Source organism: Arachis ipaensis, chromosome B10 (assembly GCF_059453495.1).
Source record: "Arachis ipaensis isolate K30076 ecotype BB chromosome B10, ASM5945349v1, whole genome shotgun sequence".
Taxonomy (NCBI): domain Eukaryota; kingdom Viridiplantae; phylum Streptophyta; class Magnoliopsida; order Fabales; family Fabaceae; genus Arachis; species Arachis ipaensis.
Genome location: NC_142435.1, coordinates 17321220 through 17392972, shown reverse-complemented (window position 1 = coordinate 17392972; position 71753 = coordinate 17321220). Strand labels below are relative to the sequence as shown.

The 71753-nt window shown below is 35.9% G+C and overlaps 6 protein-coding genes and 1 non-coding gene across 9 annotated transcripts; 3 read left to right on the top strand and 4 right to left on the bottom strand.

Moving 5' to 3' along the window:
- The first annotated feature begins 45979 nt into the window (after positions 1-45979).
- LOC148579277 (uncharacterized) lies at positions 45980-46579 on the top strand. The gene has a single exon (XM_088489323.1). The coding sequence runs from the start codon at positions 45980-45982 to the stop codon at positions 46577-46579; it is 600 nt and encodes a 199-aa protein (XP_088345449.1).
- A 117-nt stretch (positions 46580-46696) lies between these two features.
- LOC148579276 (uncharacterized) lies at positions 46697-47500 on the bottom strand. Its single transcript, XM_088489321.1, has one exon. It carries the CDS (start codon positions 47498-47500, stop codon positions 46697-46699), a length of 804 nt encoding a protein of 267 aa, XP_088345447.1.
- Positions 47501-48970: 1470 nt separating this feature from the next.
- On the top strand, positions 48971-50699 carry LOC148579275 (uncharacterized). The gene is made up of 3 exons (XM_088489314.1): positions 48971-49549; positions 49649-49659; positions 50027-50699. Exons 1-3 carry the CDS (start codon positions 48971-48973, stop codon positions 50697-50699), a joined length of 1263 nt encoding a protein of 420 aa, XP_088345440.1.
- A 509-nt stretch (positions 50700-51208) lies between these two features.
- Positions 51209-56707, top strand: LOC107622597 (sphere organelles protein-like protein). Of its 2 annotated transcripts, XM_016324557.3 has the most exons (13): positions 51209-51590; positions 51992-52056; positions 52153-52407; positions 52580-52798; positions 53016-53058; positions 53489-53566; positions 53831-53999; positions 54117-54148; positions 54647-54841; positions 55052-55123; positions 55207-55359; positions 55994-56192; positions 56285-56707. In XM_016324557.3, the coding sequence occupies exons 1-13, from the start codon at positions 51396-51398 to the stop codon at positions 56473-56475; spliced, it is 1866 nt and encodes a 621-aa protein (XP_016180043.1). In that variant the 5' UTR covers positions 51209-51395; the 3' UTR covers positions 56476-56707. The 2 variants fall into 2 exon arrangements, with proteins under 2 accessions (XP_016180043.1, XP_016180042.1); XM_016324556.3 differs by having other exon boundaries at positions 51265-51590; positions 53831-54148.
- LOC107622598 (protein-tyrosine-phosphatase MKP1) lies at positions 55838-59491 on the bottom strand. Of its 2 annotated transcripts, none has more exons than XR_015906744.1 (2): positions 57201-59468; positions 55838-57160 (listed from the first exon to the last, which is right to left on the bottom strand). XR_015906744.1 is itself a non-coding variant. In XM_016324558.3 (2 exons), exons 1-2 carry the CDS (start codon positions 59221-59223, stop codon positions 56662-56664), a joined length of 1860 nt encoding a protein of 619 aa, XP_016180044.1. In that variant the 5' UTR covers positions 59224-59491; the 3' UTR covers positions 55838-56661. The 2 variants fall into 2 exon arrangements, 1 of the variants encoding a protein (XP_016180044.1); XM_016324558.3 differs by having other exon boundaries at positions 55838-56679; positions 57382-59491.
- Positions 59492-61432: 1941 nt separating this feature from the next.
- LOC148579274 (uncharacterized) lies at positions 61433-62058 on the bottom strand. The gene is made up of 2 exons (XM_088489311.1): positions 61856-62058; positions 61433-61802 (listed from the first exon to the last, which is right to left on the bottom strand). Exons 1-2 carry the CDS (start codon positions 62056-62058, stop codon positions 61433-61435), a joined length of 573 nt encoding a protein of 190 aa, XP_088345437.1.
- A 9526-nt stretch (positions 62059-71584) lies between these two features.
- LOC148579273 (small nucleolar RNA R71) lies at positions 71585-71692 on the bottom strand. The gene has a single exon (XR_015894447.1). It is a non-coding gene; the product is annotated as a small nucleolar RNA R71 (small nucleolar RNA).
- Between the last annotated feature and the right edge of the window lie 61 nt (positions 71693-71753).

Below are 71753 nucleotides of genomic sequence, written 5' to 3'. Positions count from 1 at the left end.
TAACAAGAATGCGCATTGCTCTTGATTTGGTTATCAAACCATACAATACAAAACAAGAAATTATTTTGAAAGCTGTAGAAAAGAACTACAAGAAGATCGAAGAGAAAAATAAGAATTTAGTTAAAAAGTAATTTTATTTGAGTTTAAATATTTTTGGAACAATGTGGTAGAATTGTTGAGATCGTTATGTGTAGTTTTTAATATCTGTTTTTGGAGTTTGAAATACAAGTTTCCTTACTTTTATATTTTGCAAGTTTTTAATAAATATTTTTTTAGAAATTAAATGCTTAATTTGAGTATTACTTTTAATGAGTCATAACTTGTTAATACATGTACGATTTTAATTTTATGATGGATTCATGCATGTGAATGAATTCAATTCAATTAATGGCTTAAAATCATGATGTATTCTTGCGTGAATGCATTCAATTCAATTAATGACTTATTAATATGTGTACAAATTCAATTTCATGATGAGTTAGATAAGCATGCAAATATTAGAAATTTTTAAATCTACCCACACCTTTCTCAAATTATGATCCATGCATATTTAGTGGCATAATACAATTGAAGCCATTGTTTTTATGTCCCAAATTAATGTCTTTATAATTTTTTTATTTTGGAAAATCAACTATTTCAGTATTTTCCTTTAAAGATACATTAATTTAATTTATTGTCTTTAAATATACCTTATTAGATTATTAATACGTTACTACTTTATACTTAATTGGTGAGAATAAATGTTAAATAATGATTATTAATAATTATGATGACAATCAGTAATTAATATGATACTAATCAAGTTCAATTCAAATTTTAAAATATAAATTATTTATTTGTTTCTAGAATACTTTTTCAAAAGAATGATTTCAAAAAAGTAATACTGGTGAGATTATGTGATAATTTCTTTTATTAAATATAAAAAATAATATAAATACATAAAAAATATTTGTTAGTAATTACACGTATTTTAAAAATATTTGTTGACTATTAGCATCACTATTCAAGTAAATAATATATAATTTAACTTTCCAACCTTGCTTGAAAAAACTCTTAAATGAGATAATATTTTGCTTTACCATTGTGCTTAATAATAATGATGACAATAAATGAATAATACGTTACTAATCAATTTTAAAAGTGAATAACTAAATGCTCATTCTGTCTTACATATAGGCTAATTCACAAAAATGAGGTAATTTTGGCCAACTGAAAGTAAAACAAGCATTCTTCTATACAATACCAAAAAAAAAAAGTCAATTTTGCTAACTCTGTGGTTTGTAGATTGGCAATGGAGATGTGATGCATTGAAACCAATAACATCTCTGCACAACTCATGATAATCAGAGAAGAGATACCACTTAAACTGAACATAAAACTTTTTAAATGCCTATAGACATGAGAAATGGAAGATGAACACAACCAAATTAAATTAGATAGAAAAAATTAAGAATGAAAATGATGAAGCTACCTTCAAACACAAAAAAAAATTAAATTAAATTAGACATCCATGATTTGTCAAGTTCCGAAACTCCAAAAAAAATGAAAAAAAAAAAAGCTTAACTGAGCTTCATGATAGGTCAAATTCCGAAACTTCAAACATAACTCAGCTGCATTCAAGAGAAAATTGAATATTAAATTCGCTCTTTAAACTTTTCTTCTCTTCCTTTTCTTTATTATTTTCTTCCTAAAACTTTAATCTACTAAATTGACAATAATTTATTGTGGATAATATTTTAATTCTCATTGTTAACCAGAATCTCAAAATATGAATGGATGAAAAATACGAAGACTACTTCAAGGAATGCCAAGTAGTTAGCAACCTATTTGACTAATGCAAATACTTTTCATGGAATTGCTATACACACAACCAATCATTTATTGTTTCTTCTGTAATTTGGAGTGATAATTAAAGAAGAATCAAATAGCAATTTTAGGATTAAACAGTAAACTTATAGTGACTCAACAACTAAAAAGATAACTCCAATTAGGCGAGTGATTACTTCAGATTCCAGAGTCAATCATAACATATAGCGCAATTAATCTAAAAGATCAATCTATATAGTAGATATACAGCTCAAAAAATTGTATTCATGACAACATATTTGATCCATAAAGAAATCAACAAAACGAAACTCACGGTTTGAACATGCAAGCATCGAAACAAGCTCAGATAACAAAAAAATTCATTATTTGAACAAAGGGTGAACACCTAACCTAATGTCAGGGGTGTGGACGTCAGAGACGGTGATGGAGAACGCGGCTACGCTGGTGGATCAGAGGCGGCGAACACAGGGGTCACGAAGGCTCAGGACATGAGAGACGGCGGCGACATTGCTGTTGGAGGCGAAAACAGGGGGTGCTGTAATTGGGGTCACGGAGGCTAATGACGGCATAGATGGTGATGGAGATGGAGATAGACGAAGGCGTGAGAGATAGAAGGGATCTGGCGGTGTCGGTGAGGGGTGGTGAACGGCGGCGGTGAACGGCGATGGTGAGAGAGGTTCAGATCTGAGAGGTTGGGTGTTCAGGAGTCTGACTTAGAACAAAAGACAATAACTAGTATTTTGGGAAGAGAACATTGATGGGAAAGGGAAGAGGTTTTTCATTTTAATTTTGTATTAATTTTAATAAACAAAAATACTTAACCATAGTTAATGATATATGATTAAAATACATACGTTTTCGTATTTGTATACAAATAATATTTAATATACTTTTGAAATACATTAAATTTTATATTTTTAAAATTATTTAATTATTAATTGACTGGGATTAATGATGCCACATGTCTATATTGTATTGGTCTACATATACAGGGTATGAGTTTTATCACAAATGTTGGGGTATGAGAGCAATCACCTTTAGATTATGGTAAAATTTTCTTCTTATATGGGTACGAAGGCACAGGAAAGACTTTTGTTTGGAATATCATTTCAGTTGCTCTTAGATCAAAGAGTGAAATCATCTTAACATTAGCTTCAAGTGGAATAGCATCACTCTTGCTACTTGGAGAAGAACAGCTCATTCCAGGTTTGTAATTCCCCTGACTCTTGATGAATATTCTACCTATAACATAAAAATAAGGAAGTCCATTAGCTGAATAAATTTTGGCAACTAAACTTATCATTTGGAATGAAGCACCAATGATGAATAAATTCTTCTTTGAAGCATTAGATTGAACTATGAGAGACTTACTTCAGCATATAACCCATTCAAGTTTATTGTTGCCGTTTGGGGGAAAACGGTTGTCTTTAGTTGTAATTTTAGGCAAATTCTCCCGATCATAACAAAGGGATCTAGATGAGATGTTAATACATATATTAATTCATCTTATTTATGGCATGAATGTCAGTTATTAACTTTAACCCAAAATATAATATTAAAGTCTTCAATAGAAGATGAAAGTATTAGAGAACGAAAAGAATTTGCACAATGAATCCTTGATTTGGGAGTTAGAAATGTTGCTCATTCAAAAGATGGATATAGTGTAGTTCCCATACCACCTGAACTTTTAATTACAAATTTTGATGACCCCATTCATGTAATTTTTTAAGCTATATATAGTGACTATCTAAAGGATCCTACAATTTTGAGACATTTGTATGGCTGTATTATTTTGACTCCGACAACCAACGCTTGAATAAGTGAATGATTACATGCTTTGAATGAAAATGGAAAAAAAAGTTTATTTCAGCTCGGATTCACCTTTCTTTAAAGAAGGAATTAACAACAGTATAGCATCGATTCACACTCCAGAATTTTTCGCAAGTATTAAATCTCCCGGACTTCCAAATCATGAGCTTTTCTTTAAAAAAGGGTGTCCAATGATGCTTTTTAGAAATATTGATCATTCAGTAAGCTTTTGTAATGGTACTGGATTAGTTGTCACAGGGATTGGTAACAAAGTTATCGAAGCAGAAATCTTATCAGGATGTAACATTGGTGAAAAAGTTTCCACTCCTAAGATGACATTAACTTCTTCAGATACAAAAATACCCTTTAAGTTTTAACGAAGGCAATGCCCTTTAATATTTTTATATGCCATGACCATAAATTAAAATCAGGAATAATCATTGGATTTATGTTAGGTTGCTCTTCAAATAACTAGTATTTACACATGACCAACTATATATTTGCAGTCTCGAGTTGTTAATAAATATGGATTGAAGATTATTATTTCTCATGATGATTCAAACAATTACACTGAGACCACCAATGTCTTTTATCACGAAATCTTTAAAAATATTTTATGTTGGCATATTGTACCACACATAATTGATAAGAATCATATTCTCAATTCCTCCGAATTCTTCCTTTAAGGGTTTCTTTCTTATTCATGTCTCAAGTTTTTATTATTTTTTTTTTATTATTTTTACCCTACTTTACCCCTATCATTATACATTCATACCTATAAATTACAGACATTAATTTGCAAACTCGCTTTTTGTTTTGAAATTTATCGTAGCATATTTTCAAATTTTGGCATGAAAAATATACACTTTTACTTTAAGAACTATTCTTGCCATATATTCATATTAATTAGTGTATGCTCGCGCGATGTGCGGTTGGTTTTAAGAAATCTATTTTACCTTTCATAGTGTATAAATAACCATGTTTACTAAAACTAATACTAAATTATGGTACCAAACTTAATAAATAGAATTTGAAACTAATAATATTGAATAACTTTTAATATATATGTAGTAACGATATAGAATATGTTTTTCCTGTTAATTTTCTTAAAGATTTAATTGAATTTTAATGACCATGAGTTTATTAATTTCTTGTACGGTTGATTTCATAAGAATATTATTAGAGTAATAGCAATCTTAAATTAAATTTACACAATACAATTTAATATTTTTGATAGTGATTGATCTGTCGTGTGTGCTGTAACATTTTTTGATAACTATTTTACATTAGATTGTATTAACTATTATATTTAATTTGTTCAAGTTTGGTGCACATTTTTTTGGACAAATATGATTTATGGATATCGATATTAAAATGTAAATGTATCTTTGCTCGTGCACATTGAAACAAAATTATGGAAAAGTTTTTTTGAGATAGAAGTAAATCAATTTCAATTTTTAATTAAGTTAGCTAGCAAAAAAGACTGTGACGTGGACCCAATAAATGTGATCCTATGAGGTGCTATTGTGTATTATTATTATTATTATTATTATTATTATTATTATTATTATTATTAAGAATACCACCTACTCTATCTACTCAAAGCCATTGTCATAAACAATCTTTTTTGCTTTGCAGCAAAAGAAAGGGAGGATCTACAAAAATACAGTCAAATGTGTGGTTTCGTCCATAATTTTTGCTACATCGAATATAGATGCCATCGTCACTCATTACGGGTCTTTTGGGTTACATCTGTTATCGCCCAGAAAACTGTTGAAAGAGATAATTTGATGAAGACCTATACACCTTTTAATGTGATTCTGTTTAAAAAATTAAAATAATACTTTTTGTAATTTATAATAGGGAGGTGGTGATTGGAATAGGCAACTGTTAATAGAATCATGTTTTCATGGAATAGTCATCTGTATGTACGGTGAGAAGTGAGAACTTCTTTACTATTTGGTCGGCTCCTTATAGAGGATAGTATGTAAAAATTTATTTCAGATTTAATTTATGAATCATAATAAATATTGAGCTCCCTTAGGCAGATCTTGTTTTTCATTTATGTTTCTTTTCCATTAAATAACAACAATTGCAAGAAAAAAAATGGATTTAAGTAGTATCTATGGATATGGATTCTAAATCTAACATCTTTAGGTAAGAACATAATCATCACAAATATTTTCTTTTCTACCTATATACATTTGTTGCTGATTGGTAAATTTTTATTAGATAATTAATTTAATTTTCTGCTTTCTCTTTCAATTCTTATAATTTGATGCTTGAATGTGATCTAGATTCGGGTAACTCCACACTCTATGAAGTCAATGAGTGTCATATAGTATATTTTTTTATAAATCGAATAATGAATGGTAATGACACTTCTTTCAAGGTTTGGTTTCTTAATTATTACTATTTAACAAATATATCAGGGAGAAACAATCGTGTATGCTAATATATTTAATGAAGATTAATACATGCATGGAAATGACTCTGTCTTGTTTTCGTAGTTATTTCAAAATATTAAATATGTTTATGTACAAGTAGGTAACATCAAGGATTAAAAGTATCTATTAGAGTACCTATTTGTTCTATTATTTGAACTATCACATAGTATGCTTATTGTAAGACCCGGTTAATTAACGGCTAATTAACCCATAAATGAGAATTTATTCTAGAAAGATAAAAATGTTATTTTTATGGCTAAATGTGATAGAGGAGTTTGAGACGAGAATTTTGGTACCAATTTTATAGAAAACGGACCAAGATTGGGCCGAACGGGCCAAACCGGGCCAACCGGACCCAAAGTGGGCCCTTGGCCCAACTAAACTAAACTAAAACCCTAGTTTTCAGTACTCTCTCTCCTCACACAACACTCATACACGCTGAAAATTGAAGAGAGGGGAGGAAGAACACTCTCTCAAGTTCTTTCTCTCACTTGATCTTCAAACCACCATAACTTTTGATCTAGAGCTCCGATTGCCGCTCTGTTTGCGGCCACGCGTTCACCGCGGAGAGCTCTACAAAATCCATACAATCAATCTTGAGGTAAGCTACGTTTTACTGTTCGAAATTCCAGCCCTTGATTTCGAGTTTCATGAGCAAAAATGTTGAGATTTTGGGTTCTTTGATGTTATAGGACCCAACTCTCTTGAAGGAGAAGGTTAATCTTGTCTCCTTGGACCTTGGGTGTGGTAAGATTCTCAACTCTAGTGTAATTTGTTGTTCTATGAGGTTTGGGCATTGAGATGTTGTGTATGGGTATGATAATTGTGGCTTAGGTTGTGTGTATGTGAATATTGGAGCTTGATTGGTTATTTTGGAAAGCTTGGAAGAGGGTTTTGTGTGACAAAATCTGTTCTTGGAGGTGTTGAGACCTTGAGAGCTTGAGGAAAAGTGGTTTGGAAGTGCTCCGGTTGAGCTTGGGAAATCGGCTAAGGTATGGTTTCGATTTCTCGTATCTAATATGTAATGTGGTAGGAAATACTTAGGCTAGAGGCCCTAAGATAGGCATTGAATTGTTAGTGTTGTTGAATGGTTGAGATATATGATGTGTTCATATATGTGATTATGAATATTGATGCCTTGATTGTGTGATATATAAGAAATGCATGTTGTGATATATGCTTGATGGATGATTAAGGTTGAATTGGTGGGTGGTACCATGTTGATGGTGAGTATGATGTTGATTATGTATAGTGATTGTTGATTGGAAATGGTATTGTTGGAAATTGAGATGAGAAAGGATGTATGACATGATATTGTGTTTGTCCTTTAGCCATTTGATAGAGAAGTGTTAAAATGGTTGGATGTGGTTTTGGGAATTTTGGTAAAATGTCAATGTGTGAGTTGAGGATGGCTTGTTGTTGATTTTGGTATATTTTGAATGATTTCAAAGAGAAGGGTTGAAATTGGCATGTTTTGATTGATTTTGAAAAGAGTTGAAAGTGGCTTGTTTTGAAAATGGCACTTTGTGGTTTTGAATGAAAACATGGTTTTTGGGCATACTTTGACGGGACATAACTTGGACTACGGATCTCTGATTTGTGCCAAATCTGTTTAGAAATGAAATTGGATCCGGTATGTCCATGCCATTCGAAGAACGGGTGAAAAATGATTTAAAATGAGAGAGTTATGACCGTCGGAAGATTGGGGGTTGAATCTGTGAATTCTGCAGTTTTTAACTTAGAAAATTTTTAGCAGAATGACCCCCCGCGCGTAGGCGCACTTGGCGCGTACGCGCCGTTCTTCCAGGAAGCGCCATCCACGCATGCGCGTGATGTGCGCAGGCGCGCCGAATGTGCTGCACCCAATGCCCAGCCATTTTCCCGAGAGTTGTGCCAAAGTTGTGCCAGTTTTGTGCCTGGGGCGCAAGAGTACCCACGCGTACGCGTGGCTGACGCGTGCGCGCCGTTTGGCTAATTTTCAACCCACGCGTTTGCGCGTATGACGCTTGCGCGTCGATGAGTTTTAAGGCCATCCACGCGTGCGCGTGGAGTGCGCGTACGCGTGGCCCTGTTTTCATCCCAAAGTTGATTTTTGAGTTTTAAAAGCCAAATTTCATACTTCTAAGCCTCCGATCTCACCACTTATGTCTTAAATCATTATGATATGCCTAGCATGAGAAAAAGGACTAGTGAATGTGGTAACTTACGAGTGAAGCAAGGGAAAAATGAATGATCATTGAGGATCAAAGATGATTATGTGAGATGCGGAGAATGGCGGTGGAAGTGCTTGTTATGCCATGGGCCGAAAGGCCGTAATTGTTAATGAATTGGCTGGTTATGGATTTAACCGTGAGCCGGATGGCTGGATTATTGCCGTGTTACGGCGGAGCCATGTTTATGGCCAAGTATAAATGCATATATGCTATTGATTGAATTGTGAATGTTTGCACTTCCACCATTGGAGATGAGGGTTTCCCTGGGTAGTAGCAATGGCTAGCCACCATGTGCTCCAGGTTGAGACTCGAAGCTCTGTTAACCCAATGTCGTAAGTGTGGCCGGGCACTGTGAAAGGCCCGGATGAGCTCGCCCCCGTAAATATTCACCAATGATGGTGATGGATAAATATTCACCAGTGAGGGTGATGGATATGGATCATGATTATGATCAAGCTTATGATGAGTATAACTCGAGTTGGGGATGCACGACAGAGGGACAGTCCAATGGTTAGCTACCAGGACTTGTCGGGTTGGCTCTATAACCGACAGATGATATCATCAGCCACTAGGGACAGGCATGCATCATAAGCATACTACATGAATTGTTTGAGATTGCCTATTTGACTGCATATTACTTGCTAATTGCCTAAATGCCTTATCTGTTCCTATTTGTAAATCTCTTGTCTGATATAACTGTGTTTGCTATATTATACTCCTGCTGGTGGTTGGGAGGTCTGAAGGAATTGGAAAGGGAAGTATTAGTTAGACTGAAGAATCTTTAGTCAGTTGCCACTTACGGTTTAGCTTGTTTATAAGCTTTGATATTATCTGGAGGAAGTTCTAGGATTGCCTTCGGCTTTCCTCTATTATTATGTATTATATATGTGGAAGCTGTTACCGTGCTGGGGACCTCTGGTTCTCACCCATGCGGATTTTGTGGTTTTCAGATGCAGGACGTGAGGTTTCTCGCTGAAGCATGCTGGAGACTTCTGGATTAGCGAAGATCCTTTGTTCTTGGGACTCTGTTTTGGTTTATATATCTTGTTTAGATACTTTTATCTCCATTAAATAATACAAACTGTGATGACTCCTTCTAGAGGGGATTTTGGAGAATAGGTTTTATGTATTTGTGTCCCTTTGGGTTTCCTTTGGGGTTTCCTTATTTTATTATATGTATATATTATTATGCTCGGACCGGTTATCTTCGCAGCCGGATTTTGAGTCTTGATATTCCCGTTTTTGACACTCCTTATATATATGATCTTGCGTTAGCTTATTCTTTGCTCGTTACGTTATCGATCAGAGTGTTGCGCGTTCGAGTTACGGTTTTTGTTTACCCCTTTTTTTGCAAAGGCTCCTAGTTATAATCAATCATTCATACTACTATACGTACTAAATTTTTGTTTTAGAGGTCGTAATACCTTGCCATCTCTGAATTATGACTTAAGCATAAGACTCTGTATGGTAGGGTGTTACATTATGGTATCAGAGCAGTTCGTTCCTGTAGAGCCTGAGGAATGGACTGACTATGCTTCTGTGCATTCTCTGTGTGTGTGTTATGTGCTACTAGTATATCTGCTTGATATAATTGGCATAAACGTTCATGAGCATGCATTTGGGACTTTGAAGCACTAGACTTCCGATATTGAGACTGATCAACTTAATATCGATTGTTTGATGTGTATAGAAACCAGATGGCACCTCGTGGACGCAGTAGAGGCCGTGGGAGAGGTCGTACTAATACTCGTGCGCCGGAGACTAACCCTAATGACCCGGTGAACTTTATGACTGCGTTGGAGAATATGGCTGCTGCTATGCAAGCCACTACTGAGGCTCTTGGTCAACAGATGAACAACCATGGTAATGACGGAGGTGGAGTTCAGGACCCGATGACACTGGTAAACTTTTTGAAGGTTAATCCACCGAAGTTCAAGGGAACTACTAGCCCGACTGAAGCCGATACATGGTTTCAGGCCATGGAACGAGCACTGCAAGCGCAGGTGGTACCTGAAGGGCAGCGTGTAGAGTTCGCTACCTATTTGCTCACTGGGGAAGCGTCGCATTGGTGGCAAGGAATCCGACGCCTCCTGCAGCAGGGTGATGATTATATCACCTGGGATGTCTTCCAAGAGGAGTTCTATAAGAAGTACTTTCCGACTTCTGCTAGGACGGCCAAGGAGCTTGAATTGTTGCAGCTGAAGCAGGGTACTATGTCCGTATCTGAGTATACTGACAAGTTTGAGGAGTTGTTCAGATTCTCTCGTATGTGTCAAGGGACTCCGGTGGAATATGAGGAATGGAAGTGTGTTAAGTACGAAGGAGGACTCCGGAGTGATATTTTCAGTTCAGTGGGACCAATGGAGATTAGAACTTTCTCCGAGTTGGTGAACAAGTGTAGGGTTGCTGAAGAGTGTGTGAAGAGGGAAGCCGCTGAGAAAGGAAGTCACAAAGGATCATTTCCACAGAACCGAGGAAAGAGCTTTGCACCTAGAGGTCCGTCTTTCAAGAGGGGAGGTTCTTTTAGGAGGCCTAACAACAACTACTCCCAAGGGAAAAGGTTTGGGAAGCAGCCTCAGAATGATCAAGCTTGTACTAGGTGTGGAAGTCACCATCCGGGAGTACCATGCAAGGCCGGATGGGGTTTGTGCTACAATTGTGGAAAAGCGGGGCATAAAGCCACAAGTTGTCCAGAGAAGCAAAAGCAAGGTGCTGGGAAAGCACAACAGACTGGTCGGGTGTTCACCACCTCAGCTGTGGGTGTAGAGGGATCCAAGACACTCATTCGAGGTAACTGTGAAATGGCTGGTCAAACTTTAAATGCTTTATTTGATTCAGGAGCATCGCATTCATTTATTGCATTTGAGAAAGCCCATGAGTTAGGATTGAAGATCGTAACCTTAGGTTATGACTTAAAAAGTTTATAATGCTACCCATGAGGCCATGGTAACTAGGCTAGGATACCCGAAAGTTTTGTTTAGGTTCAAGCAGCGTGATTTTGTCCATAATTTAATCTGCTTACCGATGATCGGTCTTGATCTTATCTTGGGATTGGACTGGTTATCTGAGAACCATGTCCTGCTTGATTGTTCTACAAAGTCGGTGTACTTTATGCCGGAGGATACAGAAGGGCCGGTCATGGTGAATAATTATTACTTGAATTCGATGATGGTGAACTGTTCTGGAATCGAATGTCAGGGTATCCTGTTGTTAACCGCTGGTGTTTCGGGTGATGATCAAAAGTTGGATCAGATTCCGGTAGTGTGTGATTTTCCGGAAGTGTTTCCCGATGATATTGAAGAATTTCCACCTAACCGAGAGGTCGAGTTTGCTATTGAATTGGTTCCTGGGGCGGGACCAATCTCAAGTGCTCCTTATAGAATGTCACCATTAGAGATGGCCGAGCTAAAGTCTCAGTTAGAGGAATTGTTGGGTAAGAACTTTATCCGACCAAGTGTTTCCCCGTGGGGTGCTCCAGTGTTACTGGTAAAGAAGAAAGATGGAAGTATGCGGCTCTGTGTGGATTACAGGCAGCTGAACAAGGTCACCATAAAGAATAAGTACCCATTGCCGAGGATTGATGATCTCATGGATCAGTTACAAGGAGCTGGGGTTTTCTCTAAGATCGATTTGCGATCCGGTTATCACCAGATAAGGGTGAGGGGTGAGGATATCCCTAAGACCGCTTTCAGGACTCGTTATGGTCATTACGAGTATACTGTGATGTCTTTTGGGTTGACGAACGCTCCTGCAGTGTTTATGGATTACATGAATAGAGTATTCCGTCCGTTTCTGGATAAATTCGTTGTTGTCTTCATTGACGACATACTGATTTACTCCAAGACTGAAGAAGAGCATGCGGAACACTTGCGGACCGTGTTGCAGATTTTAAAGGAGAAGAAACTCTATGCGAAACTGTCTAAGTGTGAGTTTTGGAAGAGTGAGGTGAAGTTTTTGGGTCACGTGGTGAGTAAGTAGGGAATAGCCGTAGATCCAACTAAGGTGGAAGCTGTGATGGATTGGAGGCAACCAACCACAGTAACTGAGATAAGGAGTTTTCTGGGTTTAGCTGGCTATTACCGAAGGTTTATCAAAGGATTTTTGCAATTAGCCTTGCCGTTGACAAAGTTAACCCGCAAAGACACTCCGTTTGTTTGGACTCCTGAGTGCGAGGAGAGCTTTCAGACATTGAAGAAAAAGTTGACCACTGCACCTGTGTTAGTGTTACCTGAGCCGAACGAGCCTTTTGAGGTGTACTGTGATGCATCGTTAAAGGGTCTAGGGTGCGTGCTGATGCAGCATCATAATGTGGTGGCGTATGCCTCACGACAGTTAAGACCTCATGAAGTTAGTTACCCTACGCACGATCTGGAACTCACTGCGGTCGTGTTTGCCTTGAAGGTGTGGAGGCATTATCTCTATGGGGTTAAGTTCCAAGTCTTCTCTGATCACAAGAGCTTGAAATATCTCTTTGATCAGAAAGAGCTTAATATGAGGCAAAGGAGGTGGATGGAATTGTTGAAGGACTACGACTTTGAGTTAAATTACCATCCTGGAAAGGCGAATATAGTGGCGGATGCGTTAAGTTGGAAGTCGTTATATGCGGCTTGGATGATGCTTCAAGAGGAGAAGTTGCTCAAGGGATTCGAGAGTCTAAAAATTGGTGCTCGAGAAGTATCTAGAACCTTGTGTTTGAGCCGATTAGAAATCTCGAGTGACTTTAAGTCCGAACTCCTAAAGGCTCATGAAAATGATGAAGCGTTATGGAAGGTGTTACCGGCTATCGAGCAAGGAAAACAGTGGAGAGTGTCGGAAGAAAAAGATGGGTTATGGAGATTCAAGGGTAGGATCATTGTGCCGGATATTGGCACTTTGAGGCAAGATATCTTAAAGAAGGCACACAAAAGCGGATTCTCCATTCACCCGGGAAGTACTAAGATGTACCATGATTTAAAGGCGATGTTTTGGTGGCCGGGTATGAAGAATGATGTGGCGGAATATGTTTCAAAGTGCTTAACTTGTCAAAAGGTAAAGATTGAACATCAAAGACCTTCCGGGATGTTGCAACCTTTAGAGATTCCGCAATGGAAGTGGGAAAGTATTGCAATGGACTTTGTGTCGGGATTGCCAAGGACTAAGACTGGTTTTGATGCTATCTGGGTGATTGTGGACCGACTGACGAAGTCAGCTCACTTTTTGCCCATTCGGATGACTTACACCCTTGAGGAGCTAGCACGGTTATACATAAAGGAGATTGTGAGACTTCATGGTGTACCTGCTACTATAATCTCTGATAGAGATCCTCGTTTCACTTCGAGGTTCTGGGGTGCATTTCAGAAAGCTTTTGGAACCCGATTAAGCTTGAGTACAGCTTACCATCCTCAAACAGATGGTCAATCCGAGAGGACGATCCAGACACTAGAGGATATGTTCAGAGTTTGTATTTTGGACCAACCGGCGAGTTGGGATCGGTATATGCCGTTAGTGGAGTTTGCATACAATAATAGTTACCATGCGAGCATCGGAATGGCTCCGTATGAGGCATTGTATGGGAGGAAATGTCAATCTCCGCTATGTTGGTATGAAGCTGGAGAGAAAGGCTTGTTGGGGCCGGAGATGATAGCTGAGACCACTGAACAAGTGAAGAAAATCCGAGATAGGATGCTTACGGCGCAGAGTCGCCAAAAGAGTTACGCCGATCAGAGGCGGAAGCCCTTGGAATTTGAGGAAGGAGATCATGTTTTCCTTAAGGTTACTCCGACCACAGGAATAGGTAGAGCGATTAAAGCGAAGAAGTTGAATCCTCGATACATTGGTCCATTTCAGATCCTGGAGAGGATAGGACCGGTGGCATATCGGATGGCTCTACCAACTCATCTTTCGAACCTGCACGACGTGTTTCACGTGTCGCAGCTTCGGAAGTACACCCCTGATGCTAGCCATGTGTTAGAACCGGAATCGGTTCAGTTAAGGGAAGATTTGACGCTTCCAGTGGCTCCAGTCAGAATTGATGATACTAGTATCAAACGGTTGCGTGGAAAGGAGGTTTCATTAGTTAAAGTGGCTTGGAGTCGAGGCGGTGTTGAGGAACACATTTGGGAACTTGAGTCGGAGATGCGAACGGATTATCCGCACTTATTCTCAGGTAATTGAATTTGAATTTTGTGGGCAAAATTCCCAATTAGGTGGGTAGAATGTAAGACCCGGTTAATTATCGGCTAATTAACCCATAAATGAGAATTTATTCTAGAAAGATAAAAATGTTATTTTTATGGCTAAATGTGATAGAGGAGTTTGAGACGAGAATTTCGGTACCAATTTTATAGAAAACGGACCAAGATTGGGCCGAACGGGCCAAATCGGGCCAACCGGACCCAAAGTGGGCCCTTGGCCCAACTAAACTAAACTAAAACCCTAGTTTTCAGCACTCTCTCTCCTCACACAACACTCATACACGCTGAAAATTGAAGAGAGGGGAGGAAGAACACTCTCTCAAGTTCTTTTTCTCACTTGATCTTCAAACCACCATAACTTTTGATCTAGAGCTCCGATTGCCGCTCCGTTTGTGGCCACGCGTTCACCGCGGAGAGCTCTACAAAACCCATACAATCAATCTTGAGGTAAGCCACGTTTTACTGTTCGAAATTCCAGCCCTTGATTTCGAGTTTCATGAGCAAAAATGTTGAGATTTTGGGTTCTTTGATGTTATAGGACCCAACTCTCTTGAAGGAGAAGGTTAATCTTGTCTCCTTGGACCTTGGGTGTGGTAAGATTCTCAACTCTAGTGTAATTTGTTGTTCTATGAGGTTTGGGCATTGAGATGTTGTGTATGGGTATGATGATTGTGGCTTAGGTTGTGTGTATGTGAATATTGGAGCTTGATTGGTGATTTTGGAAAGCTTGGAAGAGGGTTTTGTGTGACAAAATCTGTTCTTGGAGGTGTTGAGACCTTGAGAGCTTGAGAAAAAGTGGTTTGGAAGTGCTCCGGTTGAGCTTGGGAAATCGGCTAAGGTATGGTTTCGGTTTCTCGTATCTAATATGTAATGTGGTAGGAAATACTTAGGCTAGAGGCCCTAAGATAGGCATTGAATTGTTAGTGTTGTTGAATGGTTGAGATATATGATGTGTTCATATATGTGATTATGAATATTGATGCCTTGATTGTGTGATATATAAGAAATGCATGTTGTGATATATGCTTGATGGATGATTAAGGTTGAATTGGTGGGTGGTACCATGTTGATGGTGAGTATGATGTTGATTATGTATAGTGATTGTTGATTGGAAATGGTATTGTTGGAAATTGAGATGAGAAAGGATGTATGACATGATATTGTGTTTGTCCTTTAGCCATTTGATAGAGAAGTGTTAAAATGGTTGGATGTGGTTTTGGGAATTTCGGTAAAATGTCAATGTGTGAGTTGAGGATGGCTTGTTGTTGATTTTGGTATATTTTGAATGATTTCAAAGAGAAGGGTTGAAATTGGCATGTTTTGATTGATTTTGAAAAGAGTTGAAAGTGGCTTGTTTTGAAAATGGCACTTTGTGGTTTTGAATGAAAACATGGTTTTTGGGCATACTTTGACGGGACATAACTTGGACTACGGATCTCTGATTTGTGCCAAATCTGTTTAGAAATGAAATTGAATCCGGTATGTCCATGCCGTTTGAAGAACGGGTGAAAAATGATTTAAAATGAGAGAGTTATGACCGTCGGAAGATTAGGGGTTGAATCTGTGAATTCTGCAGTTTTTAACTTAGAAAATTTTTAGCAGAATGACCCCCCGCGCGTAGGCGCACTTGGCGCGTACGCGCCGTTCTTCCAGGAAGCGCCATCCACGCATGCGCGTGATGTGCGCGGGCGCGCCGAATGTGCTGCACCCAATGCCCAGCCATTTTCCCGAGAGTTGTGCCAAAGTTGTGCCAGTTTTGTGCCTGGGGCGCAAGAGTACCCACGCGTACGCGTGGCTGACGCGTGCGCGCCGTTTGGCTAATTTTCAACCCACGCGTTCGCGCGTATGACGCTTGCGCGTCGATGAGTTTTAAGGCCATCCACGCGTGCGCGTGGAGTGCGCGTACGCGTGGCCCTGTTTTCATCCCAAAGTTGATTTTTGAGTTTTAAAAGCCAAATTTCATACTTCTAAGCCTCCGATCTCACCACTTATGTCTTAAATCATTATGATATGCCTAGCATGAGAAAAAGGACTAGTGAATGTGGTAACTTGCGAGTGAAGCAAGGGAAAAATGAATGATCATTGAGGATCAAAGATGATTATGTGAGATGCGGAGAATGGCGGTGGAAGTGCTTGTTATGCCATGGGCCGAAAGGCCGTAATTGTTAATGAATTGGCTGGTTATGGATTTAACCGTGAGCCGGATGGCTGGATTATTGCCGTGTTACGGCGGAGCCATGTTTATGGCCAAGTATAAATGCATATATGCTATTGATTGAATTGTGAATGTTTGCACTTCCACCATTGGAGATGGGGGTTTTCCTGGGTAGTAGCAATGGCTAGCCACCATGTGCTCCAGGTTGAGACTCGAAGCTCTGTTAACCCAATGTCGTAAGTGTGGCCGGGCACTGTGAAAGGCCCGGATGAGCTCGCCCCCGTAAATATTCACCAATGATGGTGATGGATAAATATTCACCAGTGAGGGTGATGGATATGGATCATGATTATGATCAAGTTTATGATGAGTATAACTCGAGTTGGGGATGCACGACAGAGGGACAGTCCAATGGTTAGCTACCAGGACTTGTCGGGTTGGCTCTATAACCGACAGATGATATCATCAGCCACTAGGGACAGGCATGCATCATAAGCATACTACATGAATTGTTTGAGATTGCCTATTTGACTGCATATTACTTGCTAATTGCCTAAATGCCTTATCTGTTCCTATTTGTAAATCTCTTGTCTGATATAACTGTGTTTGCTATATTATACTCCTGCTGGTGGTTGGGAGGTCTGAAGGAATTGGAAAGGGAAGTATTAGTTAGACTGAAGAATCTTTAGTCAGTTGCCACTTACGGTTTAGCTTGTTTATAAGCTTTGATATTATCTGGAGGAAGTTCTAGGATTGCCTTCGGCTTTCCTCTATTATTATGTATTATATATGTGGAAGCTGTTACCGTGCTGGGGACCTCTGGTTCTCACCCATGCGGATTTTGTGGTTTTCAGATGCAGGACGTGAGGTTTCTCGCTGAAGCATGCTGGAGACTTCTGGATTAGCGAAGATCCTTTGTTCTCGGGACTCTGTTTTGGTTTATATATCTTGTTTATATACTTTTATCTCCATTAAATAATACAAACTGTGATGACTCCTTCTAGAGGGGATTTTGGAGAATAGGTTTTATGTATTTGTGTCCCTTTGGGTTTCCTTTGGGGTTTCCTTATTTTATTATATGTATATATTATTATGCTCGGACCGGTTATCTTCGCAGCCGGATTTTGAGTCTTGATATTCCCGTTTTTGACACTCCTTATATATATGATCTTGCGTTAGCTTATTCTTTGCTCGTTACGTTATCGATCAGAGTGTTGCGCGTTCGAGTTACGGTTTTTGTTTACCCCTTTTTTTGCAAAGGCTCCTAGTTATAATCAATCATTCATACTACTATACGTACTAAATTTTTGTTTTAGAGGTCATAATACCTTGCCATCTCTGAATTATGACTTAAGCATAAGACTCTGTATGGTAGGGTGTTACACTTATCTTTTTAACAAATTTTATATTGGAAAGATCTTGCTCACATTGAACTGAAATATAAAAATGGGTAAATTATCTATGTTGAATGTGCAGACTAAAATGGGCCCTAAACAATCACAACAAAAAGGATCATATAATATGTAATGATCTCTATAATTTTGTTTTCTTCTAATTTTATAATTTAAGTGTAGTTAACCATCTCTCAAGTAGTATGACTATTGAGAAAATTCATCTATTTTGCATTTTGACAACCCATTGTTGGATTATAAATAGCTTTCAATTAAAATTTATGTAGTAACTTTAGCCATGTTGCATTTCGGCAACTCATTATTAAATACATTAAGCTTTTGTATGACTTATAGATAAGCTAATTATTAATTACTTTTCTAAGAGCATCGTATATTAGGTTTAGTGTTTAAATATTTTTCACTCAATTTCATCATTGGATATCATTGGATAAAATTGAACAGATATTATATAAGGTGAGAGGATCTTTATAGCAAATTTAAATTCTAAGAAAAAAGTAAAAAAATCTAAAATGAACAGTTCATTTTATCCTATTTGTACATACCTTTAAAATTATCCATTAGCGGTGGTTAATTCACAGACAAAATACGTGACGATCTAACTACTGATAATAGTAGTTGTGAGAGACTCCTAGTACACAGTTTTAGTTAACATACTCACAGAAGCTTCTTAGTTTTTCTTATTTTCAAATCATATTGATTGAGTAGATTTTATAGGTTTTTTGTGCTTGCAAGTATAATTATGTTCAAATTTCATTAATCATAATATGTAGTAGTATTTTGAATAACTTACTCATAAGACTCACTTTGCATCTCCAACTCTTGAAAACTTGTTTTAACTTTTCGTTTGTTCTTTAATACATAAGAACTTCCTCCCTCTGAAATACCAAATAAAATACTAATTAAGTTGTTAAGATATTCTATTTAGCCAGTTGCTACCTCCCCACAACATAAGATATTTTCCAAACTATTAATTTTAATTTTTTTAAGTAATTATTAATACTACGGTTAGGTGACCATATATTTAAACTTATCTGCATTAACGAGCTAATTTGCAGTGTTTCATTCTCACACCATCTTACTGACACCATTCTTCTCTTTATTCTTGTTGTCGAACACAATGAAATCAGATATTGTATATATCTGAAACTCCAGAATAATACCACTCCATTTCTTCGCTAACCCCCTAAGAGTAGTGCAATGGGTTCTACCACCCTATTTTATCATAGCAAACAGTTTCAAACACAAGTAACGTGTTTTACAGATTTTGGGTCACACCATTATAAAAATATTAACAGTAAACATGCAAAATATATATTTAATTGTGAGAATGATACCTTTGCATCTTGGAGAATCATTTCAATAGATCCAATCTCTCTCGTTATATTTGCTTGGGATTTTTTATATCCTAACAACATACACTTTGAAATGCCAATCAAACTTTTTTGGATTCATATCGGTTACTAAATCATATTGTTTTTCCATTTTTTTCAGGTTCGATAGTAACTTGATAACAAGAAAATTTCTGTGAGGTAACTTTATAAAATGCTTAATTGCTAGGAACGCGGGAGAATCTTTTTAAATGGAATAAACATCCTTTGGGTAACATGTTCTAAATATTTTGAATTTTTTAGACTTATCTGAATTGTAAAATCTTTTTTGTTCATTTACATGACTTTTTTACTTGATCCCTCATGAGTCATGATGCCACTTGGCAACCGAATAAATTATATACTTGTCAAATAATATATTTGTACACTTGTCAACCAATTAATCATGTACTAATTGTTTATCTAATACTATTCTTCTAATAGAGGGTTTCAAGTTAGTAGAATTTCACGTTGTCAATGCTCTCAGCTATGGAGATACTATTTATGATATGCCCATCATCATTCACATGGCATGCAATGATTCATACATACATAAACATTAGTTGATTGGTTCATTTCATAGTTTTATGCCTTCTGTTTTTATGCTTAGTTATGCTTCATTTCACAGTTTTATGCCTTCTATTTTTATGCTTGATTATGCTTTGAGTCTTTTTCTAGAAGATACTTCAACATATTCTTCCTTTCTAACAATTTTTTCTCTTTATTTCTCCCGTTCTTAATTTTGACTGACCAGAAATCACAACAAATTCTGAAATTTAAATTTTTTGAAATTCAAATTAACCTACGTGTCATATTCCCCAATTCTTCAACTTTCTAAATCTTGCTTTCTTCTATTACGAGCTTGATATTTAAGAAGGAAGAAGGTAGAAAACAGAATCCATGGACACACAAGACTGTTGATGCCGCCGCACCTCATGGCTCCAACGTTCAGTGGAATTGTGGTGATTAAGGAGACGGCAATGGTGGTGGTAGGGGTTACGGCGGTGGATGAGGTGGCGACCGCTATGGTGGTGGAGGAGGCTTGGCGGTGATGGTTGCAATGGTCGTGGTGGAGTTCGTGGTGGTTATTAATGTGGTGGTGGTTGGTACGGAAGAGGAAGAAGAGAGTAGATCGGAGAAAGAATCGAGCGGCAAGCACAGAGAGCACATGCAGCGAGACTAAGAAAGCAGAGAGCACAGCAGCAGCAACAAGAACATAGCGGTGAGATCTAACCGGCAGCCAATCTAGGTTTGCATGTTCTTTTTTTATTCATTTCAAATTTTTTCAAATATGATTCATAATATGGAGCCATATCTCACATTCTTCTTTATGCCTTATTTAATCACTTTTCTACGATTCAGCTGCGGGTTCCGTAAGCTTCAGTAGCTTTATGTGATCTTTTCTGTGAAGCATACTCTGCTACTTACGCAACGCAGAATCGCTCATCTCCCCTCAAAGATATCATACTATACAGTATCCAGGTTAATTTTTATCCAATTGCTACTTTTTCACATTTTTTTTACTTTTTTTTATGTTGATCTGAAGAAACCATTTTACACTACAACAAATCCGGCAGATAGCGGCAGTTGCTGGAGCCGTTTAGCGGTAGTTTTGAATCGCAGCAAAACATATCGCGGCGGTTTTACAAAACGCCAAAAGATGGGGCGCGGCAAAACGGATAGCGGCGGTTTTCTTCAACCGCTGGAATAACCGCCGCGAAATGAAACTTGGGTTTTGCGGCGGTTACTTCCCGCCGCAGTATGTGGATGGTAAATTTTATTTTCCAATTTGCGGCGGTTTGTAACCTCCGCTAAATGCTAGTGTTTTGAAAACGGCGTTGTTTTGTGGCGGTTGATAACTGCCGCTAAATATCACGAAAATAGACAATATTATCATTTTGCGGCGGTTAAAAACCGCCGCTAAATTTGAATTTCCCATTAAAATTTTAGGTTTTCTATTATTTTGCCTCTTTTTGAAAAAATATGTTTATTAATCTTAATTTTTTTCTTTTTAATTAATTTAAAGAAATTGCAACCAAGTAAAACAGCTCAATTAACATAACAAACCAAATTAAATATATACAAACATAACATATATAATGAAATTGTCATAATATCATCCAAAATAAAGTAAGAATGCCTAAGTTGAAGAAAATAAGCATAAAGCACTAAACCAACTTAAATGCATAAGTATCTAAGAACATTGATTGAAATTCAAAATTTTTGTTACGGGTCGTGATTGGCAGATGAAGATGGCCCTGTGCTTGACGAGTCCGGTGTACCACCCAAAAAAGCCAACTTTGCAACAACCTCAACTGGAAAATTGCCTCCTTACTGTTGGACTAGATATCCCAAGACCTTATGTATCGACTGTCTCTTTGCCTACTCTTCTTCTAGCTTAGCCATCAATTCCGCAATCCTCCTCTCGTACTCTTCATTGGGCCTTGTAGAACTCGACGGTTGTCCAGCAGGTTACCAAAGACTTGGGTGGGACATGGTCCAGCACCTAGGGCACGAACTCGTCCTGGGTGCTCCTTTCCGAGAACTTGTGCTAGCGAATCATTTTGTGAAAGGTGCCTAGAGGATCCATCTTGCCTCTCAACATTCGAAATTGCTTCCTACAAATATACAACACATTGGAAAGGCATGAGTTAACAGTAGCACGATATATACAGTAAGCTAAGTTGCTTGAAATTTTCAAACATGACTCACACTAACAACACGCGCATCGGGATGGATATACGAGCCATCTTTTTTCTTATGAGTCATGATAAACAACTCTCCTCTACCAATGCGCCTTCCTTGCTCTTTCTCTTACATCGTTGATATCGACATAATTTAGTAAACAACAACAATATACTCAGGAAGATTAATCAAAATCTTAATAAATAATGATGACTTATGACTTATTACCACTTCGTCTTTTTTTCTTGCCAAAGTTTTGGAGCCCCCAGTATATGTGTAAAGTTTCTTGCTCCGATTTAAAGCGTTCTGTTTACACTTTTTCTATGAACAAATAACAGAACAAATGTAAATGAGAAAGATAGATGTTGATTATAAAATGTAAGAGGAGTAATATGTATACACATGTATATTTTTGTGGAAATAATAAAATATACCAAGGCTTACCATTGTTCCTTCCTTCTGGCGATTGTTAATGAACTTTTTCCATTCATTTTCATCTATTCCTTTCGGGAGATGCTCAAGATTTTCCTCATAAGTCCTTATTTCTTTGTAACACCTATGATACAAGTGGTGCCTTGTATCCTTCCAGTTCTTTCCTATCCTCTTCATAATATCGCGCTTTATTTTTCCTCCAGCATCGTCCTCATAATGAAAGACCCGCTGCAATTAGTTGAAGAAATGCCACAACCATTACAAAGTAATTTAAATTGTTAGAGTATGACACTCAAATCCAGTACAAGCAGTTCCAATTACGTATAAATGAGAATTGCTTAAATAATGAAGTGAAAAATAAAATACAAAAATTTTACGAACCATATAATTTACCCATGCAAAAGCCCTTACCAAAAAGAAAAGCCAAAATTGCTTAAATTGTTGAAGCTTAAAGTTGTACCTTAATCATGTCGTAAGCATGTTCCTTCTTAGCTTTGTTCACATGCTTCCAACTTTCTGCAGATATGGGGAACTAGGAATAATCTGCACCCAAACTCCCTAAGAAACCACTAAATAATCCATCAGCCTGACCAATTGGTTGCAGCTCTTTGTTAAATGGGAGTACTATCTTTGTATTGGAAGGGAGCGCCATAGCCTCCCTCATGCTCAGCCTAGAAGCTTTTCTCATGTCGTCCTCTAAGAAGTGTATGGGAAACAAAATTACTATCTAATCATTGCAAAAAAGGAAAATAGAAGTAAAGGACTTTAAAGATAACTGTTTACAAAATTAGGATGAAAAAAAGTTTACCGATAACAGTAACTTCCCAGAAATATGTATCTCTATGTTTCCCGTTTTGGTGCTGACGTTCGATTTCTTGGGTAGCAAACAAGTCGTCGATATGGTCATCAAACGACGGAACTTCGTCCGCCTCTGGGTCGTAATCCTCATCCTCTAATTCATGATCCGCCACTTCCACGCGATGCCGAGTCTCTAATTGTTCTGTGGGAGTTTGAGGATCATCAGCACTGCTCGACTGCGCAATCCTATAATCGATGTGCGGTGCACGAAACGGTCCGTTGATACGGGTTGCCGGAGCTCTATTAGCTGAGGACGAAATCGGAGGAGCCCTATCACGTGGTTGCTCACGTGATGTTTGAGCTCCTCTAGTCATGGACCCAACCTTAAGGCAATATGAAAGCATTTAGAATTATATTCTAGAGACAAAGCGAAATAATATTGAGAATTAATTTAATTCATAAACTAATCATTTTGCCAGGAGAAAAATTAACAACATGGTTCAATTAGAGAAATTGAAGGATAACTAATTTTCACATAAGGTTACGTCAAGAAATATTAACCACAAACATTAACTGTTGTCTCTTCAGTTCCGGCATTAGTTCCGGCATCTTTCGGGGGTTCCTGTATAATGTTGTATCATGGTTTCCTAGGCATCGTTACAAACCTTGACAAAAAATAATATTACTAGACAAATGACAAGCGCAACGTAAAAAGACCTATAAAGCAAATAGAGAAGGCAAACTATAACACAAAATTAGAGAATAAAAAATTATGAAATTTATATGGAACACAATAAGGCACATTACATGATACATCATAGGTGGATAGATTATATTAGATTTTTTTTAAATAATTTAAAATTTTAATCAATTAAGTCTAATTAAATTAGTTTAACATAAAAAACATTAATTAGTTTTAAGATTAGTTCAAGTCTTATTATTTAATAGGATTAATGACTGGTTTACAAATAAATTTGAATGTGTCATAAAAGCATATGTATACCAAATTAATTCTTGACCTGGTAAGTAAAAACACTTGAATAAGTGAAAGATTATTTATTATCAAAAGCCAAGAATCAAGCTTGACAAACTGCTACTAATATCCTACATTGGATATTTATTAATGGAATAAATAAATAAATAATAGTAGTAGTTTATAATATTATAATAAATAGATAGATGAGTTGTTATATTGAGGTGGGTTCCCTATATTGAATGCAGGAAATTAATCTTACATTTATTCTCTTCCCTACTCCCTCCTTACTTTGCTTATTTTTTGCGATAAAAAAAGGGATAAAAAAATAAATCAAGAATGCACAAAATATCCAAAACCATCAACCAAGGTCATACTCATAGTAATAACATCATTTTCACATTATCAGCAATAACCATACCAAATTAATTAGCTGATAACATAACATCACTAAGAATTAACATACCATACGAAGAATTTCATAACTCATAAGCCATAACATAGCAGCAGCAACAACCAATGATATTAACCCAAGCATTAAAATATGCAATGGAAGGAAAAAAAACAGAAGCAACTAAACAAAAACAAGTAAAAGCATACACATCGGGATGGCGAAAAAGGAAAAGTGTAAGAAAATAAAGACAGTAACAAAAAGGGAAGAATACGAACCAGTGAAAGGACGGCGTAGGGAAGAAAAACACACGACAGCCGGCAGGAGAAAGGGAAGAACAGCAGCAGCTGATGGAGAATAAGTGAAACTCTATTGGGTTCACGAACCAGGCTTTTTTTTTTTTGTTTTTTGGTATCCAAAATGATGTTTAGACCATTCTTTTATTTTCAAGAAAGAAGATACATAAATACTTTTGTTTAGAAATTAACCTAAGCACACATGACGTAAATGAAATTTGCAGTGCTTCCCTTTTTAATCTAAAGTTGTAGCACGAGATTCAATAGAATTTCCGAACCAAAATAAAAATATAATGGGAGTAACACTTATCAGTTATCGTAATTCTGGAAGAGGCGGAAGGAAAGTACGCACAAAAACATAATTATTAGACTAAAATAATGAAAGAAGAGAAGGAAAATTACATAAGAAATCTACTTATGACATATTTTTAACGAAAGGCTTCATTTGATGAATATGAATATATGATCGTCCCATCCCCTTGAACTAGCTGCCTCACTAACTGCTTTTAAAACATGCAGATGCAACATTAGTCCCAATTTCCTTTTCATATTTTGTTTACTTACTTACTTAGCTTTTAGTTTATTTACTTTGCTTATTTCTGTTTTTGAATTTTATATGTTATTTTTTCTATTTTATATGTTATTTTATCTTATATTAATTTGAGTAAAGTATCATTTTTGTCTCCAACGTTTGGAGTAAGCCTCAAAGTTATCCCTAACGTTTGAATCGTCCTATTTAAGTCCCTAACATTTCAAAATTGACTCAATGTTGTCCTGCCGTTAAAAATCTGTTACAGAATTGACGGCGGGACAAAATTGAGACAATTTTGAAACGTTAGGGACTTAAATAGGACGAAAACGTTGGGGACAAAAACGATACATAGAAATAAATTTTAATTTTATCCTTCACTAATATCAATCTTTTACGGTACATAGTTATTCAATTATTTTTAATCACATTTAAGTAAATTACACTTAATCACATTACTTTGATTTTAAATAAATTTATTTTTTTTATAATTTTACTCTTAAAGATTTTTACTCATCATGAAATGTTTGTAAAATGACTAGAATCACATTACTTTATTATATATGTATCATTTTTTTCCCAACAAGTTTATGTACTAGTCATTCTACAAATATTTTATGATGAGTAAAAATTTTTAAGAGTAAAATTATAAAAAAAAATAAATTTATTTAGAATAAAATTAATGTGATTAAGTGTAATTTACTTAGATGTGATTAAAAAATAATTGAATAACTATGTACCGTAAAAAATTGATATTATTGAAGGATAAAATTAAAATTTATTTCTATGTATCGTTTTTGTCCCCAATGTATTCGTCTTATTTAAGTCCCTAAGGTTTCAAAATCGTCTCAATTTTGTCCCGCCGTCAATTCCGTTAACAGATTCCTAACGGCAGAACAACATTGAGTCAATTTTGAAACGTTAGAGACTTAAATAGGACGATTCAAATGTTAGGGACAACTTTGAGATTTACCCCAAACGTTAGGGACAAAAATGATACTTTACTGTATTAATTTTTTTTATGTTAAATACTATTTGCTAATAGGCTTGATATGACGGGGTAAAGTCACTTTTATAACCCAACAAGAAGAAAATCAGACACAGAAACCAAGAAGCCCAAATATTGTATACTGAAAAAATTGGAGCAAGATCTTTCTCAATTCCAAGTCATAAAAAAAGGGTGCATTGTTTAAACATAACGATTGTACAACGATAAAGATAAATAGAACACACAAATTGAAAAGGGAAAATAGTTTTTCTGCGAGTGAACAGAATCAAGTAGACCAAAGAATCGAATATGATCCCCTTTAAACAATTAAAACAAATAAATGATGGAAATAAAGTAAATTAGTTATGGAAAAAAAAGATCAGACATGCACACATATGAACAGAAATCAATTTTTTTGCCCTTCATCACAAATGGAAGATCGATTTAATAAGAGACCAGATGTTTGATCCCCAAATTGTATATGGCCCGTTGACAACATCAAGCTCTTTACAAAAATAATGCACTAAAACTAATTGCAAATCATAGTTAAAAAAGGGGATTAAAATTATTTTTAGTTATTTTCCTTGTTTCCGTTACTCCAGAGCATTATTTTTTTCCCTAAACAACTACTAATAAACCAAAAAAGCAGTGAATGAAATTAATACAAGTTAATGAGTTAAAAAATAATTTTTTATCTTAAAAAATATTTAACAATTCAGCCATGTAACACGAGGGGTACATAGACCTAAATTAGAGTAATTTGGGTAGTATACATTACTTACCGCTGAATGATATATAAAAGAAAAATAAATTAATTGTAAAGAAAAGAAGCTAAGAGCTTGAAAAGAATTTAAAGTTCTTCGAAAGGTGAATAAAGGGTTTACTAATGGCGGACGGATACAGCAAAGAAAAATAAACTTGTAGGCTGATTGCATTATTTATTCATTCTCGAAAATCATTTTAACAGTGGGTAATTTAACTTTTATCAAAGTAAATTTTTCCATTCCATTTAATTTTACTTTTCATATGTTTTCAGATTTAATTGCATAATGTATAATTTTTTTCCTAAATATCATCTACGAATAAATTTAAGTAAATATTAAAGAATATAAAAAGTGAAACTGTTATGTAATTAATGAGTAAAAATGAAGAATGTACAAAACAGGGGTGCACTGTGTAAACATAAAGCATGTACAAAGATAAAGATCAACAGAACACGAAAAAGTAATCAGAACTTGTCAAATTATCAAATTCGCTCCCACTTAAATAATTAAAACAAAAAAATGACGTAAACAAAGTAAATCAGTTCAAACCAAAAAACCCACAGACATGAACACATATGAACAGAAAACAATTTTCTTGTCCTTCGTAGCCTATGGAAAGTCGAATTAATATGAGATTAATACAAGTTATAATATACCCAAAAAGCAGTGAACGAGATTGATACAAGTTAAGGATTAAAAAAACGAATTTTTTATATTACAAAAAAAAGTTTAACAATTCAGAAATGTAACACGAGAGTTTCATAGAGCTAAATTAGAGTAATTTGGATATGAATTCTTACCCTTCTTTGCAAAAAGATAAGAAGAAGTATCGGTTTCCGAAGATATCTTTTTTTTGCTCAGTTCTTGTCGTTTTTGAAATTCTTTCAACATCAAATTTGTGTTTTTCAATTTCACCGCTTTCTTAAGGAATCTCAATTGCGCTTATATTCATCACTGTAGGAATTGGGTCGATACAGTACTTACAGATGAATGATATGAAAAAGAAAACTAAAATACGATAAACAAAAGAAGAAAAAAAAAGTACCTTAGCTTTGGAAAGACAATCTTATATTTAACCAACAACAGAAAAACCTCTCGAAGAAAAAGGGAACTGAACTCAGGTAAGTGGTTTGAAATGGAGAAGCCTCTCACCTGATAAGAATGACGTGTAACTGATGTGAGAGTTTGAGAGTTATAGAAATGTTGGTCAGTATGGAGAAAACAGAAAATGATTAGAAATAGGAGGAGATCACAACAATATTTGACAAATTGACTTAACGTTAATTATTTCAAATAGTTTGTTTTTGTATTTTCAAATCACTTTTAAATTTGTATAATACAATGTATCACTGTTCCTTTATTGTTGCACCAAATCTGTTATGAAGTTACGGGATTAAACTAAAACAAGTTATCTATTGCTTTTTTAAAAAAGTAAACTGAACCACCTGCATAATTTAAATGGACTTAAACTGTTAGGTTAACAAAAAAGTAGAGAATATTAGTTTAATTTCAAATGTTTGTTGAAATAATCAGTTATAAAAATTTGTGATTCTCAAAGCTATATAAATGTGCTTATTGAATTAAATAAACTTCACTGATAAGCAATACAATCAGTTTACATAAGTTCATCACAAATTATTTCTGAAGCCAAACTCACCTATCTAGTTCTCCTCTTTTTGGGTTTCTATCTAAATTTTTTTTATATGCTATCTTGAACTGTTTCACATTAAATTGTTTTGATTTCTCACGATGAAACTTGGTTTTTGTTTTTTAGTTTGTTGAAGTACTCAATTTTCACACCAAAAGCCAATTATATGGATCTTCAACCAGGTAAGTAACATTGTTTTTCTGCTTCTTATGTATGTACTATTTGAAACCTTTTTTTTATAGTTTTTCTAATTTCAGTCTAAATCAAAATAAACGTCCTTTGAAAAATTAAATCTTTAACTGAAAAAAGTATACAACTAAAAAACCTGTTCATAATAGCATATAAAAATTAACAAAATTCACAAAATCTGATACCATTCATGATCAGTACCTTAACCCAGCAGCTCAAACAATATTATCAACAACAAATTAAGAGAATAAATCAAGCAAAAAGTCAGTATCAAATTTTTCAAAAAGTGCTTAATGCTGAATAGATGACCAAAGGTAGGGATAGAGAGACATCAAAAAAATACTCAATAATATTACTATGGTAATCTCAGCAACTCACAATACTCAAAAAATAACAAAATATTAGCAACTCAATATCAGTGAACTATCCCAGTAACTCAATCAGTAATTCATTATTATTAAGAACAGATCAAAAAAAGAAGAAAAACCAAACTCACGAAGCAGTCTTTAAGCTAACCAAAGGAAGGGACAGAGAGATAGAGAGCAAGTATGACGACGAAAAAGAGCGAGCTCGACGGCAATGGTGAGTAGAAGAGAGACCTCAATGGCGACGATGAGGATAATAGAGAACTCGGCGCTTACGGCGAGGAGAGGAGAAACCTCAAAAACGGCGATGGTGGGGAATCTTCGAATCTGCTACCGATGAGCAGACCACGCCGATTCCGGTGTCCAATGTGATTGCAAATTTGTCATCATTTTTTCGAGAACTTTGTGGGAAAGCCATAAACCCTATGCAGCTTGTTGAGCTTCAGAATCATGTTGTGCAAACCCTATGTCATATGGAAATGATTTTCCCTCCATCATTCTTCACCGTCATAGTTCACCTCATGGTACATTTTGTTGATGAGGTTACTCTTGGTGGACCAGTACATTATAGGTGGATGTATCCAATAAAAATATTAGATTGCTGATAAACCCCCTTCGTACACTCAGTTGAATTAATTGTGTATATACTGAGCGTTTTATTGTATCGTATAAAAGGTATTTAGGACATCTGAAGCAATATGTTCGTAATAGGGCACAACCAGAAGGCTCAATTGCAGATATTTGGATAATATTGAGACTAGAATCAATCGACCAGGGCGAGTTGATGATGAGCCCGTTGATGTTCTTCATACTTTAGGGGAAAGTATGTTTCCAACTATTGGAAAGGCATTGGGGGCTGTTTCGCATTTCGAACTTACTCCAATGGAAAAACATCAAGCTCATCGTCATGTGCTAGTCAATTACGATGTCGTGGTTCTCTTCGTTAAGTAGGTGAAGAGAGAACTTTTGCTTGGTCTAGAATTCAGAATAAATTTCCGTTGCAAGTATAGCTTCTAAACCAACAAAAGTCCTTTCTTACAAACGTTTTGGTTGTCACAAGTAACAAACCCCTAAATAAATTGATAACCGAAGTATTCAAACCTCGGGTCGTCTTCTCAAGGAACTGCAGGGAAGTATGTTCTTATTATTGGTTATGGAAATTGTAAATTGGGGTTTTGAGAATGAGGAGTGAATAAGTTAATTAGCAATTAAAGTAAATGAAGAACAAGTAATTTAAATAGCAAGTAAAATAAATAAATGACTGTAAATAAACTTTTGGCAAGGTATGAGAAATTAGAGGTCCTATCCTAGCTATCCTTATCAATGATGATGAGAATTGAATCTTAATTCCACTTTGTTAACCTTTACTAAGATAAAGGAAGGTCAAGGGATTAATTGGTTTGATCTTCGAATCCTGTTTATTTCCTAAGAAAAGATTGGGATTATTGAAGTTCGTTTAATTAACAAGATAACAATTATCATTCATGTTTGAGTTTGATAACTCCTGAATTACTGATTTCTTAACCAAGACCAAAAGGGAGGAAAGTAAATCTACTGGAATAAAAATGTCTTCATATGGGAATAACAATAATGTAAATAAGAGAAAAGCAATAATAAACTGAAATACCTCAAATAACATCAATTCAAAAGAGTAATCTGTAACATGGAAGAATTCATAAATTAAATTGCAACATCAAATAACCAACTAAAGTGATGGAATGAATAAAAAGTGAAAGGGAAGCTTAAAGTAAAGGAACATTGAACCTGGGATCGAGAGTCACTCCTAAAACTAAGAGAATTCCTAAATCCTAATCCTAAGAGAGAAGAGAGATGAGAGAACCTCCCTCAAAACTAAATCTAAATCATGAAAACTAACTAAAAGTGGTGACTCCCCTTGAATGGATGCATTCTCCCACTTCATAACCTCTGGTCTATGCCTTCTGGACTTGGATTTGGGCCAAAAAGGGCTTCAGAATTCGCTGGGAGTATTTTCTGCAATTTTTGGTGCGTGGCCTCTGTCACGCGTCCGCGTGGGTCACGCGGTCACGTCATTCAGAGTTTTCCTTGTCACGCGGTCGCGTCAGTCATGCGGTCGCGTCGCTGCTTCTTCGCGCTTGGCATGCGGCCGCGTCGCTGCTTCTTCGCGCTTGGCATGCGGTCGCGTCGCCCATGCGATCGCGTGGATGCCAGTTTCTTCAAAAAAAACTCCGTTTTATGCTTTCCTTCCATTTTTGTATGTTTCCTTTCCATCCTTTAAGTCATTCCTGCCTTAGAATATCTGAAACTACTCAACACACTAATCACGGCATCGAATGGAAATAAAGGTAATTAAAATAATTAATTTTAAAGCCTAGGAAACATGTTTTTCACATACATCACATAATGAGGAAGGGAAAGTAAAACCATGCAATTAATATGAATAAGTGGGTGAAGGATTGAATAAATCACTCAGATTAAGCACAAAATATATCATAAAATATGGGTTTATCAGTAGGTATACACATGTATTTCTAAAACACCAATATAACTTTTTTCTCACTGTGACTAGTTGGACTAATTTTCTTTTCTACCATAAAGTACATTTAGGAAAAAGACAAAGCAAAGCTTGCGTCATCAGACAAGGTCGCAAGCTAAGATAGATAGTGTCATCCATGCAGAATTTCCTCGGTGGTTCAAGCATGAGTTTGACAGAATTCTAACCTGAACATTGTGTTTTTAGCCTGGAATTAGTACTATATTAAAACCGATTTTAATCTAAAGCATGAATGTTATGTGGTTCCAAGTTCCTATGGAAAGTACGCTTCATTCGAAAGACTTGATGTTGCTTGCGTGCGGTCCCATGATTCAGGCAAGACATTTTGGGGCGTACAATGTTAACGGGTACAAGTTTAGAACTATCACAAAGGAAAACGGGATGAAAACACAAAATAGTGGAGTATATGTATCATCTAATACAAGAAGTTATGCAAGCATGCGTGACAATAGAGTAGCTGTTGGTGGTGTTCCGTATTATGGAAAAATTGTAGACATAATTGAATTGAATTATAGTTGTTCCTTCACGGTGGTATTGTTCAAATGTGTTTGGGCTGATACCACTACCAGTAGAGGCATCAAACAAGACCATTTGGAGCTTACCAGCGTTAATTTCTCTCGTACGATACACACTGGTAATCAAGAAGAAGATGAACCATACATATTGGCATCGGAAGCTCAGCTTGTATACTATGTGGATGACGAAGTAGCTAAGGAATGGAGTGTTGTGGTTCATGTGAAACCAAGGGATTTGTATGACACGGGAGAAGAGAATGAAGAAGCTGAAGTTGGTTTTTCTCCACAGCCAGGGTTGAACATGTCAGCGGAAGGGGACATTGGAGATTTACTGTTGAAAAGGGAGGAAGATATAGAAGACCTCATAGAAAGTGCTTTAGAGAATTTTGATGATGTCGCGTAGTGCTTATATGAAGCCTTTTAATATAATTTAAAAATGATGTTTCTGTCATTCTCTAAGTTAAATAAACTCAATGTTGTACGTTGTTTTCTTTGGTTACTTTATACTTGTGTAGTTTTTATTTGCAGTTAAATATTCATGTTATTGTGAATTTTCATGAGTAAAAGCAGATTTTTCGTTTTTTTCAACGATTTTAATACGGGGAAGTTAGTTTACGTTAAATCTTTATTCCTTCTACAGTTGTTGTTTTTCTTATGGTTGAATTTTTCATAATCTTGCTATCTATTACGCAATATAATTTTACTAGTGTTACGTTTTGAAAACAATACTGAATATAACATGACGGTGGAACAGGATCAATGAAAACTGAGGACTTTTCATCATCCTCTACAAGCACAACAATTCCTACAGAGTTTCTGTTTAAGAAATTTGGCCAAACTACTAACAAGGGTGATGGTAATTGTCGAAAATTTTAAGTTTATTTTTAAAATTGTCTTACCATCTTGTAGTTTGGTTTTTTTTTCTATGTCAGTATTTAATGACTCCGGAGTTCTCAGCTTCTTCTATGTATACTCAATCTGTTATGTGATGTTGATATTTTTAGTCTTACCTGAATATTCTGGAGAAATAGTTCCTGACAGTCTAGATGGAGAAGAGTCTGATTCAGAAGACGATTTAGATGATATCTCCTCTGTCGCAGTCGACAGATCTATGCAGTTTGATCTGAATAAGGTTTCGAAAGAAGACAATGAAACTCTAGAAGACCAACAAGATAAACAAGATGATATACATGTTAAGAAAATGTGCTTTGATATGAATAAAATGCCATGGTATGGAGATGAAATATCAGATCCTCTAAACGTGAAGCCCATAGATTCATAACAGAGTATTTTTCGCCAGGTCAATACGATGTTGGAGAGAAATTTTGATCTTTTATTATAACAGTTACGCTGATTTTGTTAGTTTAATGATTTGGGTCGCCGTTGTACATGTTTATCTACTTTTAGAGTTTTTTTATTTAGGTTTATTAAGGCATAACTTTAAAGAGGAGTAACTTCGATTTATGCTCTCTAGAACTTTATTTTAACTTTATAAATTCAGATTATGATTTTATTTTCTTCTTTTACATCCATGTTTGAAAGTAAATTTAAACGCCAATAACGTAATCAAAAAAATCTTATTGGTAAATTTGTTCACATGAGTAACATATATAGCTTATTTAACTTGTGAATTTTTTTTTACGTAAAACGAATGTAAAAAAAGTGTTACGAGTTTAAGTAACAATGATTCAAACATATGTAGCTTAAAGTCTTTAGTTAACTAGATTATACCCAGATGGTTTATTACTAAAAAAAATATTGCAATATGTGGTAATATGCATTTTGCGGCGGTTTAAACAAAACCGCCGCAAAATGTAAAACAATAACTCACCCAGCGATTTATATAGCGGCGGTTTTCGAAAATACGCCGCTAAATGCATACCTGATTGACATACAGCGGCGGTTCGAGAAAACCGCCGCTAAATGTCGGACTGATTGCAGCACCAAACCCGAACCGCCGCTATATGCGCCGCAGGTTCTCGTTTCACGGCGGTTTTACAAAACCGCCGCAAAATCTCTGCCGCTATCTGCCGGATTTGTTGTAGTGTGCCTCCATGACTAATGAGAACATGGGCTTCCATGCAGGTTAGTAATGTATTTCTTTTCAAATAATATTATCTTAATTGTTTTACCTTCTTTTTTTTTTTTTGCAATTTACCAAATCATTTGTAATTGTGGTTTCCATTATTCATAATCTACTTGAAGAATCTTTATGTCAACACTTTTTATTGGATGAAAATTTCCTTTGTCAACACATTGATGTTATATCTGTGATTTGTTTTTTTTACTCATCACTAACATATCAGTATATTTCTATTTCTTCAATCATATTAATATGTATTTGAATTCTCTCATAGGAAACAACAAATTTTGTCAGAAGTTGTGTATTTTGTTCAATGGGGTCATCCTTTTCAGTAAGTTGTGTTTTTCTATTTGTTTTTTACTGCTAACTTTCAGTTATTTAAAATTTAAATTTGGAATTCAAAATTGAATTGAAAAGAAGAGATTCATTTTACCCTTTATAAAATTATGGAAGATGTTTTTTTCTCTTTTTTTTTTTTTCAATTCTTCTCCTCATTCTCGCTCTTTCCCAATTCCCATTTTTTTATTTTCCATTTCATCCCTTTCCAACTCATAATGTTTCTTCTTCCTTTTGATTTCGCACAAAAATACAGAACCAAACCTTGAGTTTCAGTTCAATTTCAGTTCCGCAAAAGGCTCAACCACAGAAGAAACAAACTGGTACATATATACTAACTCCTCTTCTTTGGATCTCTCTTTTAAGTTGGTGATAGTTAATGGAGTATGCTTCGAGCTTTATTTATTATTTTTATTTTTTCGTTCGAATTAGTTTTGAGATAGATTCCCATACCAAAGAGTTTTGATTCCCTCACCTTTCTCTTTGAAATTTCCACACACAGAAAGTTTATGTATAACAGGTGTGGATTTGGTTCAGTATAATTCGGTTTCAATGCAAAAATCCTCGAACAACGATTCTCTATTTTTCTGCTTCCTTTGCTTATTCAACTTTTTGATCGACTCATTCCTTGGTTCTGTTTTCTGATTTCTGCTCTTCCCAAATAATGTTCAAGTTGTGTTCTTTCACGTGTTTATTGTTAAAACAAGGTGAGATTTCATTTGGATTTTGTTTAGAATTAATCAAGAATGCAGGGTCGAAGGACTAGAACGCGATACCGTTGCTCTTTGTTCTGGATTTTTCAATGTTGTTTACTGTTCTGATCGGCTTATGTTTCCTTGAAATCCGGGGTTGGAAAAGCTGGTGGTGCCAGATAGAAGTCCATGTCCGATGCTGTGAACAAAGCAAACATGTTCTTTGATTCTCTTTTATTATTCTTCTTTCTTCGGATAACAATTATTTCCAATTTTGTTGTTGTTGTTTTACGATTTATTCTTTAATTCATTATATTATCATTTTTCAGGAAAAAAAGCTTCATACCAAGCAAATGCTAGAGAACAGACTAGCATATGAGGAGGATATAAGGGCCTACAACAAAGGATTGGTAATTGCTTTAACTCGATATTTTTATTCTCTCTTTTATTGTGATTCATACTAATCTTATGGTTGACCTCTTAATGTTTTAGAATGAGGGTAGAGATTCTAATAAGTCAAAATTTATGGTGAATGATGATTATGATGATGAAGAGGTGATGAAGCTTTGTAATTTATTTTCAATTGTGAAATAGATTCTGACAGTAGTTGTTATTGTTTGTTAACGAGTTTGAAATGTTCTTATTTTTTTTAGAGGATGAGTGAAGTAGTTGCTATGGTGAAGGAAGAGGCCTTGAAGTGGGAGGAAATAATTTCATTCATCATCAATCTTCATATAGTTTTGGGAGTTGATTAACAATATAGTTTGATCATCTTAATTTTCTGCTTACTTTTATGTGTGAAGATCATGAAATTTGAGGTTTAGTAAGGTTCTGTAGTTACCATTATGTTTGAACAAGTTCTTTAGTAATTTTATTCATTTAAAAGTTTAGAATCTCAACTATATTACTTTTTATTTCTCCTCAACTTTATTTATTTTTAACCTTGAAAGAGATTTAGTCTATAGCTTTGTCAAACAAGGTTTATAATTCATATAGACAATGTTTAATTGTTATACTTAGGAGTACTAAATTTTCTTAGGATACTATTGAAAGGAATTTTTGGCAAACTAATTGGTGCACAAATTGTAAATCACACTTTTCACAACTCGTACCACTAACCAGCAAGTGCACTGGGTCGTCCAAGTAATACCTTACGTGAGTAAGGGTCGAATCCCACAGAGATTGTTGGCTTGAAGCAATCTATGGTTATCTTGTAATTCTTAGTCAGGATATCAATTATAATTATCAGTTTGGATTGCGAAAAATAAAGGAGCATGAATTAAATACTTGTTATGCAGTAATGGAGAATATGTTGGAGTTTTGGAGATGCTTTGTCTTCTGAATCTCTACTTTCCCCCTGTCTTCTTCTTCACGCACGCAAGGTTCCTCCTATGGCAAGCTGTGTGTTGGTGGATCACCGTTGTCAATGGCTACCATCCGTCTTCTCAGTGAAAATGGTCCAGGTGCGCTGTCACCGCACGGCTAATCATCTGTCAGTTCACACTCATGTCGGAATAGGATCCATCGATCCTTTTACGTCTGTCACTACGCCCAACACTCGCGAGTTTGAAGCTCGTCACAGTCATTCAATCCTTGAATCCTACTCGGAATACCACAGACAAGGTTTAGAGTTTCCGGATTCTCAAGAATGCTGCCAATGAATTCTAGCTTATACCACGAAGATTCTGATTAAGGAATCCAAGAGATACCCATTCAATCGAAGGTAGAACGGGAGTGATTGTCAGGCACGCGTTCATAGATTGAGAATGGTGATGAGTGTCACGGATCATCACATTCATCATATTGAAGTGCGAATGAACATCTTAGATAGAAACAAGCGTGTTTGAATAGAAAACAGAAATAATTGCATTAATTCATCGAGACACAGCAGAGCTCCTCACCCCCAACAATGGAGTTTAGAGACTCATGCCGTCAAAGAGTACAAAGTTTAGATCTAAAAATGTCATGAGGTCCAAAATGAATCTCTAAAAGTTGTTTAAATACTAAACTAGTAACCTAGGTTTACAGAAAATGAGTAAACTAAGATAGATAGTGCAGAAATCCATTTTTGGGGCCCACTTGGTGTGTGCTGGGGCTGAGACTTGAGCTTTACACGTGCCTAGGCTATTTCCAGAGTTAAACGCCAGGTTGTAACCTGTTTCTGGCATTTAACTCCAACTTGTAACCTGTTTCTGGCGTTTAACGCCAGAATGCAACATGAAACTGGCGTTGAATGCCAGTTTACGTCATTTATCCTTGAGCAAAGTATGGACTATTATATATTTCTGGAAAGCCCTGGATGTCTACTTTCCAACGCAATTGAGAGCGTGCCATTTGAACTTCTGTAGCTCCAGAAAATCCATTTCGAGTGAAGGGAGGTCAGAATCCAACAGCATCTGCAGTCCTTTTTCAGCCTAAATCAGATTTTTGCTCAGCTCCCTCAATTTCAGCCAGAAAATACCTGAAATCACAGAAGAACACACAAGCTTATAGTAAAGTCCAGAAATATGAATTTTGCCTAGAAACTAATAAAAATATACTAAAAACTAACTAAAACATACTAAAAACTACATGAAATTACCCTCAAAAAGCGTATAAAATATCCGCTCATCACAACACCAAACTTAAACTGTTGCTTGTCCCCAAGCAACTAGACAAATAAAATAGGATGAAAAGAAATCAAGAAGCAATAATATCTCAGAGTTTTAAGTGAAGCTCAGATTCTAATCAAATGAGCGGGACTGGTAGCTTTTTGCTTCCAAACAGTTTTGGCATTTCACTTTATCCTTTGAAATTTAGAATGATTGGCATCCATAGGAACTCAGAATTTAGATAGTATTATTGATTCTCCTAGTTTAGTATGTTGATTCTTGAACACAGCTATTTTATGAGTCTTGGCCGTGGCCCTAAGCACTTTGTTTTCCAGTATTACCACCGGATACATAAATGCCACAGACACATAACTGGATGAACCTTTTTAGATTGACTTAGCTTTGCTAAAGTCCCCAATTAGAGGTGTCCAGAGTTCTTAAGCACACTCTGTTTTTGCTTTGGACCTCGACTTTAACTGCTCAGTCTCAAGTTTTCACTTGACACCTTCACGCCACAAGCACATGGTTAGGGACAGCTTAGTTTAGCTGCTTAGGCCAGGATTTTATTCCTTTTAGACCTTCCTATCCATTAATGCTCAAAGCCTTGGATCCTTTTTACCCTTTCCTTTTGGTTTTAAGGGCTACTGGCTTTTTCTACTGCTACTTCTTCTTCTCTCTTTTTTTTCTCTTTTTTTTGCTGCTTTTTCTTGCTTCAAGAATCAATTTCATGATTTTTCAAATCATCAATAACATTTCTCTTGTTCATCATTCTTTCAGGAGCCAACAATTTTAACATTCATAAAATTCAATATAAAAAATATGCACTGTTCACGCATTCATTCAGAAGACAAAAAGCATTGCCACCACATATAGATAATTAGAATTTTCCTTATTAAGAACTCGAAAAAAAATATTGCCTCCTTATAATAAAAATCTGCTATTTTATTCATGTTTGATGATGATGAGAAAAATAAATTATAGCTTAATTGGAGATAAAATCATAATAGAGATACTAATTACTACTACTCATATATAACTTCTAAGGTAAATTTCTAATAAGAACAATTATCACAGAGTTAAGGCTAAGATTAGAACTCAACAACCTTGAATTTGGGAGGTGGATGCCTCTTTAGTCTGTGGAGTGCTTGGCCCTTCAAGAGATAGTTTCTGGCACTTCAATTCCTTCAGTTCACGCCCTTGCTCTTCTTGTTCTCTAAGCAGTTTGTAGAGCATGCTATTTTGATTTTGCTGTTCTTCCTTCAGTTGATCCACAGCTTCTTGCAACTTGGTGACAGATGCTTCTAGGCGCTCCCAGTATTCAATTTGAGGGATTTCTGGGAGGAACTCCTGTGCTCTCCTCTTGATGGGTTTGTCCTGCACTTGTTGTCCTTCCATAGACTTTTTGGTGATTGGTAGCTCAACTGGGATGTACTCATCTACTCCCATTTTTATACCAACATCTTTACATAACAGAAAGACCAAGCTCGGATAAGCCAATCTGGCATCTTTGGAGTTCTTGTTTGCAATCTTGTAAAGCTCACAAGCAATTAGCTGATGAACTTCCACTTCTTTTTCCAGCATAATGCAATGAATCATCATTGCTCTTCTGATGGTGACCTCAGAGCGGTTGCTAGTGGGCAATATAGAGCGCCCAATGAAGTCCAGCCAGCCTCTAGTGACTGGTTTGAGATCTCCTCTTTTGAGTTGGTTCGGGGCACCCTTTGTGTTGGTTGTCCATTTAGCTCCAGGGAGACATATGTCCTCTAGGATCTTGTCCAAGTTCAGGTTTGATCTCATCATTCTCCTATTAAAGGAGTCTGGGTTATCTTGCAGTTGAGGCAGCTTGAAGATCTCCCTTATTTTGTCAGGGTGGGTGTGAACAATCTTCCCTCTGACCAGAGTTCTATAGTCATAGAATACGGTTCTCGCTATTCTCTGCCTGTCCGTCTGCCACAGATTTGCATAGAATTCCTGAACCATGTTTCTTCCCACCTTTGTTTCAGGATTAGCTAGGACTTCCCAGCTCTTGTTTCGAATTTGCTCTTGGATCTCCAGATATTCGTCTTCTTTCAGATCGAATTTAACTTCCGGGATCACTGACCTTAGACCCATTATTTTGTAGTAATGGTTTGAATGTTCTTTGGTTAAGAACTTCCCTTGATTCCAAAGTGGTTTTGGAATATTCTCTTTCTTGCCTCTTGAGTTGGTTTGTTTTCCCTTAGGAGCCATGATCTTAGTGGGTATTGGCTTAGTGATCACGGATAAACACACCAAACTTAGAGGTTTGCTTGTTCTCAAGCAAAAGAAAAGAAAGGAGAGGGATATGAGGAGAGCCAAGTCCGAATTGTGGAGGTGGGGGGGAGGCCAAACCAACATTTAAAGGGAAGGGGGTGGGTTTCGAAAATTGTTTGAAAAAGATATGATAGAAAAAGTGATTTGGAAAAGATAAGTATGATAGGAAAAGATGTAATTTAAAATTGAAAAGATATGAAAGATATTTGAAAAAGATAAATCTGAATTTTGAAAAAGATGTTGTGAAGATTTGAAAAAGATATTGATGAGTTGAAAAGATTTTAGAAGGAAAGGAGATAGAATTGTTTTGAAAAAGATATGAAAATAATTTGAAGAGGATAAAAAAGGGTTTATGAATTAAGATACATTTGATATCTTTTGAAAAAGGATTTGAAAAATTAGGATTTGTAACATGTTTGTGCAAGAAATCATGAATTGAAACATAAAAAATGGAAAAAATTTTGGATTGAAAACGAAATTGCCTACTCACCACAATCCTGGCGTTAAACGCCCAACTGCTGCATGTTTTGGGCGTTTAACACCCACTTGGCGCTTGGTCTGGGCGTTTAACGCCCAGCTGTTGCTTCCAGCTGGCGTTAAACGCCAGAAACTCCTTTGTCACTAGGCGTTTTTCTGAACGCCCAGGATGCTGTAAATCTGGCGTTAAACGCCCAGAAGCTGCTTCTTTCTGGCGTTTAACACCCAGATGGCTATCTCTACTGGCGTTTTCTTGCCAGTGAGCTCCTTTTTCTGTTTTGTGCTCTGAATCCTTCTGTAGCCCTGTGAACTTATGCAATTGATTCTTTACCTTGTTAATATTGAACTTATATGCTTTTAAAAATAAATAAAATGAAGAATAGAATAAAATAAAATAACAGAAAGAGTTTTGCTAATGGCTGGGTTGCCTCCCAACAAGCGCTTCTTTATTGTCTTTAGCTGGACCTTGCTGAGCTTTTTAATCTAGCTTCAGCCTTGAGTATTCCTGCTCAATATTGCCTTCAAGATAATGTTTGATTCTCTGTCAATTAACAATGAACTTCTTATTAGAATCAGTGTCTTGGAGCTCCACATAGCCATATGGTGACACACTTGTAATCACATATGGTCCCCTCCACCGGGATTTCAGTTTCCCAGAGAATAGCCTGAGCCTAGAGTTAAACAGCAGAACCTTTTGTCCTGGTTCAAAGACTCTAGATGACAACTTTCTGTCATGCCACCTTTTTGCTTTCTCTTTGTAAAGCTTGGCATTTTCGAAAGCAGTGAGTCTGAATTCCTCTAGCTCATTCAGCTGGAGCAATCTTTTTTCTCCAGCTAATTTGGCATCAAAGTTTAGGAATCTGGTTGCCCAGTAGGCTATGTATTCCAGTTCCACGGGCAGATGACAGGCCTTACCATACACAAGCTGGTATGGAGAGGTCCCTATAGGAGTCTTGAATGATGTTCTGTAGGCCCACAGAGCATCATCCAAGCTTCTTGCCCAATCCTTTCTATGGGTACTTACAGTCCGTTCCAGGATTCTTTTCAGTTCTCTGTTAGAGACTTCAGCTTGCCCATTTGTCTGTGGATGATATGGAGTTGCCACTTTGTGGCTAATTCCATACCGGACCATGGCAGAGTAAAGCTGTTTGTTGCAGAAGTGGGTGCCCCCATCACTGATTAGCACTCTAGGGACACCAAATCTGCTGAAGATATGTTTCTGGAGGAACTTCAGCACTGTCTTAGTATCATTAGTGGGTGTGGCAACAGCCTCTACCCATTTGGATACATAGTCAACTGCCACCAAAATATAAGTGTTTGAGTATGATGGTGGGAAAGGCCCCATGAAGTCAATACCCCATACATCAAACAACTCAATCTCCAAGATCCCTTGTTGAGGCATGGCGTAACCATGAGGCAGATTGCCAGCTCGCTGGCAACTGTCACAGTTACGTACAAACTCTTGGGAATCTTTATAAAGGATAGGCCAGTAGAAACCACATTGGAGAACCTTGGTGGTTGTTCGCTCACCTCCGAAATGACCTCCATATTGGGACCCATGGCAATGCCATAAGATCTTCTGTGCGTCTTCTCTAGGCACACACCTACGGATTATTCCTTCTGTACATCTCTTAAAGAGATAAGGTTCATCCCACAAGTAGTACTTTGCATCAGTAATTAATTTTTTCTTTTGTTGCCTGCTGTACTCCTTGGGTATGAACCTTGCGGCTTTATAGTTTGCTATGTCTGCAAACCATGGTGTTTCCTGAATGGCGAACAAATTCTCATCCGGAAAAGTTTCAGAGATCTCAATAGGGGGAAAGAACGCCCCTTCTACTGGTTCTATTCGGGACAGGTGATCAGCCACTTGGTTTTTTGTCCCTTTTCTGTCTCTTATTTCTATATCAAACTCTTGCAGAAGCAACACCCATCTTATGAGCCTGAGTTTTGAATCTTGCTTTGTAAGTAGATATTTAAGAGCAGCATGGTCAGTGTACACAATCACTTTTGATCCTACTAAGTATGATCTAAACTTGTCAATTGCATAAACCACTACAAGCAATTCTTTTTCTGTGGTTGTGTAATTTTTCTGGGTGCCATTTAAAACACGGCTAGCATAATAAATGACATGCAGAAGCTTGTCATGCCTCTGCCCCAATACTACACCAATGGCATGATCACTGGCATCACACATCAATTCAAATGGTAATGTCCAGTCTGGTGCAGAAATAACTGGTGCTGTGACCAGCTTAGCTTTCAGAGTTTCAAACACCTGCAGACACTCTGTGTCAAACACAAATGGTGTGTCAGCAGCTAGCAGATTGCTCAGAGGTTTTTCAATTTTTGAAAAATCTTTTATAAACCTCCTATAGAATCCTGCATGCCCCAGAAAGCTTCTGATTGCCTTAACATTAGCAGGTGGTGGTAATTTTTCAATTACTTCCACTTTAGCTTGATCCACCTCTATCCCCTTGTTTGAAATTTTATGCCCAAGGACAATCCCTTCAGTCACCATAAAGTGACATTTTTTCCAATTCAAAACCGGATTAGTCTCTTGGCATCGTTTCAGGACTAGTGTCAGGTGATCAAGACAGGAGCTGAATGAGTCTCCATATACTGAGAAGTCATCTATGAAGACTTCTAGAAAATTTTCCACCATATCAGAGAAAATAGAGAGCATGTATCTCTGAAAGGTTGCAAGTGCATTACACAGCCCAAATGGCATCATTCTGTAGGCAAATACTCCAGATGGACATGTAAATGCAGTTTTCTCTTGATCCTGGGGATCTACTGCAATTTGGTTGTAACCTGAATAGCCATCCAAAAAGCAGTAAAAATCATGACCTGCTAGTCTCTCTAGCATCTGGTTTATGAATGGTAAAGGAAAATGATCCTTTCTGGTGGTTGTATTGAACCTTCTGTAGTCAATACACATGCGCCACCCTGTAACTGTTCTTGTAGGAACTAGTTCATTTTTTCATTATGAACCACTGTCATGCCTCCCTTTTTGAGGACAACTTGAACAGGGCTCACCCAGGGGCTATCAGAAATAGGATAAATAATCCCAGCCTCCAGTAACTTGGTGACCTCTTTCTGCACTACTTCCTTCATGGCTGGATTTAACCGCCTCTGTGGTTGAACCACTGACTTAGCATCATCCTCCAATAGGATCTTGTGCATGCATCTAGCTAGGCTTATGCCCTTAAGGTCACTTATGGACCACCCAAGAGCTGTCTTGTGTGTCCTTAGCACTTGAAGTAGTGCTTTCTCTTTCTGTGAATTCAAAGCAGAGCTTATGATTACTGGAAAAGTGTCACCTTCTCCCAGAAATGCATATTTTAGGGATGGTGGTAATGGTTTGAGCTCGGGTTTAGGAGGTTTTTCCTCTTCCTGAGGAGTTTCCAGAGGCTCTTTCAATTCCTCTGAATCCTCCAGATCAGGCTGAACATCTTTAAAGATATCTTCTAGCTCTGATTCGAGACTTTCATCCATGTTGATCTCCTCTACTAAAGAGTCAATAAGATCAACTTTCATGCAGTATTTTGGTGTGTCTGGATGCTGCATGGCTTTGACAGCATTCAACTTAAACTCATCCTTATTGACTCTCAGGGTTACTTCCCCCTTTTGGACATCAATGAGAGTTCATCCAGTTGCTAGGAAGGGTCTTCCTAGAATGAGAGTAGCACTCTTGTGCTCCTCCATTTCCAGCACTACAAAGTCAGTGGGGAAGGCGAATGGCCCCACCCTGACAATCATGTCTTCAATCACGCCTGATGGGTATTTAATGGAGCCATCAGCAAGTTGGAGACATATCCGGGTTGGTTTGACTTCTTCAGTTAAACCAAGCTTTCTGATAGTGGATGCAGGTATTAGATTGATACTTGCCCCAAGATTACATAGAGCTGTCTTGGTGCAATTACCCTCTAATGTGCATGGTATCATGAAGCTCCCGGGATCTTTAAGCTTTTCTGGGAAGCTTTTCAGAATGACTGCACTGCATTCTTCAGTGAGGAGAACTCTTTCAGTTTCTCTCCAATCCTTCTTATGACTCAAGATCTCTTTCATGAACTTGGCATAAGAAGGTATTTGCTCAAGTGCCTCTGCAAACGGAATCTTTATTTCAAGAGTCCTGAGATAGTCTGCAAAGCGAGCAAATTGCTTATCCTGCTCCTCTTGGTGGAATTTTTGAGGATAAGGCATCTTGGCTTTGTAGTCCTCAACCTTGGTTGCTGCAGGTTTATTTCCTACAGAGGTGGTTGGGAAAGCCTTTTTAGAGGGGTTGTTATCAGCACTTGTGTGTGTCTGATCCCTCATTGGCGTTTGAATGCCAGGGGTGGAAGCTGGATTGGCGTTGGACGCCAACTCCTTACCTGTTCATGGCGTTTGAACGCCAGAATTGAGCTTCCTTTGGGCGTTTAACGCCAACTCCTTGCTTGTTTGTGGCATTTGAACGCCAGAACTGAGCATGGGTTGGGCGTTTAATGCCAGCTCTCCATCCTTTTCTGGCGTTTGAGTGCCAGAATCATTCCTCTCTGGGCTCTTACTATCCTTAGAGGGATTCTGGATGATATTTTGCTCATCCTCTGTCAGTTGTTCTTTCCTTGGCTTTCTACTGTTCTGAAGTGAGATATTTAATGTTTTTCCACTTCTTAATTGGACTGCCTGGCACTCTTCTGTTATCTGCCTTGATAACTGCTGTTTTGTCTGATTCAATTGTGCCTCTATATTTTTATTAGCATTTTTAGTGTCTTGTAGCATCTTCTTGAATTCTGCTAGCTGTTTTATTAGAAAGCACAATTGTTGATTGAGTTCAGCAACTTGTTCTGGAGGACCAAGTTTAGTAGACACTGCTTTGGCTTCTTCTTTTATGGAGGACTCACTGCTTATGTACAGATGCTGATTTCTGGCAACTATATCAATAAGCTCTTGAGAAGAGATTGGAGATGCCAAATTTTGTATTATTGTTGATGAAGCTAGAGATGAATCTAAAAAGGAGCAAATGGCCATTGTTTTGAGATTTGTTACTCTAGATGATTTTGTTAAAGAGAGATTTTTTTATCTTGTGCATGTCACTGATACTTGTGCAACAACTTTAAAGAAAGAATTGATTTCTGTCCTTTCTCATTATAATCTCCAAGTTGAAAATATTAGGGGTCAAGGGTATGATGGTGCTAGCAACATGCGGGGTGAGTCGAATGGTTTGCAAGCTTTGTTTCTTAAAGATTCTCCACAAGCATACTATGTGCATTGTTTTGCTCATAGGTTACAATTAGCATTGGTGTCAGCTTCAAGAGAGGTACTTCAAATACATGAATTTTTTACTCGATTAAACTCTATTGTTACTATCGTTAGAGCTTCTTCAAAAAGACATGATCAATTACAAGAAACTCAAGCAATTGAAAATGCAAACTTGGTTGCTCAAAATGAATTAGAAATAGGCAAAGGTGCGAATCAAATAAGCACTTTACAAAGAGTTGGGGATACTCGATGGAGCTCTCACTTTAATTCTATTTGCAGTTTGGTAAAAATGTTTACTGCTACCAATATTGTTCTCAATAATATCATTGAAGACAGGGGCGGAGCTAGGCTAACTATTTAGGGGGGCGGTGTTATATTTTATATTACTATTTCTATTGATAAAATTAAAAAAAATAAATATATAATCTCAATCAAAGTAAGACAATAATATATAAAAATTACCACTTACAGTTTTGTATCATGAAAAGGCTATTCGACGTTTTTTTCTATTTTCAAAATCATCTATAATTGAATTTGTGTCGAAAATAGCTGCTAATTCTTTTTCTATATAGATGACCAAATTGTCTGCAAGAAATTCATCAGCCATCTTACTTCGGAGTCTTGTCTTAACAATTTTCATTGCTGAAAAAGCTCTTTCTGTTGTTGCTGTAGACACTGGTAGAGTCAAAACAAGACGTATTAATCTATCAACCATGTGATAAGTTCTTGATTTTTCCGTTTCGTGCAACTTGTTGCACAATTCAAAAAGTGTACCAATGCCTTTCGAATGATTTGGTATATCATGCTGATAATGTTGCAACTGAGATTTCAAAATATTTAGCTCATTAGAAGGAAAGTCAAGGGGATAAAACTTCTCTGCCAACTTGCTGATTTCTTCAATATTAAATGATTTGAAAATGTCCTTAGGATCCAAAGCACAACTCAAAGTCAAAAGCTCTATTGTTTGCTCATTAAATCTACTATTCAACTCTTGTATTTGAGAGTCAATTGTTGCCAATAATACATATATTCGATAGTGATGCTCAACTGTCACACTTGATTGACGAGATCGACCTCTTCCAAAAACATATTGTGCACTCATATTAGGGACTTCAATTTCATGTTTTTCACAAAAATCTTTAACATTTGCAAGAAAATTGCACCATCCACCATCTCTTAATTGTTGAAGAAGTAACTTTGATGTAGAAACAATATGCATTGCATTAAGAATATCTTGAGATTGTTGTTGCAGTGCTTGGCAAAGAACATTAGTGATTCCCATAATCTCTTTCATCAAGTGCAAAGTGAAAACAAATTCAAATGACAATAATATTTTACTAACACCATAAGCCTCACCTCTTTGTGCATAAGTTGTCCCGTCTTCAATCAGGGGCGCATGTACATAGAAGTAAAGGGGGCAATGCCCCCCCCCCCAAATTTTAGTTTTTATTTAAAAAAAAAAATTAGTCTAGCCCCCCTTTCTTTATTTCCCAGCACCCTCCCCCCTCTCTTTTTGTTCTATCTTTTCTAAACCCCCCTTAATTCCTAAAAAAAATCCAGCCCAATAGCCCATTCCCTATCCCTTTTTTAATTTCCCAATCCCTATCCCTTTTTTTTAATTCTCAACGTACAATCATTCCCTAATCCCCATCCCCTTTTTTTATTTTCCAGCATACAACCAGTCTCTCCCTCTTCCCCTTCCCGCCTTGGCTTTCCAAAATTTCAGGTAACAACTTTTTCTATTCTTCTTCTTTATCTCTTTAATCTTCTTATCTTTTACAGTTTTACCTCTTTGACTCTTATTTTTTTGTTTTTTGCAGATTAAAAAAAAGATAGTAGTTTAACAAGTGATTTTTCACTCTTCTTTCTCAAAAAAGGTTCTATTTTTATTCTTTTTTATATATTTAGTTATTTACTTAATTAGTTAATTTATTATTATTTGTTAATTAAGTTTATGTTATTATATGTTAGTTTGTATATTTAGTTTTTTTATTAGTTAACTATTTAATTATAATTTTATATTATTTATACTAGGATGTTAGTATTATTGTTCTGAATTTTAATATTTTATTTCATATTGAAATATAATTTTTATATTTTATAAAGATTTAGACTGTAATTTACACTTTTTGCTAAATATATTTTTAATTATAGGAACTTATTTGGCCATTTGAATTATGAGTAAGTTCAAAACCATTGATACATTTTTTAAAAGAAAAGATCAAGAGAATGAAGATGCTTCTACTATTACTACTCCAATACTTGAGGGGTCATCAAATTTCATTACTTTAAGTTCTTCATTGAATAGCTCAAAGCGTCCACGACTTCTTCCAAATCAACTGGATGTTTTTCGTTTGGAAAGAGATCCTGAAATGCGACCAATGATTTGGAAGTTTCCTCCAAATAAAAGAGATGAAATCCGTCGGGCTTATATTAAAGTTGGGCCAAATCAACCAATTCTTGATAATTATCTATTTTCTGGTAATAAAAGTCATCGTAGCTTTCAAGCTTCATGGTTTAAATTGTTTTCATCTTGGTTAGAATATTTTATAGAAGATGATGCTATATATTATTTTCTGTGCTTTCTTTTTGCTAAGGAACCTTCAATCAATACGGGTTCAAATGCTTTTATTGAGAATAGTTTCAGGACTTGGAAAAAGTAAATAATGGAAAAGAATATGCTCTTTTGAATCACATTGGCAAAGGTCTTAACTCATTCCATCATAAGGCGCTGAAATCATGTGATGATTTGATGAAACAATCACAACATATTGACAGACTTCTTCATAAGCAAACATCAGAAGAGATTGAAAAGAATCGAATTCGACTAGGAGCATCTATAGATTGCATTATATGGTTGACATTTCAAGGTTGTGCATACAGAGGACATGATGAAAGCCAAAGTTCAAGCAACAGAGGTAACTTTTTGGAAATGTTGAAATTTTTGGGATCTTACAATGAAAGAGTGAAAAAGAATGTTTTGGAAAATGCTCCAAAAAATGCTAAGTATACTTCAAATGATGTCCAAAAAGAAATTCTACATATTCTTGCTACTAAGGTGAGAAATTCAATTAGAGAAGAGATTGGAGATGCCAAATTTTGTATTATTGTTGATGAAGCTAGAGATAAATCTAAAAAGGAGAAAATGGCCATTGTTTTGAGATTTGTTACTCTAGATGGTTTTGTTAAAGTGAGATTTTTTGATCTTGTGCATGTCACTGATACTTGTGCAACAACTTTAAAGAAAGAATTGATTTCTGTCCTTTCTCATTATAATCTCCAAGTTGAAAATATTAGGGATCAAGGGTATGATGGTGCTAGCAACATGCGGGTGAGTGGAATGGTTTACAAGTTTTGTTTCTTAAAGATTCTCCACAAGCATACTATGTGCATTGTTTTGCTCATAGGTTACAATTAGCATTGGTGGCAGCTTCAAGAGAGGTACTTCAAATTTATGAATTTTTTACTCAATTAAACTCTATTGTCACTATTGTTAGTGCTTCTTCAAAAAGACATGATCAATTACAAGAAGCTCAAGCAATTGAAAATGCAAACTTGGTTGCTCAAAATGAATTAGAAACAAGCAAATGTGCGAATCAAATAAGCACTTTACAAAGAGTTGGGGATAATCGATGGAGCTCTCACTTTAATTCTATTTGCAGTTTGATAAAAATGTTTACTGCTACCAATATTGTTCTCAATAATATCATTGAAGACGGGACAACTTATGCACAAAGAGGTGAGGCTTATGGTGTTAGTAAAATATTATTGTCATTTGAATTTGTTTTCACTTTGCACTTGTTGAAAGAGATTTGGGAATCACTAATGTCCTTTGCCAAGCACTGCAACAACAATCTCAAGATATTCTTAATGCAATGCCTATTGTTTCTACATCAAAGTTACTTCTTCAACAATTAAGAGATGGTGGATGGTGCAATTTTCTTGCAAATGTTAAAGATTTTTGTGAAAAACATGAAATTGAAGTCCCTAATATGAGTGCACAATATGTTTTTGGAAGAGGTCGATCTCGTCAACCAAGTGTGACAGTTGAGCATCATTATCGAATAGATGTATTCTTGGCAATAATTGACTCTCAAATACAAGAGTTGAATAGTAGATTTAATGAGCAAACAATAGAACTTTTGACTTTGAGTTGTGCTTTGGATCCTAAGGACAATTTCAAATCATTTAATATTGAAGAAATCAGCAAGTTAGCAGAGAAGTTTTATCCCCTTGACTTTTCTTCTAATGAGCTAAATATTTTGAAATCTCAGTTGCAACATTATCAGCATGATATACCAAATCATTTGAAAGGCATTGGTACACTTTCTGAATTGTGCAACAAGTTGCAAGAAACGGGAAAATCAAGAACTTATCACATGGTTGATAGATTAATACGTCTTGTTTTGACTCTACCAGTGTCTACAGCAACAACAGAAAAAGCTTTTTCAGCAATGAAAATTGTTAAGACAAGACTCTGAAGTAAGATGGCTGATGAATTTCTTGCAAACAATTTGGTCATCTATATAGAAAAAGAATTAGCAGCTATTTTCGACTCAAATTCAATTATAGATGATTTTGAAAATAGAAAAAAACGTCGAATAGCCTTTTCATGATACAAAACTGTAAGTGGTAATTTTTATATATTATTATCTTACTTTGATTGAGATTATATATTTATTTTTTTTTAATTTTATCAATAAAAATAGTAATGTAAAATATAACACCGCCCTCCTAAATAGTTAGCCTAGTTCTACCTCTGGACTGATTGCTAATAAAAATATAAAAAAAATACTAGAAAAGTATTAGAATTTATTGTTTTAATAACTATTCAGTTATTAATTTAATTTTTTTAATATAATAAATGATTATATATTTTATCTTATTTTTTAAATATTAATATTTATTTAATAATAAAAATAATAAATTTTGATGATTTTTTAATTTTTCTCAATTATAAAAAATGATTTCTTAAACTCAATTGAAGAGTAGCTTAGGCTTATTGAGCCGCTATTAAAAATAAATACGGATCTTTATTGTGAAACCCCGTTGGACTTGTCATTTCATATTCCTAGCTAGCGCAGTGGTGAGCTTGGCTACCCCGTTGGACTCGTCATTTCATATCGCTCAACACTTAAACAGTGGCTGCGCGCCATTGTCCAGCTACGACGGGGACGATGACGGCAGAGATGGTTAGGGTTCGCGTAGTGTTTGAGGAGGGCCACATGCTGAGCAAGTCGAAGAAGAAAGAAGGACTGAAGCGCTGCTGGCTCCTCCTTAAACCCCAATACAAGACCATCTCCGATCTCTCCTCTCATCTCCAAAACGCGTTCAAGCTCCATCGCACTTGCCCTAACGGCATCACTCTCTATGTAATGTTTTCACTCTGGGGACACCACTCTCTATTCTCTCCTTAGTATAAACCCCTTGTTGGTGATAAATGTGTTTTGTGATCAAGGGTGTAAGTAATGTTTATTTTTGTTAATTGAGTGGTTGAATTATGCTCACATTTATGTTGGCAAAATAAAGATTTGTATGGCTGGTTTAGATTCTATTACAGTTTGATTATGAATTTTTGTTTTCAAAGAGATTTAAAATGAACTGAATTTGCAACTTTCAAAGTTGTGGCTCTGTTTAGGACATGCAAACTGGAATTTGATCATGTTATAACCTAGAGAATGTGTTGTAGAAGTTTTTACCGAAGCTACTTTACTTTGATGACTATCGATTTATGATTTATCTTTGGTTTTTTATTTTTTATTTTTAAATGCAGATGGATGGTTTTGTTTTACCACCTTTTGAGTCGACTAGTATTTTGAAGGATAAGGACATTATCTGGTGAGTTTGTTCTTGATTTTTTCCTAACCCTTTATATTTTTTCTTTGTATTTTTTCATTGCTTTGTAATATTTGTTGTTCCATATGTACATGATAGTGTGAAAAGAAAAGGGAGCATGTTAATTGATAAGCCTGATACACCTATATCTGCACATAATGGGCATCAATCCATAGAGCTTGCAAAGCTTCTTGCAATTGAGGGGCCTCAAGATAAGGAGGCTGGAAGACATGAAACTGATTCGGAGGAGGATGGCAGCGGCCAATTTGGTGATACAATTTATGCAGAACCTGAAATAGATGGCAATGTAATCTCAAAGAAGAGAAAAGCATCAAAGAAGCTCAAGAGCCCGAGGTCTATTTCCGTTATCCAAAATTTTTTCATTTTTATTCATACAAGCAGTATCCAAAATAGATAAGTAAGAGCTAAATAATTCTTTACAAGATATTTTCTTCAAGTTGTAATTGAAATTTGTATGCATTGATTCTGAAACGATGACTTAATTCCATTGTTTCTTTCTCTTCAGTCAGAAGAAGATGAAGTTGTCTTCGCCAGATAAGTTGACAGTCACTGAGGTTCATGAGGAGGAAAAAGAAAATGGAACCCCCACTCATAACAAATTGAGTCTTTCCAAGAAGGAGAATGACAAGTCATCTAATTTATCTAGTCAGAAAAAGAAGTCTAAAAACCTTAAATCTCATAAACAGAGTAATGACAAAAGTGAGCCTATGCATGATGAGAAAAGGTGCATTTTCATTCCAAATTTATCTAGTTAATCAAATATTTAACTGGTTCTTGTGTTTTTTTAGGTCATTGGAGATATTTATGTCGGATTCTGGTTTATTTGTCTAGAGCCCCTTCTTTAAGCCAATTTTGAAACCATCTTCCTATGATGAATGTCTCTGTTTCCATCATATTGGAACTATGATTTTTCTGCTCATTTTTATTTCTACGTTATATAGGTTACCTCAACCTCAAGGTGATGGTGGAAGTGGCACTAAGAAGGTACTTACTTATTTCCACGGTTTCAAATTCAGATGCATTGTTTTGTTCCATTGTTAAGACGGATAGGTTTTTGCACTGGTTTGACGAGATGACTCTTGCACATTTGGACAATAGTTATACCTTGCACATCATTGATAGGGCTAATTTGTTTTATTCTTTTTGTTTTTTAAAAAAGAAAAAAAATTCCTTAGGCAATATAACAGCATGTCTTTTATTATTAATTCAAGGAATTATACTGTAGCCATTGTAGATTATTTGGTGTGTAATTATTTAGGAATCTCCCATGTTCATGGATTTCCTCTCCATATACTAATTTATTAATTTTTTCTTTTTATTGTTCGATATTCTGCCGGCCCATCCTGATAAGAGAGAGGGGATAGGAGGAAACTTTATATTAATTTTCACTTTCTCTTAACTCGTTTTGGGTCAGACGCCTAGCAGAAGTGCTCGACGAAAGAAAGCTAAGAGAAAATGGCTAAGGGAACAACTAAAATCAGAGAAGGAGAAGGTAATCTGATCTCGTGATGTTAATGCAGATCTTATTTACTTTTTACATGCAAATAGGAAATGGATTCGTCTTAATTTGAATTGTGTGTGGGAATTCACTTTAGTCCGTAGACCAAGTCTAGTTAGTAAGATAAGCTTCGTAGTTCTTAGTGTTCGGGAATTGGCATCATATGTCAGTTTAGTTGGAGGTCTCTTGTCATATTTGATATTTGCACATGTATTTAGTCTTTCTTTCTGAAAGAAATTATTCTGTTCAAATTTTCAGCTGCATCAGAGTCCAGCAGTTGAGAAAGATGTTCAGAAATTGCCTGCCAAAAATAATATCCGCAGTGTCGCTAATGCACCACAATCTGATGAAGAAAGTGAAGCAGAGGATGACATTGTTCCTGTTGAAATCAGACCAGGGCACATTCGCTTTCAGTCACTTAAGAAAGGTTTTGATGCTGTCTTCCTTCTCCAAAGATATTTTCATAAAGGAGCAGGTGTTTCTTTTTGCATTAGAATTGCTTCACGATCTGACATATGCTTATTATATGATCTGTTTGATGCAGATCAGGAAGCACCACAGAATCAGATCCCAGTGGTTTGTTCAATTTTCCTCGATAAGACTTGCTGGTTTTGCTCTGTGTTTTTACCTAACACGAGTCAATATCAATATGTGAAAAGATATATTTAAGTTTGCACAAAATCCATGTTATAGACAATGTTTGCATTTGAACTTCATTTGCTTTATCTATTTGGGTATCTAGACTGTAGTTTTTGATGGAGGTCCATAAATGTCCACTCAAAACTGGCTTGAGATTAATTAAGGGTACAAAATTTCTCAAATAGTTTTTTCTTTGCTTCTAGTTCCTATATTAGGTGTGTTGGATACTCCAGTGTGTTGTATACTCCCTATCTTTTAGCCACTGAATTCGGAACTCCAATCTCCCTTTCCACCCCAACTCATGTTCATATCCTAGTACCAAACTACTTAGTCCCAGCTTTAAGTCCCTTGTTGTTTAGGTATCAGGAGATGTGCTGCAATATATTACAGTATTTTGTATTTTATTGATGTGTATACATTATCTGGATGTTTCAGGAAACAAGTCAGTGGAATGGAATTACCAGCAAGAAGAAGGGTCAGAAATGGGGTAAAGAGAGCACCTGGCCTCATAAACAGGATGCATATGCACATTCCAGCCAAGATTATCATACTGTTCAGAATGTTGAAAAGAAACATGCGTCCAAGGCTATCGATTTTGACAAGCTTACACCATATACAAGCTTGCCCAAGGTTTGTTTCTGTTCTTGCTAGTGTGCGATGTTGTCTTGCTAAGCACCTGAGAAAATTAAGCACCAGCATTGGGATGTGGGTCCTTTAAGCTATTTCTAATTATGCCATTCAAAAGTTCAATTTCCTTATTCCACTTTTGTGCTTTTGTTCAGTAAATTCTGTTGTTTTGTCCTCTTGTTGTGCTATTAAGTTGCTTTTCACATGCTGCAGGAAGGTGATGTCATTGCATATCGATTAATTGAATTGTCATCATCTTGGACACCCGAGCTTTCTTCCTTCAGAGTAGGTGTCAACACTGCATTTGGACTATTTATACAAAACCTTACTGTTGGAAGCTTAATATATGATGCATTTATGTCCTCTAGGTTGGGCGCATAACAAAGTACAATGCTAAATCAAACAGAGTTTCTCTGGAACCAGTTTCAGAATATCCATTTGAGTTTAAGAAGAAAATAGATGACGATGCATCTTCTGTACAGTTTGATCCATCTCCTTATGGAGAAGATGGTTCTCTAGAGGTGAAGTTCTTTAGTATGGTCTTTTTGTTTTTCTTTCATATATACACACACACACACACTCTTTTTGTTTTGGGCCAAAAAACCCGACATTTTTCTTCCTTATTCAATTTATAGTTATGAGTAGTTGGTTATTTTTTTTTTATCAACCACATTAATCACTACTTAAACTTTTCTCAGTTACTTAATAGTCTCTCTCCTTTATTTTTTCTTTACTTGAATATTATTTTCTATTTTCGTGTATTGAAATAACTTATAAGTGATTAAAAACCTTAATAATAATTATCAATAAATTTAAGTAATATTGTCAAAAGTTTTGTAATATATAGTTAAGTAATGTTAATTCACATGTTTAATAATACTTGAAATCATAAGGATCCACATTTTTACCAAACTATTGGAGATGCCTGGTTTATTTGAATGTTATATGTTGATCAAACTATATATACAAAGAAAACTAGTCTAAAGAAATATTGCACCATTTGGAGGATGAATATGTTGCGGCCCATGTATACATTTAATTTTATTCTTGTTCATGGCATGACATAAAACCTAGAAAATGAGTGATTAAAAATCTTGTCAACAGCTGCTTCTGCTACTTATTTGAATGAAAATGACCAATCATTTTCTTCTACAGATAGATTATTTATCACTTGCTGAAGTTCGTATGGTTAGTCATGGCAACAACTTGAATTCATCAGCCATAGCTGTTTCTAATAATGATTGGGATCATCTTACAAAACCATCTAATGGTAGCATTAACAAAAAATGTTCGGGTGATCAAACTGCTGTGGGAAGCTCTGAACCGGTGAACGGAGGTCATACCTCTGCTAAAGGTAATGTCCACTGATGAACTTTTGGTGTATAGAAATATAAAAAGATTTTTGAATTCTTGATTAACTAAAGTTAGCTTGTGCTATCTTTACAGAAAATGGAGCAGTAAATGTGTGGGATGAAATTAACGAGGCATTAACAGCAAAGAAGACGAAACTGTCACAGGCAAATTGCTGGCGCAAAGAAGAAAGTTCAAGCTCACAGTCATGGTCCCAAAGAGCCTTGAGATGCAGTGCACTAGGTCCAACAATGGCGCTGCTAAGATCCCAGAATGGACTTAATTAACAGCCTACATCTCGGCCGATTTTCTGCGGGGCTGGCGTCGGATTTCTATGGAGATACATTTTTTTTTTTGGTATATATGGACAACTTTTCTACATTACCATCTACAACACTGTTGCATGTCCGGTTTTCTGCATTATGATGGGGATGAATTTTGAACGCTTAATCTTTTAATCCGTCTTTTGGATGTTAATACATGCAATCCTCCTGAAAAAGCAGCAGAAAATTGAATCAACTGCTCAATTTCTAAGGTACCTCATTTTTAAAACGAGGGAAAATAAAAAGGAAGAACAGTTAAAATTTTAACCATATATAAAATACTAACACATAAAATTGTTGGCAAATCAAGTTTTATTTATTTATTGGAATAGGTTTGGCTGTAAATAATCAAATGAAAATAATGGTTCTAAAGCTTAATCTCTGTTTATTAGCAGAAGCAATGAACAAACAAGGATCTTAAGTTTTGACCACAATTTATCTATATCAACAAAGTTTGCATAAATTCAATGTTTTCCCTTTTTGTTCTATAGAGTGATAAGACAAGATGATGGGTTTTGGCGGGTTTTGAACGAGTTGATGAAGATGATTCATGCTATCACTGGTTAAATGAATTAAAATAAACAAGATCTTCAGAATGAGTAATTGCTTAAGATTCAGCTATATTGAATAATTTATAGAAATTTACATGCTCAAGATTCAGCTATATTGAATAATTTATAGAAATTTACACAGGATGAAAGTGAAGTCGCCAATCCGTTAGTCTCTCTCACAAATCTCACTGAGGTTTAACATCTGAATTTATGGTATCAGCATTTGATGTTACACAATCAGAGTGTTTGCAACTATAATCGTCCTTCACATTATCAATTTATCATCTAAGTCAGGCAAAGAAAAGGACTGTGATCTTACCAGGTTCTTGTGGAGCTGAGATGATTCGTTAATGGACGATAGCAGCACCCGAGGCGGCGGATTACTCCCCCGACGCTCTGCTATTGAGAGGGAGGATCCTTTCATCTGGAAATAGGAGCTCGCCCCTCCCAAACCATCGTTAGCCAAGAATGTTTCCGGCGTTGAGGAGACTTCTTTGTGAAGTAACGAGGAGCTCTCGGCAAAAGGCGCGTCTTCGGTTGATTCCATGCCAGAAGGTGATGGCTGCCTAGATGACACAAATGACAAATCAGACCAATTCCCTGAGGAAGGTGAAAATGTGAAAGAGCTTGCATAATCGGAGCTTGAAGGCGAAAGCGTTGGCGATTTGTTCCACGGAAAAGGATTCGAAGCAACACCAGAAATAGATAACAGTGATGAGTCCGCGGCTTTAGGAGTATCCTCCACTACTATTGCGTCTGAATTGTTATTATTATTCAAATAACATTTAAAGGAATGATTAGATGACGGTGACAAAGGCTCAATCTCAGAGTTTGGCTTCTCTTCTTCACCGTCTTCGATATTCACACATTTGGGAGAACTAAGCAACTCTCTCATGACTCCTGTAGCAAGCTTCTGCCTCAGTATTCCCCATCCGTGCTCCTTCGCCGGCACACAAGTCTCCGATCCTGCACTGTCGGCAACTGCCTTGTAAAAGATCTCAAAATCCAAATCATATGCCCCAACTTTTCTTGCACCAATATCGGCTGCCTTGCCAATTTCCACCCCTTCTTTCTCCGAATCACCCGAAGACAGAGCAATCCAAAACTGAGGTGTTTCCTCACCTTCATGGATCGTCAAAATGGGTCCCTTAGCCCTCTCATACCGGACTACCTGAAGCGCCGCGCCTCGCGCGTTCGAGGACATCATCGGGCTGCAGTTTTTGCCAATCCAAATGTAGATTGTAGAGGGAACATGGACAACGAAAGACCCACGAGAATCGAGCGCTTTCGCGCCCGGCTGATTAACCGTCTTTGGTACCAAATGAAGAGGATCATATGGCGAATGAGGCGCCATTCGGTACATCCTTTGAATAGAATTGGGGCTAGCAGGCAGAGCGTGGACCCTTTTTTGACACTGAAGAAGCTGACATGCAAAACCCATGTTTGGATTTGTCACTCCCCTTGCATTCTTGACATACTGGAAAGCATCTTCAAAGCTTTGTCCCTCCCTCCACATGAGGTAGGCAATGACGAGAGAGGACGACCGCGAAACGCCTTGACAGCAATGGACGAGGACGCGGCCGCCCTGCTCTCGAACATCTTCAAAATAGTCAAACACATCATAGAGAATACTTGTTATATCCTCCGAAGGACTGTCCTGCAACCAGAGTGTTTTGTAAACAAAGTCGCTTTTGAAATACTCCGCGCAAACGAAACCAACGCAGTTCAGCACATGAGTGATTCCATTCTGCCTAAGGAGCTCATGGTTCTTGGCAACCGTGTCGCTTCCTAAGTATATATGCTCCGCGATTCTAGAACATTCTTTGTCATAGAAGGCCAGTTTGTCTCTCTTGAACTGAAACTCTTTGGTGGGTTGACTGGAGTCCAACTGTCTTATAGACCCTCTTGGTGTCTGGGGAACTGGCCAAACGCCAAGATCGTCGGATCCTGCGCTTGGCCATTCCTCGACGCTGGGCTTTCTTATGGAAAGAGGCTGAAGAGGTGGCAAAAATGGCCTTGGCTTTGTGTTTGGTGGTTGTGGTGGTGCCTTGTGGCGGCTGCTCGGAGACCTATCCGTCCATGAAACCGAACGGGAATAGGTTCTCCGAGCAAGAGTGCCGCTACCAGAGGGCTTGTTTATTTTTCCTTCTTCTCCTAACATCTCCAAAAGGGTATACTACTAACTACTAACTATTATATATGCTATCTTGGTGACAAAAGATAGAAACTTGATTCACACTCATGAATGAATTTCCACAGAATAGAATACGAGAGAGAAAAAGAAACTAGGAAAATGGTGGGTGTTTCAAAATCATGGTAAAATGGTAGGTAGTTGCAGTTTTTGAGTCTACAACCTTGTGTTCCATATTTCCCACCTAAACCCCTTGACTATGTCTCTATCTCTGAGGAGGCAACTACCCCGATAAACCATTGGTGATTATATATAGACCCATTCTGTAGTCTATTTTTGTCTATATTTTGACGTCTAATTTTTATTTAGTTTATTCTTTATAATAAATTTTAAATATTTATATTGACAATTAGATACTAAATTTTTAAATTTTATAACAACTATATATATATATATATGGATAATATAATAGTAATGGGATCACGTAACGACGTGTTTGGTATGTTAGATTATTCTATAGCGGTTATGTGTATAACTTGACTGGTTGAGCTTCGACATGTCTCCCTTGTGGACCACCAAGTTATAAAATTTGCATCTTCTTCCATCGCCACCCTTTTTTGACCCTTTGCTATATTGTATGTGTTTTTCGTATGCTTATTTTAATGTATATTCTTTCTTATTATAATATCCTTAGTCACAGCCATCCTTTCTTTGACCACAACAGAAACGGCAACATCTTTTACATGTTCCACATGACAGAAACTTTCTTAGCTGTATATGTAATACTACAATGGAACTTGGAAATGTGACAATAGTAAAAAATAATAAATAATAATTCGGCAACTAAGCCAATATTGAAATTAAAACATTTTCGTTAAACTAAAAATCAGCTACAAAGTAATTATTATGTATTTTTTATATTTATATATTTTTTTCAACTAACTAATTAAATTTTTAGAATAATCAAATAGACCAATAATTAAACATTTACAATAATAAAATAAGTTTTTTGTTATGAAATATCAGATTCATATTCCGCATGACAGTAGTTAATTTTTAGTGCATATAGCATAATTAATTAAATTATTAGTTAACAAACAAACAAAGTAGTACTCAGCCTATCCATTCAACGTACGGTAAAAGGCAGACAAAGTACTAGCAATTACTATTTTTATTATCAATCTCCTTATATAACCAAAAAATTTATTGAATAATTAATTTATTGAATGAAAAAAATTATAGCTTTAGTCACAAAATAATTTTAAGAAAAACATCATAATTTATAAGTATTTTTACTTTTTGAATTTAGGAGTTTTTTTTTAATAAAATTATAAAGAGTAAATTGGAGATACCATGTTGTTGCTATCTTCCTATTTTGAGTTTCTAATGTCCCAAGTTTGTCATTTCTAATGGTATGAGTATTTCTGTAAGAACTCTATTGCTCAAATTAGCATGAGTCTCAAGTTAAAAATTATACCTTAATACATGTATTTGGAATAGTGCATATATTGTAAGGTTGTGATGTCATGAATTCCTCTCCTTATGTTCTTTACACTTTGTTTGGATGTAGAAAAAAAAATGAAAGGAAAGAAAATAAGAGAAAAGAAAATAGAAGAAAAAGTGGAGTTATTTGTGTGTTGTTTGGGATGAATAAAAAATAGATGGAAAAAAATAGAGAAAAATTTTTCTTTTGTTTGGATAAAAAGAAAAGTGAGAAGAAAAAAAATTATAATAGTATAAAATTATATTAATACCTTTATCATAAAATAAAGTATAAATATTTTTATTTATTCATATTTTATTACATTTTATAAATATTATGAAATATTATAATTTTATATATTTGATTTAAATTATTTATCTAATATATATAATGTTTAAATATGAATTTCTATTATAATAATATATTAAAACTAAATTTATATTAATAATTATTAATAATAATATAATTAAGGATAGTATTGGAAATACAAAAAATATAGCATTTTTTTGTTTTCTTGCTTGTGATGGAAAGAAAATTTTTTTAGTGGGACCCATATAAAATTTTCTTTCCTTCCTATTTTCTTTCCATCCATTTTCTTTCTGCTCATTTTCTCTCCGACAAAACATAGTATTAGAGATTATGAGTTTTTTTGTAGGTTAAATTGATCTAGGAGAATAAGTTGTTATTCTCTTGACTTATTGATACTTTGTTGTGGTATCATATGTTCTTATGATGTTTTTTTTTATTCTAACGGGCCTATGGCCCAAAACAAAAGAAATTAAACGACAATCTTCCTGAAAACTTCATCCCTCTTTCATCTGCACAAGCAAACGATACCACCATGGCAGGAATTTCTTGAAACCACCTAATCCCCTTTTCTATATCTTGTCCATGCTTAGCCAAAACGTCAACACATTGGTTTGTCTCTCTGAAAACATGTCGAATCATCACTTTGTGTAGTCTAGTCATAAGTTCATTTATGGAACGCACCAACGAAGTTCCCACATGCTTCTCCACCACGACACTTTGGAGAAGATGAATAACGCAACTAGAATCAGACTCCACTACAAGGTAGGGGATGCTCATTTTCACCGGTAATTTCATACCCATAAAGAACCCCAAAGTTCTGGTATTGTGATTGTACACTTTCCAATGTTCATGCTAAATCTGGCAAGAAACCTTTCCCTGGAGTCACGGATGATGCCGCCACTAGCTCCTCTGCTACCCGGTTGAAAGACTGAGCCATCAACATTTAACTTGGCCCAGTCCTCTTCAGGTGGTTCCCAACCAACCTCCAAAGTCCTGGTAAGTCTGAGAATTTTGCTATTCTGTTCAGTGATGTTGAGAATGTAATTATAATTTGCTGCTAGAGCTATAACCATATGTTGAATTTGGGCTTGTTGACTATTCTGATTATTGAAAACAAGCTCATTTTTGCATCTCCAAGCTGTGTTGCAGGTAGTAATAAAGATGATGGTCCATGGGGTACCATTGTGGGAATAAGTAAACTTTAAAAGATTGTTCTCCAGCCAATCTTTGTGGGATTGGTTGAAGAAGTCCGACTTTAAGTTACTATTGACAAAGCTATTCCAGATGGTGCAGATGAAAGGACAGTCATGCAACAAATGGAGCAGAGTCTCATCATCATTTCGGCATCTTGGCAGCTTCCATCATCGGTAAGGCCTCTCTTCTTTCTTTTGAAATTTGTCATCAGAGCATCATGAGTAATCAACCAACTAAAAGACTTGAGTCTCTGTGGGAGTTTTGCTTTCCAAATATGTTTATAGAGTCTGTTGTCTTCTCCCCTGTCACTGTAAAATGTTTCATATGCTGATTGAATAGAAAAATTACCGTTCGGATTAGCTAGCCAGCTGATGAAATCATCTCCAACATAGGGATTAGGTGCTTTAATAGTATGAATAATATCTGTGACCTCTTCAGGTAGAACCAGGTTTAGCGCTTCCCAATCCCACTCGCCATCTTCCATTACATAATCTGCTACTTTCTCAATTAGCTTGTTTTCATCTAACTCAACTAGAGATACCTCCGAAAACTCTGTAAAACCTAGAACCCATTGTTCTTTCCAAAAAGAAGCCATAACTCCATTTCCTAGCCTCCAAATAAGGCTAATTTTAAATTTCTCCTAGACTTTAGTAATCCCGAGCCATGCATTAGAATTACTTGGTTTACATTGAATATTAGGCATGATACCATCGCCACAACCATACTTTGCCCGCATAACCTTGACCTAGAGTGCTTCTCTATTGTAGAGGAGGCCCCAAGCAAGCTTCATTAGAAATAGGGAATTAGATTCTTGTGCCTTTCAGATGCCTAACCCACCCTTCTCTTTCGATTTACACACGCTGTCCCAACTAAGAAGGTGTATTTTCTTTCCTCATCAGTGTTTTCCCATAATAAATCTCTGCAAATTTTGTCTATCTTGTTGCACACTACTACTGGAATTTTCATAGTTTGCATGTAGTAGCTAGGAATAGTTGATAGTACTGATTGTACAAGTGTGCACCTTTCGGCTAAGGAGAGAGTCTTTCTATTCTAGCTGGATAACTTACTTTGCATCTTGTCAATAACAAATTGAAAGTATTGTTGATTGCATCTTTTATGAATGAGAGGGACTCCCAAGTATTTTTAAGTTAGCTGTGAGGTTGATTCCTAGGTCTTGGCTCAGCATTTGTCTCATGGTATGATTAACATTATTAGAGAAGTACACACAAGACTTGCCAAGGTTGATTTTCTGTCCCACACACTCACAAAAATGATTTAAGGCCTCCTTGATAATCTGAATTTGTTTCCTATCTGTTTTTGCAAAGAGAACTAGGTCATCTGCAAAACAGAGATGAAAAATTTTAGGCCCCCTCTTGATAGAGTTATAGGTTTCCATTTCTTATCATGAACTAGCTTATTTATCAAATGGGATAAATGAATGCACAAAACAAAGGGGTACGGGAAAAGATCTCCCTGTCTAATTTCTCTATTTGGGATGAAACTTTCTGATGGAGAGCCATTCCAAACAAGGTTCATGGATGTCGTCGATATACAAAAGCTAATAACACTTCGAATTTGATGCTTTTAGGTCTATATGTAGTTGATATTGTAATCTTCTCTTTAATAGTAGAGTGATGGTTACAATGTAATAATTAATCTCATAAAATTGAGTTATTAGATATTATAACGAGTAATGAGGAGTTAATATTTTCTTTGTAATGTCTTCTTTGGAATCCGAGAGAATACTTAATCATCAAACCGGTTCATTGGAACTTCTCATATTCTTGAACCTGGTTCCTTGTATTGGGCTTATAGAAATATTCCAGAATAGACACCCAAACTCAAATATCTTTCTTTTGAGAAAGGTTTTCAGAATTTCAAATCTCAACCCAAGCGTCTTATCCTTTAAGGTGGAATTTTTTATTTCGCTTACTTTTTTTATAAAGTTTGAACTCTGACCATAACTTCTATCAATCGTAGGTTACCTACTACCTATGACTTATGAGTTTGGGAGTTAGATATATATTTTTTTTAATTAAAGTTTGCATATTGTGATTCTAAGATCAAGAATCGATGTTTTCATTTCTTGAATGTTAGATTGATTTTTCCTTTATTTTTCGATTTTTTAGTTTCATAGATTTCCTATGGTGGGTACCCCCAACTTGTAGCTTGTAAGTTCGAGAATCAGAGCTTTTGAAATTCCGACAAAGACATCAAAATAAATTCAAGTTGTCATAATTAATACTTATTAAAACTACTATGAATGAAATAGTAACTCAATCATGAAAATGTTGAGTTTAAAATAAAGAAATTATTTTTCTTAAAAAAATTACATAAAGAATTTTTTTCATTTAAATGCAATCTATCCGAATGAAATTCTTTCCGATCTAGAGCAATTATTTGGACAATTGAATGATGGAATTTTTTAATTTAGATTAGTTGACTCGTGAATTTTTTTTTTAATAAACAATTGTTTAGATATTATTCCTTTATTTCTACCATAAATTTTTATATTACTTGCTTTCTGAATAATAATATGCCTAAAATATTTTATAAAATTTGAATAAAATAAATCATACATTTACATGTCTAAATATGAATGTGGTTTGCTTTCAAAGAGTTTAATTAGGATTTCAACATTTTTTTCATTAGTAGAGAACGAGTTTTCATCTTTCAGTTTTGTAAACTTCAATCTCAAGGCATTAAGTTGTGCTTTGTGGTAAATTTATAATGCGAACTTTAATCTCTGGTGTTGTCTATGGGGATCATACGCAGTTGGTATCATGGCTAATCACAGGATACAATCAATCATTAATCCTGACACCCTCACAAAGAACAACCACATCATGATGGACATGAAACTGGTATTACCCCAAGTAACAATGAGGATCAGCAGCATCAAGTTCCCCTAGGTTCTAAAGGACGAGAAGTTCAGAACACTGGTGGTCATCATTTAGTTAGATTAGGAGAGGAATATGTCCATGCGAGGTAGGAAATGTGTCATAAAGTACAAGAACTGGAACGATAGTTGGTAGAATGGTCAATGTCACGACAGTCTCGCTCATGACATAGGACGTCAAGGGATCGGCAGGATAGTTGTGATAGGAGGACCCTAAATCGAGGCCATAAATGACATCAAAGAGAGTCCTCCGATGTGAAGAACTACGTCGTGAGCTAGAAAAAAGGGGAAGGATTGACTCCTATTTAGCTTAGTCTAAAAGGAAGTGGAGTCCGCAAAGAAGCCCAAGTCCTAAAAGGCATAGGGATACTCGGGAGCATGTCATCATGGGACAAACTTCATTTGCTCTGCATCTCCTTTAAGTCCGCTTGCCAAAGCATTTTGATAAACCAACAGGCTTTAAGTATGAGAAAAAGTCGGATCCTCAGGAGTAGATAGATGTTTTTGAGAAAAGAATTAATTTGGAGGAGTTGTGGATTCTATAAGATGTAAAGCTTTTCTAGTTATATTTTCTAGACCAACAATGACGTTGTTCCCCATGCCTTCTGGCTCCATATTGTCCTTAGCTGATATCAAGACAAAGTTTCTCGCACGTTTCACTAATAGAAGAACTCAAGCTAAGCATCCGAGATTACTTGGATCGATCCAATAAAGCGTTGTTAGAAGTTAATACGTGAACTCCTGAGGTCGTGTGTTTATGTTTAATTGTTCCTACTTGAAGGAAATTTCAGACAATATTTGACCTTTAAAGATGTCAAATTTATGGAGGAGATCAATCAAATTGCTTTGGAATATATGCGAGACCAAGATGCTTCAAAAATGATGTCCACTAAACAAATCTAGCTCCTTCACCTAATAAGACCGGAAACTCAGGGCAATCGTCCACACCAAAAGCGTTAACACCACGAGTTGGCAAGTTCTATACATACCATTGGTGGCTTTACTGTCTAAAATCTACCAAAAAGTGCCACAGAGAGTACTACTTCCCAAGCCATAGATTCGACCTAGGGTATCTTTGAACAACCCATAGTATTGAGGATTCCATCAATTTGAAGGATGCCTTGGAATACGCAATTCAGGATGGAAAGCTTCTTGAATTAATTCAGCACATTAGGCTGCTAAGATGGCATAATGATAAATATCGGGAAGCCAAAAATCCATGAAATGCCAAGCCCATTGAAATTCAAGATGATACTGCACAAGTTGTGGTAAATGTGGTTGTAGGCAAGAACGGGTTGGCAAAATCCAATAATGCAGTTAAAAGAGATGTCAAAGCTGAAAGTTCAAGTTTCGAAGTTTTGAAGGTGACTAATATCCCAATTGTGCAATTCCTTGAAGAGGATTTTCAATATGGCACATCTGATGATGAAAAGCCATTGGTGATTACAGCAAAGTTGGAAAATGGAATTGTTAAAAGAATTTTGGTTGATACTTGAAAAAAATTCAAATTTGCTTTTTAGAAATGCTTATGATGCTTTGGGATTGAAGGATTAGCACCCAAAATCATATCTCTAGAGGTAGTGGGTTTAGGAGATAATTTTATCAAGTCCAATATGGCTATTGATCTCCTCTTCACAGTGGGAGAAGGTGGTGAAGTACGTGCGATACAAACTAAATTTGTTGCCCTAAAGGATTTCACAGCATGCAATGTGATCTTTGGAAGGAAAACAATAAATAACCTTTGTGCCTCCATTTCAACAAAATTTTCAATGATGAAGTTCTTGACCATTGAAAGTCATGTAGCCACTATCTGAAGAGATCGGATAGCTGCGATAAAAGGCAACAAGACAACTTTGACCTTGAGGGATAAGGCTAAAGATTCAACTAGCATATTTTTGGTGGACTTGGATTCTTGGGTTCAAGAAAGGCCCAAGCCCATACCAGAACCCAATGAGAATCTGGAAAAGTTCCAGATTGGGGATGTTGCAGATAAGTACACCATGATTAACAGAGACTTACATCATCCCCTAAAGTTGGAACTTCAGAATTTCTTTAGAGGTAATATAGATTTGTTTGCATGGAAACCTTTTGATATGCCCAAAATAGATCCAGTATTTATGTCCCATCAACTTGCTATTGACCCAATGTTTAAACTAGTTGTGCAACAACATCAAAAGATGTCGCCAGACTAAATTGCCGAGGTCAAGAAACAAGTGCAAGGGTTATTTGATGCTGTGTTTATTAGAGAGCTAACTTAATTAACATGGTTATCTAATGTTATAGTGGTAAAAAAAAAAGAAATCTAATGGAAAGTGGCGTATATGTGTTGATTACACTAATTTAAACAAAGTCTGCCCAAAAAATTACTTTCCATTACTTAACATTGATAATATAATTGATTCTGTGATGAGCGGATAATTTATACGCTTTTTGGCATTGTTTTTACATAGTTTTTAGTATGATTTAGTTATTTTTTAGTATATTTTTATTAGTTTTTAAATAAAATTCACATTTCTAGACTTTACTATGAGTTTGTGTGTTTTTCTGTGATTTCAGATATTTTCTGGCTGAAATTGAGGGACCTGAGCAAAAATCAGATTCAGAGGTTGAAGAAGGACTGCAGATGCTGTTGGATTCTGACCTCCCTGCACTCAAAGTGGATTTTCTAGAGCTACCAAACTCCAAATGGCGTGCTCTTAATTGATTTGGAAAGTATACATCCAGGGCTTTTCAGCAATATATAATAGTCCATACTTTAATTAAGGATAGACGACGTAAACTGGCGTTGAACGCCAGTTCCATGCTGCATTCTGGAGTCAAACGCCAGAAATAGGTTGCAAAGTGGAGTTAAACGCCAGAAACAGGTTACAAACTGGTGTTCAACTCCAAGAAAGACCTCTACACATGTAAAGCTCAATGCTCAGTCCAAGCACACACCAAATGGGCCCCGGAAGTGGATTTCTGCATCATTTACTTATCTCTGTAAACCCTAGTAACTAGTTTAGTATAAATAGGACTTTTTACTATTGTATTTACATCTTTGGATCATCGAGAGTTTCATCTTTGATCACGTTTGGGGGCTGGCCTCTCGGCCATGCCTGGACCTTCATCACTTATGTATTTTCAACGGTAGAGTTTCTACACACCACAGATTAAGGTGTGGAGCTCTGCTGTTTCTCAAAGATTAATGCAAAGTACTACTGTTTTTCTATTCAATTCAACTTATTCCGCTTCTAAGATATTCATTCGCACTTTAATATGATGGATGTGATGATCGTGACAGTCATCATCATTCTCAACTTATGAGCGCGTGCCTGACAACCACTTCCGTTCTACCTTAGATTGAATGGATATCTCTTGGATATCTAATACAGGGGACCGAGTCCGAGTTATTAGTGTCTTCGTGGTATAAGTTAGAACCCATGGACGGCCATTCTTGAGATCCAAAAAGTCTAAACCTTGTCTGTGGTATTCCGAGTAGGATCTGGGAAGGGATGGCTGTGACGAGCTTCAAACTTGCGAGTGCTGGGCGTAGTGACAGACGCAAAAGGATCAATTGATCGATCCTATTCCAGTATGATCGAGAACCGACAGATGAATAGCCGTGCTGTGACAGAGCATCTTGGACCATTTTCACTGAGAGGACGGGAAGTAGCCATTGACAACGGTGATGCCCAACATACAGCTTGCCATGGAAAGGAGTAGGAATGATTGGATGAAGACAGCAGGAAAGCAGAGGTTCAGAGGAACGAAAGCATCTCTATATGCTTATCTGAAATTCTCACCAATGAATTACATAAATATCTCTATCCTAGTTTATGTTTTATTTATCTTTTAATTATTAAAACTCTATAACCTTTTGAATCCGCCTGACTGAGATTTACAAGGTAACTATAGCTTGCTTCAAACCGACAATCTCCGTGGGATCGACCCTTACTCACGTAAGGTTTATTACTTGGACGACCCAGTGCACTTGCTGGTTAGTTGTACGAAGTTGTGACAAAGAATTAAGATTATGAACGTGCGTATTGAGTTTTTAGCGCCGTTACCAAGGAAGGAATGATCACGATTTCGCACACCAAGTTTTTGGCGCCGTTGCCGGGGATTGTTCGAGTTTGGACAACTGACGGTTCATCTTGTTGCTCAGATTAGGTAACTTTATTTTAATTTTAACCTTTTTGTTTTTATTATTCTTATTTTCAAAAAAATAAAAAAATAAATAAGAAAAATATTTTCAAAAAAAAAATTTTTTCTTCAGAATTTTTAAGAATGAATTCTAGTGTTTCATGATGATTTGTTGAATCCTGGCTGGCTGTAAAGCCATGTCTAATTCTTTTGGACTGAGGATTCAACTAATCACTTCAATGCATGTAATATCCTACTGAAGCTTGGCTGGCCATTGGCCATGTCTAGTGTTTTGGACCGAAACTTTCACTGAAAGCTTGGCTGGCTGTAAAGCCATGTCTAATTCCTGGATTGGAGTTTTAGACTAATATTGCAAGATTCCTGAAATTCCTATTAAAAATTTTGAAATCTTTATTTTCTTTTTCAAAAGAATTTTTGAAAAATCCAAAAAAATTAATAAAATCATAAAAACAAAAAAAATTTGATGTTTCTTGTTTGAGTCTTGAGTCAAATTTTAAGTTTGGTGTCAATTGCATGTTTTTAAAATTTGTGCATTTTTCGAAAACTCATGCATGTGTTCTTCATGATCTTCAAGTTGTTCTTGGTAAGTTTTCTTGTTTGATCTTTAAAATTTCTTGTTTTGTGTCTTTTCTTGTTTTTCATATGCATTTTTAATTTGTTAGTGTCTAAAAATTAAAAATCTTTAAGTTTGGTGTCTTGCATGTTTTTCTCTTCTTCAAAATTTTCAAAAATAAGTTCTTGGTGTTCATCTTGACATTCAAAGTGTTCTTGGTGTTCATCTTGACATTCATAGTGTTCTTGCATGCATCATGTGTTTTGATCCAAAATTTTCATGCATTGAGTCTTTTTGATGTTTTTCTCTTTCTTTATTAAAATTCAAAAATCAAAAAAATATCTTTCCCTTTTTCACTCATAAATTTTCGAAAATTTGAGTTGACTTTTTCAAAACTTTTTAAAATTTAGTTGTTTCTTATGAGTCAAATCAAATTTTCAATTTAAAAATTCTATCTTTTTCAAATCTTTTTCAAAAATCAAATCTTTTTCAATTTTTCCTTCATATTTTCGAAAACTTTATGATTGATTTTCAAAATCTTTTTCTTATTCTGTTCTAAATTTTCGAAATTAATGCTAACAATTAATGTGATTGATTCAAAATTTTTAAGTTTGTTACTTGCCTAGTAAGAAAGGTTCAATCTTTAAACTCTAGAATCATATCTCTTTAGTTTCTTGTTAGTCAAGTAATCAACTTTGTTTTCAAAAATCAAATCTTTTCAAATTTCTTTTTCAAATCTTTTTCAAATTTCAATCATATCTTTTTCAAAAATCAATTTCAAAATCTTTTCTAACTTCCTATCTTTTCAAAATTAATTTTCAAATCTTTTTTTGATTAATCCTATCTTTTTGTTTCAATCATATCTTTTTCAAAACTACCTAACTAATTCTATCTCTAATTTTCGAAAATCACCTTCATCTTTTTCAAAATTCCTTTTTGAATTAACTAATTGTTTTAATTTTAATTTAATTTGATTTAATTTTCCTTGCTTAATTTTTGAATTTTGAATTTTAATTTTTAATTTCTAATTTAAAAAAAAAACAAAAATACTTTTATTTTATTTTATCTAATTTTCGAAAATTCTTCTCCCTCACCTCCTTCTATTTATTTATTTATTTACTAACACTCCTCTTCATCTAAGAATTCGAACCTACTCCTCACGCTTGTGTTTGGATTCTCCATCTTCTATTCATATCTTCTTCTACTCACATAAAGGAATCTCTATACTGTGACATAGAGGATTCCATATTTTCTTTTCTGTTTTCTTCTTTTTCATATGAGCAGGAACAAGGATAAGAACATTCTTGTTGAAGCTGATCCTAAACCTGAAAGGAATCTGAAGAGGAAGCTAAGGGAAGTTAAAGCACAACTCTCTGGAGAAAATCTGACAGAAATTTTCGAAAAAGAAGGAGACATGGCCGAAAATAATAAGAATGCAAGGAAGATGCTTGGTGACTTCACTGCACCAAATTCCAATTTACATGGAAGAAGCATCTCAATCCCTGCCATTGGAGCAAACAATTTTGAGCTAAAGCCTCAATTAGTTTCTCTGATGCAACAGAATTGCAAGTTTCATGGACTTCCATCAGAAGATCATTTTCAGTTCTTAACTGAATTCTTGCAGATCTGTGATACTGTTAAGACCAATGAGGTTGATCCCGAGGTCTACAGGCTTATGCTTTTCCCGTTTGCTGTAAGAGACAGAGCTAGAATATGGTTGGATTCTCAACCTAAAGATAGCCTGAACTCTTGGGATAAGCTGGTCACGGCTTTCTTAGCCAAGTTCTTTCCTCCTCAAAAGCTTAGCAAGCTTAGAGTGGATGTTCAAACCTTCAGACAAAAGGAAGGTGAATCCCTCTATGAAGCTTGGGAAAGATACAAGGAACTGACCAAAAAGTGTCCTTCTGACATGCTTTCAGAATTGACCATCCTGGATATATTCTATGATGGTCTATCTGAATTATCAAAGATGTCAT

Excerpts from the sequence above, each read along its gene's own strand:
- LOC148579276 (XM_088489321.1), bottom strand. The coding sequence starts at position 47,500 with ATGGGAATCACTAATGTTCTTTGCCAAGCACTGCAACAACAATCTCAA.
- LOC148579274 (XM_088489311.1), bottom strand. The coding sequence starts at position 62,058 with ATGGTTATAGCTCTAGCAGCAAATTATAATTACATTCTCAACATCACT. Across the intron at positions 61,803-61,855 it reads ATCCGTGACTCCAGGGAAAG|AACTTTGGGGTTCTTTATGG; the intron begins GTTTCTTGCCAG and ends TCACAATACCAG.
- LOC148579277 (XM_088489323.1), top strand. The coding sequence starts at position 45,980 with ATGGCCATTGTTTTGAGATTTGTTACTCTAGATGATTTTGTTAAAGAG.
- LOC107622597 (XM_016324556.3), top strand. The coding sequence starts at position 51,396 with ATGACGGCAGAGATGGTTAGGGTTCGCGTAGTGTTTGAGGAGGGCCAC. Across the intron at positions 51,591-51,991 it reads CTAACGGCATCACTCTCTAT|ATGGATGGTTTTGTTTTACC; the intron begins GTAATGTTTTCA and ends TTTTAAATGCAG. Across the intron at positions 52,057-52,152 it reads AAGGATAAGGACATTATCTG|TGTGAAAAGAAAAGGGAGCA; the intron begins GTGAGTTTGTTC and ends TGTACATGATAG.
- LOC148579275 (XM_088489314.1), top strand. The coding sequence starts at position 48,971 with ATGAAACAATCACAACATATTGACAGACTTCTTCATAAGCAAACATCA.
- LOC107622598 (XM_016324558.3), bottom strand. The coding sequence starts at position 59,223 with ATGTTAGGAGAAGAAGGAAAAATAAACAAGCCCTCTGGTAGCGGCACT.